Source organism: Telopea speciosissima, chromosome 8, assembly GCF_018873765.1.
Source record: "Telopea speciosissima isolate NSW1024214 ecotype Mountain lineage chromosome 8, Tspe_v1, whole genome shotgun sequence".
In the NCBI taxonomy this organism is placed as follows: Eukaryota; Viridiplantae; Streptophyta; class Magnoliopsida; order Proteales; family Proteaceae; genus Telopea; species Telopea speciosissima.
The window spans coordinates 23,912,277-23,973,719 of NC_057923.1; the positions used below are offsets into that span (position 1 = coordinate 23,912,277).

The 61,443-nt window shown below is 37.3% G+C and overlaps 1 protein-coding gene across 1 annotated transcript; it reads right to left on the bottom strand.

Annotated features, from left to right (window-relative positions):
- Nucleotides 1–15,486: 15,486 nt before the first annotated feature.
- Nucleotides 15,487–25,902, bottom strand: LOC122672923 (VIN3-like protein 1). Its single transcript, XM_043870426.1, is given in 4 exon segments — nt 15,487–16,709; nt 16,803–17,113; nt 17,427–18,078; nt 25,818–25,902. Coding segments are annotated over 3 exon segments (1,953 nt in total). The 5' UTR covers nt 17,897–18,078; nt 25,818–25,902; the 3' UTR covers nt 15,487–15,537.
- Between the last annotated feature and the right edge of the window lie 35,541 nt (nt 25,903–61,443).

The following is a 61,443-nucleotide window of genomic DNA, read 5'->3' on the forward strand; positions in this document are numbered from 1 at the left end:
CTTCACCCTAAGCCACAAACAGTTTTAGTTTGGCGTAAACATAGGCGTCAAGAGCAAATCTTTATCCACAGGAAAATCCTATCACCTTCTGAGGCCACATAAGTAATTGGGTAGTAGAGTAACTTATTAGTATTGTAACCACTAGAACGTGGGGTCGTGAAATTATTTAAATTGGTTGTACTACTTATTTAAAAAGTGATAATAAAAGTGAATGTATGAATAAACTATCTTTTGAAGTTCTTATATATTATCTATTTGAGAAGGGGATATGTCTTCCTCTATTAAACCAAGACGTCATTGATAGAATAATACGCGCGGAACACTCATGGCGATCAATGAGCATACTAGATTACAGAGGTATTCTTGGTACACCTGAATCCATGGTTGTGGAAGCCGAACTCTTGACGATCTCTGTTGAGTACGAACTGCGTTGGTCTGGTCTACCCTCTTCCACTTAACTTTTGATTTTCTTAGGTTAGTCACTTAATAGGCCAGTGATAACTATTTATAGTGGTGAGGGCAGATACCAACTCTACATAGAAACTAGGGTTTTCTTCCCATTAAGGAAACAATACTTTAAGTTCACACATCATAACTTGACTCATACCATTAAGGCAGCTCCCATCAACACAACTAAACCGGTTTTAATAAAATAAAGTGGGACTATGCCAACCCACCTTATGGAAATCTTACAATCTCCCACTTGGACTGCATATATCACAAGTTTGGATTTTGAAAACCTTTTAAAAAAGGACTCTCCGGTTTAGACAAACTGATTGTGGCCATAAAAGATAGTGTTGACTGGAGTACACCTTAAACCTGATGCCTTGGTCCGAATGAAACTACGAACACCCAATAGTGCAGATCGTCACATCTAAAGAAACATGGGACTTAATACGTCAAAGTGCTTATGGCCTCACCAACTTGGGCTGTACAGTATGAGAGTGTGGTATGAAAATGTATAATATAATGATCAATATGCCAATTTCCAAATTGATCCAGGCTCAAAAGCCGAATTAGCCGCATGAGATAAATATTGGAGGTCTCATTTACCATAAGCATTGTCCAAACGTAAACACTTCACATAAGGAAGCTCGTTGAGACTGGGTCCGAATGTCCCAACATACTAGTACACGTCTTCGAAACAGAATGAGGCTCTTCTAGTGAACAAAATGTGCGTGTATTTACTGAATGCCTCAAATACCATAAGAGACAAATACACCACATAGCCTCAAATATCTGAAGGAGGCAAATAATCAAGTGTACACAATAGAATCTGCATGCATTTACTTAATAACTGGATGTGCGTGTATTGACTGGAATCTCGTATACCGAATGAGGTAAATACACCACATATGACCTCAATTAATTATCTATGAGGCAATTAAACAAGTGTATACACATAAATAAATGGTCATAACAAAGATGCATGTATATTCTCGAGAATAAAATGTCACAAAACAAGAAGCTGAAATTAGTTGCAACTGTATATATAAGCAGAACTCCCACTAATAAAATGCATAAAAAGAACTAACAAGTTCCATATTACTGACATGCTGCTGAAAACTTTTGGAATCAAGTTCTTAGCGAGAGGATTAACAATCATACTATCTGTAGTAATGTACCCCAATGAGTTTATGACTGACATACTTTCTTTCTAACAAGGAAGCATAAATATCAAAAGCCCTGAGTAAAAAAATTCTCCAGTCATAAAGTCTAAACAGTGACATCATATAAGTCACAAATCCCTGCTTGCATAGAAAAAAGCAGTCGGTGTCTGTAAGACACTCATCTAACATATAACACCATCTGTCATCACAAAACAGATGTCCACATATGGTCTTTTAGGTCATCTTGACAGTTACCTAATATGCTACTCTAAGATTATTCAAATATAAGATAAGCAATGTCACTCCATATGTATTCTTGAAGTCTCATTAAACTACCAATATTAGATGCACAAAAAGTATTATTGACCTGAGTTCACTGAGTGTTGGTAAATCTGTTTTCTTTCATAAGAAGTCTCTTGAGACAAACCAAACATGCCCATAGTTCTATTACGGTGAATCTTAATGTTTAAACATAAGAGGTTTCACCAAGATTTTCTTATCAAAATGATTACTACAGTTTTGTCTCAAGTAAAAGGATAATATTATTAATTGCAGCAAGAATATCATCACTATAAAAATACAAAAAATTATCTAACTCCCACTGATCTTTAGATAAATGTTGTCAAGCTAAGACAAGAGTAACTGAACAATATGCCATACAAGAAAACACATCAAGTATTTCATCTCTATTAAACTCAACTTGTATGACATAATTTATAATATCTATTCATAAACACACTCACACTATTATAAGAACTGGGTGTAAACAACATAACATCCATGTAAGTGTTCTTTAAAGCTCATCATGAACAATGAATCTTCTGTTTACAGGTGTAATGAGTTTCTGTTCCTTAGCACTCTCAATCAAAGTGATACTTTTCTTGATGGTCATGTCCATAATGTATATCATGACTATCAGACATAATCGATTTGACTCCTCCCACTTTTCATAAAGACCTTTATCTTCAATGGAGCTGTCAGCCAATGGCTTGGGAGGTTTATCAACTGTAAAATGACAAAATCCATTCTCATTATAGCCACAGAAAACATTAAAGAATTCGTTCCATTTCCTAAATTGGAATCATTTAACATTTTAATGGACGATATTTTGGAACTTAAAGCTGGTAAACATGATCACACAAAATTTACCAAAACATACAATATGCAATAACTGAAGGCATATCAATATCCCAATAATATGACTGAAACTGATTAATTAGGGCTTCTAATCAGACTTATCCCAGTTTTATTTTTAGTAACTGAAGGAAAACATAAACTGGGGAAAGATTCGGTGTCATCGGGGTCACACCTGTGGTGGCAAGATCGCCCAACACACAGTGAAATCTCTCACATGCAAGGCGAGACGTTTGCAACAATACTACTCTAAAGATTTCATCACTTGTGGTGGTAAGACAAAAATCTCCAAAGTAGCGAAGCCCAAAATATCACCCTAACACCATCAAGCGAAATCGACCAAACGATGACTCACCTGTGGTGGCAAGAGCACATCATTCGCCATATGATTTTCTTGACTGCAATCCATCCGAATAGTCAATGATGATCTCACAATCAAAGTAACTAGCACACTGAGTGGAAGCATAATCACTTAAATCATGAACCCCATAAACTTGGATTGCTACTGAATGCCCATTTTACTTCAATAATCTCCATTAATATTGTTTTTATCATAGAACACACATAGCCAATATATTTACAGAAATGTCACCTAAATTGATCTTTTCATGATGTTTAGAATTATCACAGGATGCCAACATCATGAATATGCTGCATGCAATTCCTCGTGATAAAATCGAATGTCACAGACTATATAACACCGATGAGTAAATCAAAATACATCAAATTGACTAAAACTTCATGAAAGACCAGTGTGATGCATATAAATCAATGTGTAATGCATCCATCATCCATGGTAGGATAGAATTCTATCTTCCCATTATGACACCATAAGAAAACTCCATATAAGATCTAAAACTTGTTCACTATTAAACTAATCAACCTTGTTTGAATTTTTGTCTTAAACCAAAAGACCAAAACCGATCAAAATCAAAAGACCATACTGACAACGAGTCTACTGGTCCAAAAATAAGTCGATGGCTGGATTATTGAATCGACCCAACCTAGAGGAATACGATGACAGACATACCAGTGCACAATAATGGGACTAACAAGTCAATAGATTCATAATTATGACATCGTAAATGTTCCAAAATAATGACTGTAAGCACATAAAGATAATCCATAAATATTTGTTGATAAATAATTTTTCAAGACCATAAATGATATACAAAACCAATCAACAGAAGCGATTTCTAGAAATAAAGCCCAACACAATGATCATAGGGTCATATCTAGAATTCAGAAAATTACTTCAATAGCTTAAACCGTATGATTTCTGATTCACTTCCATAAGCAATTTTTTCCAGTATGTTTCATTAAAACTATGATGGAAGTATTTAATCCGTGACTTTATAAGCCTAAGTTTACTATTTTAATTATCCAAAACATCAATTATACGTGGACTTCATCTTGTACAGAAGTTACAAAAAACAAAATTTCAATGTCTTCACATATTTATAAGGTTGCGTAAAAATAACTTTATGGGATATTAAAATGATGGAACATGTGGCAATAATATCCCCTCAATGGCAAAATTGGTAAATACTAGACATTAAAGAAATAATCAAAAAACGTACATCACTGATCATAATACCTCATGATAATACAAAATGTCACGAATTTTTTATGTATTATAACACACATATGGTTTTACTTACCGCCTTGTGACTTACTTAGATGTCACAACCTTAATGGCACTGAATCCACACATAGAATAGTTCAAAAATGTGATGTTACAAAAGTACATGTATATGACATAGCATGAGACAAAAAACAAAGCATAAATGATTAACCAATTAAACAACTAATATGCACCAAACTTTACTTTATGTTTCCAAAACAACACCTTAAAAGGCCAAGGGATATTTAATGCAGCCAAACAAACCCTTATGTGAAAGTTTAATTTAATGTCTCTCAAAATTGAGAGTATACTTTAATACGTTCCTGATACTGTATGGAACATTAAATTACTCTTGACTTAAATTTTATACTCTCACTGGTTCAAGGTACTCTTAAAAATTAGGATCAAAACAATTCAAAATTTGACTTAAAAAATAACTTTAATTCTATTTTGAAAATCACTTTTATCAAAACTGTTTTCAAAATAGAATTGTTTCCCTGAAATAAAAGTGCTTCAATGGAACATAAATGATATTCTGAAGAAAAAAAAAACATTTATCTGAAATGTTTCCATGAATTGTACCAACCAATATTATTTCTGTAAGTAGAATCAACAAAAAAAAAAAAAAATTTCTATGAATAATCCATAGCCTGAATTGAAACAAAACAGACAAAATCAAGATTGAGCCAAAATCTAAACAAAGTTCATAATTACATTGTCCCGCTGATCTAACCATATAACCGGCTCGAAATATATAATTTCATCCTCCTACCGGTTCGATCAGTCAAAATGACAATATGATAAACATGGCATGAAAATGATGATAAACATTTAACAAAGAAAATTAATACAGGCTTATATCCATATTACACATTTTTCAAATTTAATAGACTTTATAATAAGTCACAAAAAAAAAAAAAAAACGAATATGCTCATTTTATTTTCATTCAAAAGTCCTCTTTAGGCATGTAACTAAAAAAAACTAAGTGTTACCATGCATAAAAGTTTCCTATCGTGTCAATTTGAAACATAACGAGGTACAAATCAAACACCGAACGTGCTCCTATTGGAACACCACAATGTAAAGGCATTGCCTCATGCTGACAATAACAAATAGTCACGAGATATACACCACATGTCCTATTATACTGTAATATGGAACACAAGAGCATGAAACAATTAATATATATATAAGGTGTTCCATCATGCCATTACTAGATCCAACAAGTAAATAATTTTCTATCATAATGACAATCACCAAATCTCATTATGTGAAAATTAAAAACACATCAAAAAAATTTTAAGTGTTAGAATTTATGTGTTTCCTATCGTGACAGATCAGAATAGCACAAAGTATAAACAGAATTAAATCCAAATTTTGTTAACTATTTCTGTTTATAAAAAATAGAAAATAAATCAAAAGGAATCCATTTCTACATTGGTTTATAAACAACAGAAAAATAATTTCTATTTCTATTTTCCTCCCTCTCTTTTTTTTTGTTTATAGATTCTGTTTATAAAACATAAGAGGAAAAACCAAACCAATTGAATTTCTGTTTCTGTTTCTCTTATTTCTATTTCTGTTTATAAAACAAAAACAAAAACAAAACCAAACTTTGTTTTTACCTCTTTTTTTTTTATTTTTTTATTTTTATTTTGTATGGGTGAACCATAATCGAACCGGACGAATCGGGCAAACCTTGGACCAGACCCGAACTGGTAAACCAACCTAAAACCGGCCAGACCAATGGTCAACGATCAAACCGTTGATGGTCAACGTCCCACCTGAGTCGAGTCGGGTCAAAATTCGGATTGCCCACCTGGGTTTTCGGGTCGACCCAACCCAGAGCACGTTAGCAGAACCCATTTATTCAGTTTAACTTTTTAACCTTTTTTTACTTTGACTTTTCTTTTCTTTTTTTTTAATATTATTATATCGTCAATATGAAAATTGCTAAATTATCCTCAAATGATGAGGGTCTGCAAAGTGTAATCCACCCTCTTAAAAGAGCCACAAAACTTTGAATAAAAAAGAGATAATTCATACTCATAAAGTTTTGATCCTGACAACTATAGCATATATATATATATAATATTTTTTTTTTGGGTAAACTAAGGCATGATAAGAAATTGACAGCTCATGTGACCAGTTTTTTATTTTATTTTATGGGCAAATCATGGGAAAAATCCTCATCGTCTTCCCCAAGAAACGCAAAACAGAAACAGCAGGAAAACATTATAAAGGGTTTCAAAACCCAATCTGCCACCTCCATCGACGCCAAAAAAGTAGCCGATGGTGACGAAACATGCCAGCGAACGATCGCCTGGCTCTGACGAGTAACATCCCAACGTCTATTTACTGAAAAATCATGAGATTACCGAGATATCTTTTTTTTTTTTTTTAATATAATTTTATTTTATTTTTGCAACTCATTGCCGCCTCTGGTGGTGGTTGAATCTGGTGGCCGGTAGTCAAGAAAGATACCGGCAGAAAAAGGCCATCTACCGGCGACCATAAAACCCACTCTCAGCAGCTGGTAAAACCCAACGGCGAATGCAGATAAAATTCTTTAAGGGTTTCAAAACACTGCCTCTTATAGCGGCAAAACCAACCCCATGCTCCGGCGAACCTTATGCCAACAGTCCGATGCCCAGAAAAAACTGAAAACGGTGGTCCGATGCTCAAAACAGAATTTTTTTTTTTTTTATCTATCGGATGCATTCATGCATAACCAAAATAAATAAATAAAAAATAAATTATAGTCCCATTGATCAACCATGATCAGCTCTAATACCATTGATAGAATAATACGTGCAGAACACTCATGGAGATCAATGAACATACTAGATTACAGAGGTGTTCGTGATATACCTGAATCCATGGTTGTGGAAGCTGAACTCTTGACGATCTCTGTCGAGCACAAACTGCGTTGGTCTGGTCTACCCTCTTCCACTTAACTTTTGATTTTCTTAGGTTAGTCACGTAATGGGCCAGTGACAACTATTTATAGTGGTGAGGACAGAGACCAACCCTGTATAGAAACTAGGGTTTCCTTCCCATTAAGGAAACAATACTTTAGGTCCACATATAGTAACTGGACTCATACCATTAAAGCAGCTCCCATCAACACAACTAAATCGATTTTAATAAAATAAAGTAGAACTATGCCAACCCACCTTATGAAAATCTTACAGTCATATCTTCGTCTATAAAGTCAAACTATCTCTTACTTTGTCTATTTATTTCTCTCCTTATCTTCTTTTATATTTCATTTGTATCATCTTCCCTATTTTCTCTCCAACCGCATCTGTACATTTATCACATGTCTTATGATAGTGTGAGTTCTCTTAAAGAATTTAGGCTCCTAGGCTATTGGGTTTGAGATTTGAACTCCTCTAAGCTCCTTCTATTTATTGTCCATTCAAGAATGGACTTTCAAATTGTGCTTTATCTTCTACTGAAAAATCTAATATTTTTTTTAATAGTATCTATCATTATTTGTTTTCTTTCTCTGACCTTGTCATAACCTATGTGCTTCCTTTATATTCGTCCCAATTCTTTTGTCTTAATCCAAAATATCTTAAGATGGTTTTTTTATTTAAATATTTTCAAACTTTTTGATACTTTGTTTATAAAAAATGAGCTAAATTATCTCTATATTGGATTATCGACGTTTGTCTTCGAAGGATCAGTTTATCCTTATCTGTGATGACAGTTTTGAGCCATCTACAGGAGGGGTGGGTTGGGCTTCAATTCTATTTGTTTACCATCGTTTTATTATGGCACACATGGATTATGGTTTTGCAAGACATGTCTAGGATGCAAAAATTAGGGAAATGAACGAAGGACTGCAAAGTGTATTGGAGTTGGGACGGACAAGGGTAGAGGTTTGGATAAATTATAAGGAAATGGTGGAGTGGTTGAATAGAGATACAAGACCAGGCTAGCCTTGGGATTTATTTTCTCTGTTGCATGATGTTTCAACTTTGATAAGTACTCTTGGATTTGTAATAAAAAAAAAAATTTAATTACAGTTGCTTACAGGTTAATTGCAAAAGCCAAAACAGATAGGAAAAGAACTACTCTGACTACAAACCTTGATGTTAATCTCTTTTCTTAATTTTTATTATATAAAAAAATATTAGTTAGGTGTCATGCCAAATCATTAGTATATGACACAATGGTTCAACAAAACATAAACCAATTATTAAATAGGTCTTTGGACTACTCATTTGGCTACTTCTAATTGTGCCACTTAGAAGAGATAAGAGGGCCCCTATGGAGAATATTGTCAGAAATCCATAATAGAGTCCGACCATAACGACCTAATTGATTATCCTCATGCATAAAGCTAGTAGATTACCTAGTAGAAAAGATTTCAAAATCATCAAAAACTTTCTCTTTTTTCAATTTATTTGATATGGATGACTGATTATAGAGAGGACTAGAGTTCCACTTGAGGAAGCAGGGGTAGCGGTAGCTGCCGAATCTTCTACTGGTATATGAACAATTGTGTGAAATTCCTTTTATGTAGTCCTTACTTACATTATCTCTATTACCAATTTGTGTACCTTGGTGTTCCTAATCATTCACTATTTTTCGTATGATATCGAGCATAGTTATACATGCAATAGGCTTCTCGGCTTTACTTTACTAAGGGTGGTGGTAGATCAGCATCAAGATACAACCAAAAAGCAAGCCATTAGGTGCTCAAGCAAATGGAAGGTGGTCATAGATCAGCTGGCTTGGTTGTTGCTTGTTAATGCTATCTTCATGTTGTCTTTAGCACTTTCCATCTGTTTATAAGATCTTTATGCTAGATTTTTGGGTAAATTATAGATCACCCCCTGGTTTAGACTATAATATAACAAATTAGTCCCTACTGTTAGTTTTATGCTGTTAAGTGATGATGTCGGTCAATTAAATAAATTTAAATCCTAAACTACCCTTAATAGTGTAGAGTTACTTTTTTACCCTTGACCTAAAAACCCCAAAATGATATATGAGGTCTTACTTTTTTTAATAATTAAAACAAGGAATGGGAGAGGGAATATTCCCCCTCCTTCCCCAAATCGCTAAACCGAGAATGGAGAAAACCCATTTAGGGTTTTAACAACCACCTCCGTGGTCTCTTGCGGCAACCGAACCAGAGGCCGATGGCCAAGTTTAGACAAGGTGAACGACTGTCTAGGTTTGACGGTCATAACCCTGGCCTTAGATGCCGGTGAAACACACAAAAAAAAAAAACAAAAAAAGCCTGAAACCCCTTTTTCCCTAATCGGTGAAGAAAACCCATTAAGGAACTTGGGCATTTTATACACATAAGACTCTGTTTTGTTTGTTAATGGTTACCCACTAAAGTTACAAAAATAGTCAACGGGGTGGGCCATGTAAGATGTATGAAATCTAGATTTAGGAACTTGAATTCGTTTCAGAAAAGCCCTTTTTTAAGTTAGGAGTTTAGTACAATGAATGATACTTTTTGAATTGGAGTTAACTGTTGGCTTCCTGCAACTTATATGTCTACAATAGGATTTTTAGTTTTTGAAGGAAGGTAGATTTGAAATCTTGTGTGTTTGGGTTCACAGGGAGGTCTTACACATGAAGATTTTACAGGACACCACAAGAGAGGATGATTTCCAGAGGATGACAACAAGTAAAGGAATTGTAATCCCTCCTTAGAAACCGAAACACAGATGGGAGAGATGGTGCATGTCTGTCTGCACCTAAAAATAGACAAAAGCAGTGCATCTCTACATGGATCTTCAAGGCTCCATGTGAACTCTTTGTGTGTGCCAAAAACGTGGCCCGGAACAAGCCAATATGTAATGGGTCTATTAATCTAGTTGTTAGGGTCCTTGCAAATATGGCATTTAGGGTTAGGGTTTACTTCTGTGATAAAGGATTTCAACAATCGAAGATTGTGCTTCCATCCTTACTCTGCTACTTCCCTGCTGCATTGCCTCTCTCACTCCGATAGAGTCTTCTCTCTCTCTCTCTCCAAAGTCCCTAGTTTTTGTTAAGAAGGATAAAAAGGTGGCAAGGAGAAGCCCACGAATTTTGATGAGGTTTATGCAATTCTTATCAATCGTAACTCGCCCAGAACTAGTCTGGCAGGTTTGAAGCTTGAAAGCTTGATTAGTTTAATTCCTCTGAAACAGAGAGATCCTGAATGGGTCAAATGGCTAACCAGGTTGCAAGTTAGACTTTGGATTGCAAATGAGAAAGTGAAAGGAAAACTGCAAACAGGAAGAAGGAGAAGAAGCCATGGTTTCGTGTGACTGATTTGTCTCGGATGGGGGTTACAACCATGGTTTCGATCATGGCTATGCTGGTGGCAATAGAAAGAAGGAGAACAAGAGCAACAGAAGAAGAGAGGGTATCTAAAGTGCATTTTCTATAAACGTTGGGTACCTCCATTATCATTGTTTATCTTAATATGGTTGAGGTTAAAATTGTCATTTCACTTTTTGGTTTGATTTAAGTTAACACCATTACTTTAGAGGGGGATGGATGAGTTTTTTCAAAAACCAGGGGGTGATCTATTTACCCTAGATTTTTCCAATGTCGACATGTGGGCTTGATTAATTATCGGATCAATCATTGATGGGAATCAAAATACATGGGTTGACATGGCTTGCTACTGGTTATTCTTGAGTTGGGCCAGACCAGCCCATTGTGGAAATGGATTAAGGTTTGAGAGTATTATAAATACTTTTGATGAGAGTCTCTGCAGTCTCTTTTCTCTTTTCACCATAAGAAAGAGAGCTCAAAGGGAGATTTGGAGATTGCAGAAGATTCCCATCACAGTTATCCCAATTTGGTCGTAGATTCACAATCGTTCTTCACCAACACATGTAGGTGTAACGTACATATCGTTTCTCCCGTATTCTTTATTCAATCTGCTAGTTTACTGTATGGAACTTGTGTCGGGTTTCACAAAAATCCCAAGGAGATTCTAACAGTTGGCATCTGAGCCATACGATATAGGACTAGAATAGATGTTTTGATTTTTTTTTTCTATCAATTTTCGTGGTTGAATAATCGACTTGTTTAATAAACTAGATTGAATCTGCAAACTTGTCGACGAGGATCTATTCATCGCAAGATCTTTGAACATGGTCTTGATTGGGATATCAATGTTTTCAAATGGTACAGTGAGATCAAGAATTATAGTACCATCTGTGATAAGATTTCTGGGAAATCCAAGGGTTATGGTTTCATTATTTTTTTATAATAAAATTAAGAAAAGAGGATCAATGTTCGGTCATGGCTATCCTCGCATGGCAGCAAATTACTCAAAGGGATCCTTTTCAATTGCCTGATATCGAAGATACGACCATGGCGGTCTCAGATCGCGCAATAGAGATTGAGGTGATCTCTATTCTTAACTGGACTTCTATTCATATAAGCCGTTTCCTATCTAGATTCTGGAGATGATTTCAGTTGTGTAATTGGTTTTGTTTAAAAAAATAATAATGGTAATCATTGAAAAACATTTTAATGACAAGGTAATTTTTTTTAAATATGTCAAAAGCAATGTTCTAAAAGTGTACAAGAGTTTGTACCAAATGTTTTAATTGCAAAAGATTTCAATTTAAAACTCTAATTCAAAAGCAATGTTCTAAATGGAATGCTTTTGTGTACAAGAGGTTGTACAAAATGTTTTAGTTGCAAAAGATTTCAATTTAAAACTCTAATTGGAAACAATTTTATCATTAATGAAAAGACAAGACATTGTAAAACTAAAATACTCAAAGTAAAAATTAACTTTTAGCTTTTGACTAAGTCCAATGGATCATGTGCAATAAAGTTTTTGGTTAGCCTTAAAATGATTCAGACCAAATCTACTAAGGTAGAGTGAACTCAAACATACCGATTGAGTCAGGCCGGTCTGATCTCGAATCGGATCGGTTTGACCCTGGATTAAACCATTCTGACCATACGGACTGCGAGTTAATTCATGTGCGCACTTCAGGCAGCGCATGAGGGTGTGTGGAATATCAGTTTGATATCTGGTTTGGACCATTGTGTCCTTTTCAAGATTTATAGTTTGGTACCTTGTTTCGATACTTTTGACACCTGTAGGGACCTGTTAGTGACGATTATGCCACTCAAAGCATATTTTGGACTGTTTTGGGTTATCCATTGCCACTTTTGACGATAAACGTGCATGCCACAACACATTATAAGCGTTTAATGTGTTTCCTTCCACATATATTATTGCAAATCAAGTTGGGAAATTATGAGAGGGTAGAATCAAAGCCACCAAAGTGGTACATTCAATCCTTTTGTGGTTTTGCCATAGTAGCTTAATAGGTGACATATGTCCAAAGGTGATGTTGTCAAAATTGACGAGTTGACATGCTCACAGACTCAAAAAGATAGTAGTCTAGGGGTTCCATTAGCCCAAAGGTGATGGGGTTTCCGAAAACTATTAAACTTTTTACGAAAAGATATGTGTGTTCACCCAAAGATAGTATTATCAGAGTATTTGAAATGCATGGCCTAGTGGTTTTTCTTATCACCCAAAGGTGGAGGAAAATTTTTTGAAAGTCATTGTTGTCTCGTGGTATTTGCAGTGTGAAAAAAAAAATGTGTGCATTTGACCCGAAAAGGAAAGAATACAATATGGTGATAACCATTGTTTGTGTTTGCAAGTAATTTGTATCAATTGTTTACATTTGCTAGCTGAATTGATTTGATATGATCATATTGTGCTTGAGATATATATCTATTATATTTGTTTGCATGAATCTTTATTTGTTCCTCTAGGATGTTTAATTTTTTGAGAATATTTTTCTACTGTTTTTACTCTCATTGAAGTAATTATAAGGAAAAATAGGTTGTAGACCTGTAAGAGGATTTAGGATTATTTGACCTAGATTTGGATCTCCGGGAGTACAAACTTGATACACTTAGAAATACTCTAAGAGATAAGATCATGATAGAAAATGAGAACATAAGAAAATGAAATTGTGTGTAAAAGGCACACGGTGATGAAATTAGAGGTATGGGTGATACTGGGCCACACAAAAATTTAGCGGTTCCAAATACATTAAGATCAAGTGTATCATAGTAAGGAAAAGATTAATATTTTGGGTTCAGGCAATTGTTTTAAATAATTTGAATAATTTACTTGATTTTAAGGTTTTTGTGGTGATACATTGCTTGTTTTAGTTAATCAGTGGAAGCTTATTGTTTGTTTTGATTAATTAGTGGGAACTTGTATATTTTACTGAACTGTTATGTTGCACACTTGGTTTGTTGAGTATGGATATTTGTGAATGTGTCTATTTATGTTTGGTTAAGCATTTGTATGTATGCATGTGTTGAAGGCTATTTCTAACCTAAGAATGTTCGATTGGCAACGAGCCAAGTCGTTCGATTACCTATGAATATGACGATATTCAAGGCAATCTATGAGTATGACGATACTCAAGGCACATTTGAGGACTCATAAAGAATGATGATGATATTTATGTAATCACAAATATGTTTGACATTCCTTGTATAAAAATTTATCTCAAGACGGTTTATGTTAATAAGTAAACCTTTGTTTGTAACTGACAAAAAGTTATATATCGTATATTGAGGCATATTTTCTGCTGTTGTTCGACATTGGTATATTTTCTGACTGGATTAAGGTTTAGTGACAATATATTTGTATTGAGAACCACATCTGGAGATGATTTTATAATTAACCTAGCCCAAGTGGGAGAATGTTAGATTTTTTCAATGTCGATATGTGGGCTTGATTAATTAATTGGTCAGTCATTGATGGGAATCAAAATACATGGGATGACGTGGCTTGCTACTGGTTATTCTCAAGTTGAGCCAAATCGGCCCGTTGTGAAAGTGAATTAACAATTGAGAGTATTATAAATACTTTTGATGAGAGTCCATGCAATCACTTTTCTCTTTTCTCCACAAGAAAGAGAGCTTCAAGGGAGATTTGGAGACTGTAAAAGATTCTCATCGCGATTATCCAAATTTGGTCGTGGATTCACAATCGTTCTTTATCAACACATGTAGGTGCAAGGTACACATCGTTTCTTCCATATTCTTTATTCAATTGTCTTCTAGTATATTGTATGGAACTTATGTAGGGTTACACAAAAAAACCCAAGGAGATTCTAACACCTTATCCCCCAAAATTTCCACATCTACTTCCAATGAACGAATAATCATTGAGTCCTTTATAATATTCTAAAGTGACAAAGATAATTATTCACAGTTTGAAAAATTACTTTTCGTGACAATCAAACAAAGCCTAAATTGCTATAAAATATCCAAATTATTACTTAAGAGTTCAAGCAGTGATCATCTGACATTAAAAATCAGAGACATTTGATGCCTTGACAGGAAGAAATGGGCACAGGTTTCATTAAAAGGCTTATCCAATGCACAAGGCTCCCGCCACTGTGGGGTTTGGGGAGGGTCATAATATATGCAGCCTTACCCCTGCTTTCGCAGAGAGTCTGTTTCCATACTCAAACCTATGATCTCTTGATCGTAATCCAAATATCTATCATGTGACAGTTCAATTAAAACTCAAATTTTGATGTGGAAGTGTTGTCCACGTTATCATCTATAAGTAAATTTTAGCCTAATCTCTTTTTCCCTCATGGGAATGTAGTTTTAAAATTCAGCTTTCTCAAGTTTGGCACAACTTCACTTCTACCAAAAAAAATACAGGGGAAAAAGTGTTTGACATTGTTGGCGATACATTTAATTAGGACCCAAAGCTTGGGAAGTCACTCAGTGTAATAACTATCCCATGGTTGGGTTGCCCATTTTAAGGGTTCATTTCATCACATCCCCACGCTCCACACACACACACACACACACACACAAAAAAAACAATATCATCACATTCATAAAGCAACTATGGATCAATCTCAAATCTAGCTATCTATGAATGTCATTAGAAAAGAATGGAAAACGAAGTTCAAACAATAGATCAAGCACCTTTTACAAGATATCTCTGGTTTCCCATTAATTAAGAATAAAAAACCTTCTTCTCAGTATCTTAGATTGAAAGGATTACCCAACAAAAAAGAATCACTTCCTAAGGTGACCATGAATTACTTATAAAATGTGAATAAACAAGAGTAAATCAGAAAGTATAACAAAGTACCAAAGCAATCTTTAATTGCACTGCTGATTCAGTGCCAAAGCTTACTACAAAAACCATTCCTTGGTCTCTTGCTGGATATGATATCTAGAAAGGAGTCAACCAACTGGCCAGCCAAGCTGCTTGGATCATCAATCAGAGTCTGGATAAAGGTGTGTACCACTCTTCGCTCTTGATGAGTTGATCTCAAGTTGAACCATGTCAGGAATTTCATCTGGAATTCATGTTCGATGTGACCCCTACATTCTAGCCATCGAATGATCTTCACACAGTACTCAAAGGTTTCATCAAACTGACTGGCGACACTAGAGAGTCGGAATGGTGATCCATTAATCAGAGCGCTATCACAATCAAATGTATCTACATTTGGGCTTGATGTCCGTTTTCTACACAATTCCATTCGGGACTCTACAGTAGACACTTCTCTTACTGCCTAACAGTTCATGTTTGAGAATCACCACTTCTTCTCCAGCCCATGAGAAGCAACATCATCCTCAACCTCAACAACCCGTTCAGAAGTGCATCCAATATCATCATCTCTTGAAGACTCCAATGGTGGAGTTACCTCAGCATTCAGATCAGGCACCGAAACGACATTTAAATCAAGTTCAGGGGTAACATTTCGAGATTGGTCTTTTTCCACATCTTCAGGTTTTACCGCATTGTTTCTGCCACAACAGTCATCCACATTAGCACTACAAAAGCCATCAGCGTAGCCATTTTCCTGTGCCCAAGCAAGACGTAAGACCTTTCCAAGATCTCGAACCTTGAAACCAGATGATCCAACTGCAGAGGACATCATTGGCTCCCCCTTGGCACTAGAAGAACTTCCTTCAATGTGAGAGTTCTCATTCTTAAGATCCATAGCAAGTGCTGGAGTAGAACTCTTGTGTATTACCTCCACGCTCTTGGTAAAGCACTTTGCCTCAGAGTGACCCAAATCATCGGACTCTGTATATGAGATTATTCGAAATGTGTACTCTGTACAGGGCTGCAAGTTTGATATCAAAACTTTTCTCTGAGCTCTCGGAAAGACAGAAATTGGTTCTTTGGTGTATGACTCTTCTCTGCTCTTGCAATACCAAAGCTTGTAGCCTTTAATATTATTGAAGGATGCAAAGGATGGTTCTTTCAATACAATTATAAGAGACTGGGATGTCACTTCTTGAAATTGGAATCTGCAAGCAGCAGGAAGTGAATCCTCTGCAAATGGAAACAAAGAATTTGGTTCAATATTGTAGTGAGGAACTTCAAATTCAATCTGAACAGGATAGATTTACTTCAGTAGGAACTAACCTCTGTGATGTTTGTCGGCACTAGAAATAACATTCAAAGATGCATCTGCTTTCTCAATTGCAATAGAGCATAATTTTTGCACATCACCAGCAATTGACAGCCTGCTAACAATGCCCCGTCCCATCATGGTTGAAACTCCACTTACTGAACCAACCTTTGTTTCTAGCTTTGCTTTAGCTTCTTCTACAATTTCATGGAGTTCTTTAAACCTGCGAGTCCCTTCTAGGAGCCTATAACTCAAGGATATCCTATGGCACAGAACATCTACACGCCGAGCATCTTTTGCTATCTCCAACTGCTTCTTCCAATATCTGTAAGTAGTTCTCAGCACATCACATCAACAAAATCATTTCAGAGAGGGATATCTATTGTACGTCAGTCGTCAACTAAAATAAATTCCATTAACATTTAAATCATTTACTTGTTTTGTGACTTCTGTCACTGTATTGACCAATAATGAATTGGATTAATATTCATTTTCAGATTAACATTCATTTTTGTAATTCATAGAGGAAAAAAGAAAAGAAAGTCCAACAAATGTAAACAAAGATCACATTTCTATATTGATTATCAACATTATATGCAATTCTGATGATGAAGTGCAAGTGCAACAAAGTTACTTACCCAAGTATCCCTGAGACTTTGCCACAAGAAGCGCAACAATAACTTCCATCTAACTGCATCATTGGCCCAAGATTGACAAACCCCACCTTCTGCCGTAGAAGTGCACACTCAATGTGGCAAGATGACCCACAGGAGTCTCTCCCACCAGACTCAGATGTGCAGACCAACCAAAGACTAGGGTCCTTATTGTCATCAAACATATGACAGACGCAGCACGAACACCTCTTGCAAAATGTGCCTTCCGAAGTTAGGACAGCTCTACATGCAGAATTTTTACAAACCCAAGTGCCTAAAAACTCAAATTCCGGAGACAGCTCTGTAGCTGGCGAAAGTCGAATAGGATTTTCCCCCTTTCTCAGGTGCTTCTTAGATGTAGGAGCCTCATGGTTGGTTAATATGGAGTGATTAGAAGTTTTTCTTGGCTCCTGGTTCTTAGATCCTTTGTTACTTGTCCTGCCATTTTCACTCATTCTATATTTTGACGAGGCAGAATGTTTCTTTTCCTTATCAAAGCATGTTCGAAGCGATTCTTTCTTCGGACAAGACTTGAGATATTCTTGGAGGAGCTCCTGACCTCTAGGGACAGCATCTGAATGTTCATTTTTCTCTGGTGTACTGTGAGCATTCAAAGATAAACTCTGTACACCAAAAACTGGAAGAAAACCACCAAAATAAGAAGTACTTCAATAGGAGAGAAATTACTGAAAATAAATAAAGATTTGACGCATATGTTCATAAAATTGCACAAAGAATTAGAAAACTACATCAATCCCAAATCTGATGCACATAGAATCAAACATTAAAAAAATAATTTACTAATAATAATTATTCTTTAAATATTGCTAATTTTCAATGACATAGTAAATATAAATAAATACATAATTTATATGCCTGGGGCTCCAAAAACACTCCAAACTTTGGGAGCTCTATGAATTTGGTACTCCACTACACCCACTCCACACTTTGGTTACTTAGATGTACCCAACCTGGAAGAAAACCTTTTAACAACATATGCTACCTACTAAGGCCTACATAATGACTTGATTCCAACCCAAAAAGTACCTCAGATAAGCCTCACAGACTGTAAACACCAAACAAACCGTCTTGCTATCCAGGAGTCAAGTCCATCCATAATGTTATTTACGGACATACTTCGGAAAACTGTACAAAACTCAACTAGGAATCTCAACATACCTTGGAATGTACACAATATCAGATGACCCAAATTAAAACCTTCAAGCAACAGCTAAACTAGTCTTCTTTGGTATCTCTAACATTGGTGGAAATATTAGAGACTAATTCAAAATATGCAATACTTGGTAACTTTTTCACTAAATAAAAATGCAAACCCAACCTTACAAATAGACTAAAATCTGAAGCAGTTACATGTACGTGGCTGGACCGGCATGATCTGATATGGAAACCCAGACCGAGACGAACACGACTCAAACTAGGTTTTTGGTCCAATAAAGGTTGGTAGGGAATTTATTTACTTCTTGGGGCTATTCTTTTACTTTGAAATTTATTTTACTTGATAGATAGCCACGATAGGAGTCAAAGTTCAGTTATGGAGTTTGATTAGGCGTGATCTTTTAATTCTATACATGTATGGAGAGATTGGAATGAAATATTGAGTTGTGTTTGTCTGCAAGCTATTGAGCTGCTACCCTGTGTGAACTGCTGGTGGGTGATGTTGTTTCTCTTTTTCCTTCTGCTTCTTCCTTGCTCAATTCAGGTCGGGGATATTCTTCTTAGGTCTGATCTTGTCTATTCTTCTCTTCTTTCTCTTCTTTCTTTTCTTTTATCCTTCCCTGTCTTTGTTCTTAAGTTATTCTGCCTTTTTCATGCTACTGACAGCACTACCACGTTGTGCAAAATCTGATTGAAACTCCCTGATGTTCAATCGATTTGTCCTGAAATCATGGGCATATGCTACGTTTTTCTGGGCAACTAAGACCCTTGGTTATTGTTACCTAAGTCCTTTTTTGTCAAGAGTTATTTACCTGAAATCAATTATGAACCTAAAACTTCTGCCCCCTATGGTTTCAGACTCTGTTTATTGACATAACCTGATTTCTGATTTCTGGAACTGCTAATGGTGATTCCTAAGAAGCTTTGGTTTGGGAAATCTGCACCCGAAGTCTCAGGTTGAGGTGAGTCTAATGTAGTCCTAGATAGGTACGAGACCTACTAGGAGCCAGTTCAACCAGAATCTAATCTGAATAGGTCATCCGAATGGGTGAAACTTGAATTTTAGGTCAAAATTAGGGTTAAAGTTAGGTTTAGGTTAGGGTTGTCTTATATAGTAATGATGGGCAGGCGTAGGGAAGTCTAATTGTATAGGTTTTATGATGTTTGAGTGAATGAAAGTAGGTTAGGTGAGTTGGGCAGCAAGATAAGGTTATTTGAGACAATTCCTAATGGAGGTAGGAGAAGGGGATTCTAGGGTTTAGAGATATGATTAGGTTACTAATTTCAGAATTAACATGTCATGAAATCAACTACTTATTCTGAGCATGAAATCAGAATCAAGTATGGTTGAAGGTCTGAAACTGTGCTTTAATGGAGGTAGGGGAAGAATGGGAAATATGAGAATATATTCAAATAAGGCCACAGGAATTAGGTCAAATTTGAATCACTTCCCAAATTAGGGTTAATAGAGGTATGGTGAAAATTTGAGTTCAATCGGATGGCTAGTTTGGTAGATCTCAAAATCACCTTGTATGTGACCTTCTAGAAGGAAGAAGAATAGTTGCAGAATTTCTTACTTGTTGCAGGTCTTCAATGGCAGCAACTTTGAAGATGAACAATGGGGTCTCCCGATCTTCACGATGCTAGGAGATAAGTAGCAGCACTCCCGATCTTCACAATGCAAGGAGTCGACTGGAGATCCACCAATCCCTTCCACCTTGAGATCCACAATGATATAGACTCACAAAGAGCAGCAGCAATGGCAGCAAGCATAAAGCTAATTTTTATTTATCAAATTCGTGTACAATGCTGGCCTCCCTTACAAACTTATATAGAAGACTCAAAAATAGACTTAGACACTAAAAAGAAATGGCCTAACTCAATCCTAAACCTATTAGGCAACTTAAACTAACTAGGAAACTAAAATACTAAAAGAAATAGACTCAAAACATGGCTGGACTTATAGAGTCCTAATCCAGCCCAACTTACATCACATGATCACTTAAGTTGTCACATAACAACTTAACCAAGTCACATGATCACTTAAATTAAACCAATTGGATGCAACCAATTTGAACCGGTTCAATTAAAAAAACATAAAAATAAACTAAGTATTGGGCTAATCCCGTGTGCAACCTATATACCCATATTTTAGGCTTATAAAAGTAGCCTATTACATTAAAAACCCATGGGATCAAAGGCCCAACATGTATATAACCCAACCTTAGACTTATTCCTAATAAAAGAAGCCCAGTTTGATGATAAATCAGCATCAACTCTCCCCAGCTTGAAAGAATTCGTCCTCGAATTTTGCAGTGATGAGGGGGAAACAACTTATGAGTAGCAGCTTTAACCATTCCCAAACAAAATTCTGGTGAGGCAGGGGCATTAGGAATAAAATCTTCAAGGAGTGGAGCTTTCTCTTCGAAGAACCATGGTGGCATAACAAACTCTATGTGTTCCTTTTCTGAATCAACAGCAACTGTGAATGTCCTGTCCATAGAGTCTTCAGTGTTAGTAACCTTCTCATCTAATGTTGGAGACACAAGCTCCACCTCTTCAAGAACAACATCTTGAAGGTCATTGTTCTCCTGTGGAATCACCTCTTCATTTCCCGTTGTATCAGCACAAGGACTTAGGCTCTCTTGAATGAAACCCTTTTGGATCAACTCTCCGACATGCTTCTTAAGTTCATCATGCTCTGTAGGATTCATTCTGTAGGCTGGCAGATTTGGTAAAGTAGAACCAGGCACCAAATCAATTACATGCTGAATATTTCTCAGTGGGGGTAACTCGTTTGGCAGCTCCTTTGACACTACATTAGAAAAATCATGCAATAACTCCTTGATGGGCTATGCTAACTTGACCTCAGGCTGGGCAGTAACTTGTTGTGTAACCACGTCTAGGATCAGACCTGAATCATGGCTGATCTGCTCAAATTCCTTCTGTGGTACAGCTAAGACTTTACTCTCACAATCTGTCCCCTTCTGGTTGTTGTGCATAATTTGTCGTTTGCGCATCTCAGAGGGTAGATTAAGAGGATTTAGAATGATCTATTGTCCCTTGAGTTGAAACACACACTGATTTTTTCTTCCATAAATAGCAACATCGTTGTCATATAACCAAGGTCTTCCCAATAACACATCAGTCATTTGCATTGGGATGATGTCGCACAAAACCTCTTCAGCATAGTATTGGAGTTGTAAAGGAACATAACACCTTTCATTTACCTCTAATTTGTTACCATTCAGTAGAGCAACCTTGTAAGGTAGAGGATGCTTTTCACGCTTCAGATTGGCCTTCTGCACATATCTTTCAGAAACCACATTAACACAACTGTCACGATCAACAATAATCTGAGCAGTGCGTTCTCTAGCCTTCAAACGAGTATAGAATATGCAGCTACGTCGCCAATCTTCACCTTCAGTTTCAACCATCAATATACGTGCTACAACATGTACTCCTCGGGTATCTTCATAATCTTCACCCAAGTCTTCATAGTAATCAGCCCCATCATCACTATCATATGAGGGTAGGGCAAATAAACCTTGTTCATCTGGTGGAGGTGGCAGAACTGGAATGCCATATACATCCATAGCTCTGATACCACTTAATGTAGTCCTAGATAGGTCGAAGACCTACTAGGAGCCAGTTCAACCAGGATCTAATCTGAATAGGTCATCCGAATGGGTGAAACTTGAGTGTTAGGTCAAAATTAGGGTTAAAGTTAGGTTTAGGTTAGGGTTGTCTTATATAGTAATAATGGGCAGGTGTCGGGAAGTCTAATTGTATAGGTTTAATGATGTTTGAGTGAATGGAAGTAGGTTAGGTGAGTTGGGCAGCAAGATAAGGTTATTTGAGACAATTCCTAATGGAGGTAGGAGAAGGGGATTCTAGGGTTTAGAGATATTATTAGGTTAGTAATTTCAAAATTAACATGTCATGAAATCAACTACTTATTCTGAGCATGAAATCATAATCAAGTATGGTTGAAGGTCTGAAACTGTGCTTTAATGGAGGTAGGGGCAGAATGGAAAATATGAGAATATATTCAAATCAGGCCACAGGAATTAGGTCAAATTTGAATCACTTCCCAAATTAGGGTTAATAGAGGTATGGTGAAAATTTGAGTTCAATCGGATGGCTGGTTTGGTAGATCTCAAAAATCACCTTGTATGTGACCTTCTAGAAGGAAGAAGAATAGTTGCAGAATTTCTTACTTGTTGTAGGTCTTCAATGCTAGCAACTTTGAAGATGAACAATGGGGTCTCCCAACCTTCACGATGCAAGGAGATAAGTAGCAGCTCTCCCGATCTTCACAATGCAAGGAGTCGATTGGAGATCCACTAATCCCTTCTACCTTGAGATCCGCAAGGATATAGACTCACAAAGAGCAGCAACAATGGCAGCAAGCATAAAGCTAATTTTTATTTATCAATTTCGTGTACAATGCTGGCCTCCCTTACAAACTTATATAGAAGACTCAAACATAGACTTAGACACTAAAAAGAAATGGCCTGACCCAATCCTAAACCTATGAGGCAACTTAAACTAACTAGGAAACTAAAATACTAAAAGAAATAGACTCAAAACATGGCTGAACTTATAGAGTCCTAATCCAACCCAACTTACATCACATGACCGCTTAAGTTGTCAGATGATCACTTAACCAAGTCACATGATCACTTAAATTGAACAAATTGGATGCAACCAATTTGAATCGGTTCAATTAAAAAAACATAAAAATAAACTAAGTATTGGGCTAATCCCGTATGCAACATATATACCCATATTTTAGGCCCATAAAAGTGGCATATTACATTAAAAACCCATGGGATCAAAGGCCCAACATGTATGTAACCCAACCCTAGACTTATTCCTAATAAAAGAAGCCCAGTTTGGTGATAAATCTGCAATAGAGTCTATATGAGGGAGTTATCCTACCTGAACTGAAGCTGGTTTCCTCCATTTCCATTAGAGTTGTGAGGTTGAAGAAGACAGTTATCCTACCTGAACTGAAGCTGGTTTCCACCATTATCATTAGAGTTGTAAGGTTGAAGAAGACATTAAGTCTCTGTATTTACAAGTAAGTCCAATTTCTTTGATAATTAATCATAATCTTTTTGCCTTCATAAGTTAATTATGTTTTATTCCCATACTTTGCTATAATCCAAAAAACAACCTCTTAGTTTCACATCAATTCTGTCTGTAAGTCTATCTTTCCTGAAGGTCCTAAAATTCAAAATAATTATAGAATTGCCATTACATTCGTATATTTGGATTTATTTATTCAGGTGGGCTCATAGTGACCCAAAATAAATAGGGGTTTTGAACCTTTGGGTTGCATTAAAATCATTTGGGCCCCAAAGACTAAAAACATTTAAACAAAATGCGATGTTCACAAACATGTTAATGAATACTACAATATCTCTTTCTTATTTTGCTCATTAAGTTCGCCACACTTCAGGGAGTTTATGCTACAACCAAAAGCATCTAAAAGAGCATATATACTCGATTCTAAATATGATTAGGGAGTGTCACCCCAAGAGAACAAGCTCAACATATGCAGCTGGACACCCCAAGGTTAATCCCCATGGAACCCCCGGATCTGTTTAGAGCCTAAATTTGGGCCGGACATGACAAGGTTGTTGGCCCATACATAGTTCAAAAACTCATCGAGATTTCGGCGAGATCTCGAAAATCTCAGAGATCTTGACTTGGTCAAGATGAGATTGCATACGAGATATCAAACATACATCGTTTCTATCGAGTTTACAAAGATTTTGGCGAGATTTCGGTACTGTTAGTACCATCTCACCGAAATGTTACAAACCCCTATATAATAAGGCATGGTCTCAAGCTTTAGTTCAATATTTCAAATTTATTTCGTTTGTTTCGTGGGTTTTGATCTGGAGAAGGGGGAAAGCATGGAATCTTTATTTTTTTTGCCACATCACCACTCAACACTTCTAGGATACACTACTCGGGGTTGTCACATCACTACAAAAAGATCCATTGCTGCTTATTGTGGAAGATTTGACTACATTCAACTATTTCAGGTAAACTTACTATTCCTAAAATCTATTTTTTGAAAGCAGATACAACAAATTCTTGTTGTATGGAGGTAGATTGTTTATATGTCCGACACTAGAGGCCAATCTACGACCTAACAATGTTGAAGTTTCTTTTATATATATATATATATAATTTTTTTTTTCCGGTAAAAAAAAAGGATTTTCCTACAACAAAAATGTGAAAAAATTATTCAATATTATGTTTCTTCATCCATTATTGCATAATTTATTTGTTTTACTTGCCAATTATATCTCATAGCACTCAAACAATATTGTCTATAATAGGCAATATTACATAAGGGTTAGACACTTATTGCCAACCAAGGGTACAAATCCAAAACACCAAATTGGATGGTTTTTTTTTTTCACAATTTGAAGATTTAAATATGTTTATTAAGCCTAAAACAAGCTTCCCATAAAGTTTATTTGCCCACCAAAACATCAAACCGAAACCCCCAAAAAAAATGCACTGTCTCGCCAAGATCTCGAGATTTCAAATGTCTCAACTTGATCAAGACACTGGGTCGAGACGAGTTTTTGAACTATAGGCCCACATCTTCAATCAACAAGCCCATACATCAATATATGTGCTACATGATTTAAGCTCTTTAGAAACCACAATTACTATTAAATTATACAGCCATTTGAGTTAGTAGCCATTCCTTTTTTTTCCATTCTTTTTTAGTTTTAATTGAAGAAATTTTGTATTGTTATTTTTTCCCCCTTGTTGACAATCAAGTGGGCTTTAATGATGAGAAAAGAAGTACATTGCAATATACAACAACAACAAATGATCATAATCAACAAACCAGGACCCAGAGCAACAAAAGAGGATTACATAATAGGATAAGAGACAAATACAAGTTCTGCCTATTAACCAAAGATCTCGCTATTTCATCTGCAATGCCGTTTGCAGATCTCAATCTTCAAGAGAAAGAGACATTCCCCCATAGCACAAAGACTCCTAGCTTTTCTAATCAAGTGCTAGTACCTCCAAAGGCCTCCAGAGGTAGTGCGAAGCCACCTGATAATCAAGGCGGCACTCCAAAGCCTGCACAACTTTATCCAATACCGTTTCCTAAAATGTTAGAACTGAAAAAAAAAACTTATCAGATAGCATCAGTTCCTGATATCAGCCTAAGAGATTCCAACTTTTGACTTTTAGGGCCTATATCCACCGGTAATTGAACCCAACATGCATCATTGGCAGCTTTTGATTAGGGATGTAAACGGATAGTCGAAAATCAAAATTCGATCCGTGTTCGTATCCATTTATGAGGATTCGTATTCAAAAATTCACTATCCAGAAACTATCCGAATCCTTCTGAAAACTAATCGAATACGAATATGGAAATCCCTGTTTCCAACCAATTATTATCCAATTTGTTTAGCTATCTAACAGTATTAAAATATCCAAAATAAAATATCCGTATCTGTCTATCCGATTAAGTTGCCTTCTTAGATTTTTTGTTATTTATATTTATAACTTAGTAGCTTCTAAGTTAAAATATGATTGTTTTATATATATTATTATTTGACTATGATATATGTAATCATATATCTATTAGAAAAACATATAAAAAAACAAAACAAAAAAGTAAAAACACATTTAAAAAAAAAATAAAGAATTAGGAAAGCCAAAAATCTCTCATATGCATCGTTTTGTTCTTTACCTCTGTTTTTATGTTTCATATGCATCGTTTTCTTCTTTATCTCTGTTTTTATGTTTCATATGCATCGTTTTCTGTTGTTGGGTCTGTGTCTGGGTGTCTGTTTTTGACGCTTACTTTGGTGAATGTGGTTCCAAGCTTGGGACTTTGTCTTGTGGGAGTGTACATAGTTATGGAGCTATTCTGCCTCTTGTTATCTTAGTTCCTGCTGGGCTTCTCATCTTTGTCGGCATCGTATTGTACGCCTTGACCAGTAAGGTTTTCTACATCTTTTGCCCCAAATTCTCTATATTTTCATTGCTTTAACCTCAATTTGTCAGTTTAATATCTGTGTTATACTTGTATCCTTTGAACACCAAGGGAGAATTTGTGTTGTTATGCATAATAAAAGAAAAATTATGGTAAAGAAATATAGAATAAATTTAATAAAACATATGATTTTCCAGAAGAGTTTTTTTTTTTTTTTTTTTTTTGGGAGAATCCACTATTGCGGTTCTCTTCTATAATCAGCCAATTCTCCTACGTCCAGTTCTGCCACTACTAAAACTTTAGGTCAACTTATGGGACTCTTTTAGTTTCAGTGATCTTCATAATCCCTTCTAATTGATTCTGAGGTTTTGCACCCTTATTCTCCAATAAATTAGATAGTGTTTGCTTCTGCTCTCAGTACTTCCTAATTCTCTGTCCAGTATTAATATTAGCATCAGTTTTGTCACATATTAGCATTTAATCAATTACCGGTCAGCCTTTGTATCAGCTGAACGGAATCCTTTCCTAGGAGTTCAGATTCTTCTTTCTCTTCTTTCTTCCATATTATTGTTGCTCTGTACCACTATTCTCTGAAGTCACTCAAATGGATCTTAAGTGAATTGGGCATGGTGGACAAGACCAGCAAAGATATATTATGGCCCATATGCTATTGGGTATATTTAATTTCCATCCAATATTAGGGTTATGTTGATAATTTTGCCCTATTATCTACAGGTCGGATAATTTTTTTTTAAATGTTTCAAAAGCTCAAAATGGAGTGAGTGAGCGACTCCTTGACAGGTGTTGGGTTCAGGATGTTGTGTTATGTGAGCAACTTCAAAATGGAGGGATCAACAACCAACTGTGTTTTTATTTTTGTGTGATTTCATTTACTTCAATCATCAATCTTGGCATATAATTTTATAGGATATTTTAAGATAAAATGGAGGAGCAACAACCAACAGGGTTTCTATTCTTGTTTGACTTCATTTACTTCAATCATCAATCTTGGCATGTAATTTTAAAGGATATTTTAGGATGAAAGGGAGGGAACAACAACCAAAATGGTTTTTATTGATTCTTTTTGCATTTTATATTTGGGTGATTCTTTGCATTTTATTTGTTATGTGATCTAGGATTTCAAACTGGTTTGAAAAAGTGAGTGTAATGAATTTATTTCTAAGATGAAATAAAGTTCAATAAATAGAAAACGGCAATCAGATAGAAACATTTGGATATTTGGCATCCGTTTGCTGAAAGAATCGAAGCAGATAATACCCGGAATCCGTTTAACAAGTCGAATTCGAATTTGATATTGTGTCACCATATTCGGCGGATATTGGATCGAATTAGGATAGCGGAATTGTAAACGGTACCCAATCCAATTCGAATTTGATCCATTTACATCTCACTCTACTTTTGATACCCAGAGGGGACAGAACCCAACTTTTGGACAACTTTGTAAGCTTAGAATCTAACACCATCAATGGCAGCTTTTTATACTCAAACAAATTCTCTGCCTTCTAAACCACTTCAACTCAAGGTCTGAGCATGATATCCTTCCTGACCAATCCTGAATCTCCACAGATAGGCTTCCACAGCCAGATGTGATCTCCCCTTCAACTTTGCCATTTCAGTAAAGAACAGGACAGCTGCCCAAGGGAGGGCCAAAGAAATTCTCAGACCAATCCCCTCTCCCGATACACGACTGATCTTATTTCATTTTGTAACCATATATTCTGGTGTTAAAAACTTGAAAAGGAAAATTGTAAACTAAGCAACAAACCATCCAACCAATCGGCAGCAAGTAGACCATGATGAAATGATAATGGAAAATGAAACTTCCAAATGTAGATAGACAAGGTAGTTTAGCTTGGACATGATATAACTTTCCACCAGGGAACCCAGATGAGAAGTCATCAATTGAGGTGAAATTTTCTTCATGACAAATTCCAAGCTTCTCTCTCAGATTTGCTTCATAACTACATTTAATATTTTCTCAAATTTTCTCCAAATTAAAACACATTTGACCTCTAAGAAAATTCGCTGCATAAGTATAATTGTTGATATGATTTTGAATCCTAGGATTTAAGTTACATTAAATGGGTGTATAGGATTCTTTACCTAGGCCTTTAAACTAAGTTCCAAGATTCTAGTTTCCTTCTCAATTGATCCTTTGACGAATACTCTTTCAGAACTTTTGAATAATTAAGCTAAACTGTCTTAAGTGCAAATTGAGTCCCATTTTTTGGGTTGCAAAAGGTTAACCCCCGCCCCTGAAGAAACATAAGCTTTGACGATGATTTAGAAACTCTACTCGGCCCTTGTAGCCTAGAGGAATTAAAACATACAGAATCACCAAAAACGTACCAGAATCTATCCAAATCCATCAACTAAAGCATTATGGGGCATATTGGAACAAGTACTGGATCTTTAGATATTTTCAAATTGATAATGCCAAGTGCAGAGCATTATCACAAGCAGCCCTTTCGGTGCAGCATCGATTCTACCAAGATATGCCACCAACCAGAAGAGCTATATCCCAGATTTGGATAGTAATCGAGTCAGTGGGTAAAGAGAATCGAATTCGCCCATTCGCCACATCGACCTGCTGATTTGTGGGGAGCCTCCCAGATTTGGAAGATAATACATCAGATTTTGTGGCCCCAGCCATTTGAAAAGATAATGATCAATTGTGTGGGCCCACAGCCATCTGGACAGCTAGCAGGAGGCATGGAAGAGATGAATCGAGGAATAATATGGTGCCAATGGACAGCTAGCGGAAGGAGGAATTATATAACCTTTTTCGTCCTAGATTTTAGGAAGTTTTATATCTTGCATGGGGTTTTATTAGACTATGAATTTTCTATTTTAAAATCGTGTTTTATGTAATGGGTAGTTTCTATTTTTTTTTTAGGATTCTTTAGTAGTCAATTATATTGCTATTAGGATTTTATTCCTAAAACTTGTCTTAGGTTTTATTATAAATAAGTAAATGGCTGAACTGAAAAGAGGCAGAGATTGAAGAAAAAAGAGTTATGGTTGAAGCTGTGAGACGCGGCAACGGTGAGAGACCGTGGGTGAGAGGTCTTGGGCTGAGAGAGCATAACCTATTCCTCCCTTCTATATCCCTTTCTTCTTCTTTTTCTTATCCTTTTGTGTTCTCCTTCATATGTAAACAAAAAAATAGCAATAAAAAAAAGTTTCAGTTATTTAATTTTGTTCATTTTATTGTATTGATCTTGCAGCAATCGATCTTCTACTGGTTTCCCTGGTTCGAAATCGATTTGGCATTACTGTGAGATGCGGTGCTATGTGATGGGATACCATTAATGGCTGGTGGGACTCCAGTCGAGGCTAGGTGGGATGCTTAGTCATATCTTCTTCTTCTTCTTCTTCTTCTTCTTCTTCATTCTTCTTCTCCATCAATACTCAAGTAAGTAATCCTTTGTTTTTTGAGTCCTAAAAATAGAATGGCAGAGTTGGAAGGTGAATCTCCACACTGATCTTTGCTCTGATTTCTCTTCTCAACATTATTGTCTCTCAAAATCTGTGTTCACAACCTGAATCTGTTTAAAAATGGATTCAACTTTAATAGAAAGCAAAGGACTAAAAGACCACAATTAAGTCATCAAATATAATCCTGTAGCATGGTTGCCAAAAAAAAAATGTACCCAACAGATACATTGAAGAAATTACATTATATGTATTCAATTTATCATAACCATGAAAACCAACAGGAAGAGGAACAAACATGACATTTTGTCCTCTAACCTAAGTCACTAAATTATACTCCATATTACAATTTTACCACTTGCAATCATTAAATCAGAAAGTCGAGGAATATAAAAACATTGGATATGATAGAGAATAATCCTCCCCCCCCCCCCCCCCTTGCAAAGAACTTTATCTTCTGAATCCATTCCTTCAGTGTTTGGCAAAGAGTTCCAAGTCAAAACCTCTATTTGTGATCATCAATCAGTAAGTAAGAAGAACTCAAAACACTTACAGTTGGATGGGTTGACATAAACTTGACTAACTGAATTAGCAAATGGAAAAAAAACACCACATATTCTCAACTAACACAGACAATTATAAATTCTTGATATTTAAGAACAATGTAGTGGACGCAAACAGCCACTAAACCAACATAATGAATAAAAGAAATAGCATTCATCAACATAAGCATGAGCAAATTCGACAATTGATTCCTATAATGGAGATAATACCAAAAAATTTAAAAAAAAAAAAAAAAAAAAAAAGAGTCAGAATGGTGGGTTCCCTCCAAATAAAAGTCAGGGCTCATAATAGAATTGAATTCCCAAAACAAGCTGCAGTTCCAGCATACCAAACAATACCAAAAGAGTTCCAATCGTTTCGTTCAATTTGACCCCCATTAACCATTAAATTCAGAATACCATGCATACACATTATCTAGAAAGAACCAAACTCTAACAGGGAATGCAGGAAATGAGAAACCCACCAAAAAAAAAAAAAACAAGCTAACAGCATAAGTAAAGCCAAAAAAAATAAAAAAAATGGAAAACATCGGATCTGAACAACAAAGGAAATTCAAAAGAGGCAAAGAAGCCAAAAAACAAAAAAATTAGGATCCCAAGAAAAAAACAGTCTTTGACCCACGAGAGCTACCTGAAGACTACGACAGGTTTTGATCGAGCAAACCCTAAGAGAAGGAAATATGTCATCAAAAACTGAAAAACCAAATGGGTCTCTTTTTATCAATATCATTCAGCTGTTACGCCTTTCCTCTCCTTTCTTCCATAAAATATAAGAATTCCCATCCCACATCAACCCCCTTCTCTTCCTCTCCTGGTTATGGAAGCCGAAGACAAAAGCTCAGATTAGAAATACCGATAGAAAGATTAATAAAAAAGGAAGGCATAAATGAGTGGCAGACTGGCAGCAGAGGAGTTGAGGAAGGACATTGAGAAAGAGAGAGCGGTTATAGATGGGGAGGAGAGACCGAGAGAGACGTTACCACTTTGCTGTTGGGGTCGTTGAGGCGCATGGGGAAAGGCAGAGTTGTTTGCGTGACTCGAGCGTTATAATGGATTTTTTTTTTTTGTTTTTGACCTTCCTTTCCTCTGGCCTTCTCTGAACCAGTCTCACCTCTCTTCCTTGGGAGGATGTTGTTGGCCTGCGGCTTGCTGAGAAAGGGAGAGGGAAGCCTTGGTGGGGCCAGTGAAGGCCCAAGGGAGCTTCTCAGTTTCAGTCTTCAGGCTTTGCTGATGCAGATTGGTCAGAGGCTCAACTACTAGCCGGCACGTGAAAATTAGCACCAGAGAGCAAGTGGGCCGGACAGGACCTGGGTTTTCAAAAGCCCAAGCTCAGCCCAGCTCGACCCTGTTGGGATGTAGGTGGGTTGGGTTTGGTCTTGTTTTTTATGATAAAATATATTTTTTATTAGGGCCGACATTCTCTATAGGGGAGCGTGGCACTGGGCATGCATGCGTAGTGGGCAATGAGAGCAAGCGAGGTGGCACATACGGGTGGGATTTCCGCCTTTCATGGGGGTGGGGTAGTCATTTTGTCCCCCTCTATATCTAGGTGTGGGCAGTACACTCCCCCTCTAGAGAACTTTTCTCCTTTTATTATAACAAAAAATAGTTTTTATCCTATGTAAATGTTTAATTTATGGGAGAATGTTTTACGCGTGAGATGCAAGGGCCACGCCCACGCACAATAGGGGTCGGAATGACCGCCATGCCCCCATGTATGGCAGAAATTATGCCCCTTTTGTGCCATCGTGTGTGCTCTCATTGGCTGGCGTGCGCAGCATGGCCCCTACGTCCCACCCTGAAAATAGCGCCCCTTAATTTATTAAAGGTGAGTCTGTTTGTAACCAAGAAGGTTACAATCAAACTTTGTAACCAGACTATACCTGCCCTTTAACATAATTGATTTAACTTTTTATTGAAGGACAATTGATGTAATTTCACACAAAAAAAATCAAGTGGCTACATTATCTATGATTTATTTAGTTAAAGGATAAAAATGGAATTTCACAACCAACCCTTAATAGTGATAGGGCATTCTCGTTCAAACAAAAGTGGCCCAAATGTGTGAACATCGGAGGTTTTGGATACAATTACAATGCTCCACCCCCTTTTCCGGCTTAAATCCCCTTTCCCCCGACTTTTTCTTCAAACCTAGCCTTCCCTTCCTACCCTATCTCAAAGTAGGAAAACCATTCTCTCTAATGTGTCACGAAAATTTCGTTCCACATATGGATAACATGTGGCATGTCTTAGAGTCGGTTTATAAAGGAACATGGCTTGGAATTGATTCTTGGAAGCCTTTGGAATCAGGGATGGCTAGCCCGCTATTCCATAGGATATAAAAGCATGTGTTTGACATAAGCACCAGGACGGCGTAGGCAATAACTAATCGTCCTAGGGAAATGGGAAACGAGGAATGGGCCTCTATCGTCCATATCCCCTTTACATCTCGTCTCAAGGTGTCAAGTCATGCTACACTTCGACAACATTTATTGAAGGTGTGTTTAAGGTGATCTAATATCCATCGAAAGGGTTGATTATCTTCTAACAAGTCCTTTCGCGTCTAAATCATGCTTGTGTAAGCCGACCAATCTTGGGTCGCGTAAGGGCTCAACGTCCCATCATGTCATAACCATGGATCGAAAACTCGACCGAAACCGTCGAGTTGTCTCAGTTTCGACAGGTTCCGAGACGAAATCATGCTGGAGTTTTAAAAATCCTCAAATTCGATCGAGTTCCGCCGGTTTTGGCCAGGTTTCGATCGAAACATTGGTTTCGGTATGCGATTTAGGATTTAAAATCCTCAAATTCGTTGAGATTTGGGGTTTAGATCACCCTTCCATATGCGATTCGATATCCAAGACCCTGATCTAAAACCCTCTTTTATTTTGAGAGTGCATTCAAGTCTCGGACCTGCAACTAAACCCAAATCAGAGACTACCGTCAGACCATGCTTTAGAAATTCATTACCTGGTTCCTGGTGATAGATTCAGGTGACTTCTGAGTGGGTTTAATAGGTTAGCGGGTAAGGAATCCTCCCTGAAGTTTGAGTTCAAATCGATCTTGCATGAGGGAGTATTGGTGCTCGAACCATCTTCTCCCCTGGTTCTACCGTCTGCATCTTTTTCCAAGGTTGAAGACAAAATGCCTTCCCTATTCTACGATTCTTGTTTTGCTTTCGATTTAACTACCCCTCCCTTTCCTAGTAATTACATCTTGCCATTAAGATTTTTCCCCTTCCAAGTTTACCCTTTTCACTAGGTACGTTATAAACCTTTGTTTTTGTTTTGGAGTTCCAACAAATTACTACTCTGCCATTCACTTACGAACTTTCACTTATTTACAAATTTGCCATCCTCCTTTAGACATTGAATTATTCACTATTCTGCCACTTAAACTTGGATTTGAGTGTTTCTATGCTTGGGTGGGTCTACAAGCAACCCAATAAGGGTTATTCCAACCTGGGTATACATTAAAAAGCAATACCTGTAGGAGAAATAGCATCATAGGAAACAAACTTGGCTATGAGATTAGTACAAGCTCACCTTACCTTTCGAATGACAATGGGAAGAATTAACTTAGAGGGAAGAGAAAGGTGGTTACCAATTGGTCTTATAACATGTCATGGGATACATATGTTGTGCATTCGGAGGAACGGCTTCGCAATCTTCAGTGGTACGCTGCTCGTGGATTAGACCCACCAAGAAACTCCACATGGAATTGAAGAGGGACATCTTAATGTGTTATTTGGATTAAATGTAATATTCTGGGTTCAAGTACTTTATAATTATGTGAACTAAGTATTTATAATACCAACTTTAGTGTTTGTATCAAAGCGTACGTTAGTAAACTTCGGTCAATAACCACAAGTACCATTTTCAGTGATTTTGTGAATGTAATTCATGGATTGTACTTAACATGTAAAAAATAGGCAACCTGCAAAAAATCAGACCTAAAAAACCTTGTTTTGGGGTCGAAACCTTGGTTTCCCCATCAATGGGAAAAAATCCTAGGCTTCGACCAAGATATGGTCGAAACTTATACGAACTCGATTTCTGGCTGGTCAAAACCATGTCGAAACCCGAATTTTAGAACCTTGGTCATAACACGACATATCCTCTCGATCGTCTATAAAGGTTAGATGAAGACACTTGGTAAGGCGGATGAAACTCGAACCCTCATCTTAGAGCCAGTTCTGGACATAATTCAACTACGGTCGAAGAACTCTGATTTGGCTCTAAGTTTCTTCTTGATCATGTCTCTCCCTTTTAATTGGTTGCCTTGAGAACTGACTTAGGCATCGAAGGATTACACCGGGGCCATCCCCAATTCACCTCCGGTGTTCTCTCTCTTTTGTACAGGTTAGAGCAATATGACAGCCTGTGCCACCCGTTCAGTTTTTGGCTGTATCAATTTGGAGCCCACCATGGGGCCTCTGTCCTCATAACCACCATCTTCAAACCCTTGAGAGACCAGTGTGAGAGAAGAAACATGGTTCAGAGTAGGGGGCAACAAGCCACCTCTAGACAAATAATCAATAGCCAAACCAGGAGAGAACCCGAACATGTTCCTCAAACTCTCCTAATATCCAAGCAAATAACATTCATGCCACATAAACTTTTCCTACCAATACTGCTCATGATACTCCGGTAACCCAAGTAGAGTTTAATCATCTTGACCAGCGACTTCACCATGTGGTCGGAACTCTGCAGGATTTGGCCTAAGCCATTGCTCAATAAAGGAATCCAAATCTCCATGTCGAACACAACGAAATTGCTTCGATACCACAAATGCAGGTTCGTGGAAGCCAAGCGAATGTTGCACCAACCCTCTTAGAAGCTAGAGATGAGAGCGGAGTTGGTCTTGACAATTAATCAGGATCGGAGAAAGACCTTCCTCCCCATACCCAGGGGGAACAGTTGAGAAAAGCAGCAAGCAAACAAAGAAGGCGGCGAACTTAGTAAGAGTGCTCCACCAATAAGACGGCTTTCAACAACGCGATTATTGTTGTTCATCAACCAACAAACTTCAGGATGCATGTTATTAAGCCATACACTGGCTTGTTAGATCCATAGGAGTTTTTGGACATGTTCGAAGCTGTGATGGCCTTAATAGGCATGGGAGACATCATTTTAGGCGGCGAACTTAGTAAGAGTGCTCCACCAATAAGACGGCTTTCACCGACGCGATTATTGTTGTTCCTCAACCAACAAATTTCAGGATGCCTGTTATTAAGCCATTCACTGGCTTGTCAGTTCCATAGGAGTTTTTGGACATGTTCGAAGCTGTGATGGCCTTCATAGGCATGGGAGACCTCATTTTAGCACTAGCGCTCAATACAGTTTTGGAAGGCTTGGCTTTGGTTTGGTTTACTCGCCTTCCCAAGAAAACCATAAACAACTTTTGCGAGTTAGGTGAAGCTTTTACCCATCATCTTATGAGCAGCAGGACTCGCCGTAGATCTTCAGTCAGCTTAATGATGATCCGACAATGATCCGACGAATCTCTTAGGGATTACCTTAGACACTTCACTCAGGAAAGCGTGTTGGTAAGAGACTTGGATTCCCACATCTCCGTCGCCGCTCTTCTGGCAGGGATCCAAGATATCTAACTAGCTAAGTCAGTAGCAATGATAGAACCAAAAGACCTCACAAAGTTGTTGTCTTGTCTTGAGCAATTCATCAACCTGGCAGAAATTTTGGAAGCCAGAAAAGGTCATGAAGGAGCTACCCTAGAGAAAAGAAAGCCTAGAGAAGAACAAGAAGTGAAAATCAACCGACAAGGCAAAAGGCCACGCCAAGACCAGATCTATGGTCAGCCCATAAGCCCCCTCAAGCCTAAAGCCAGGTACACTCCCCTGACCCATTCTCGTATGAATATTTTAATGCAAAAAATATAGGATCAGGGCATCTTAAAATGGCCTTCAAGGATGCCACCTACCATGATGAGCAAATACCATCCTAAATATTGCCGTTTCCATCACGAATACAATTATATAACGGACAAGTGTAAGATGTTAAAAAAGGAGATCGAGGAGCTCATTCAAAGGGGATATTTGCAACAATACATAAGACAAGATGAGGACCAACCTAAGACCTATCTTGAATGACGGAACCTGTCAGGAAGAGATCAAAGGGGTCCAGAACCTAAGAAGAGAAATCAAAGACTCCCGAATCCTCCATCCACAGGTGTTACCATTCCCGAAGCCTCTAACAAAGGTCCCTTGGCTGGTACCATCACAGTCATTAGCGGTATTCTAGTTGCAGGGGGCATCTCCAACTCAGTCCGAAAGGAATATGCCAGAGAAGTACTTAGTACAGACCGAATCGATCAAAAGTCAAGAACCGATCAAGTATTTCTTTCTCGGATGAAGAACTGAAAGACATTCACTTACCTCAGGATGATGTGGTCGTGATCACTGCAACGATTGTTAATTTTGGAGTTCATCGCATCTTGATTGATAACGGAAGTTCTGACAATATCATTTTTTATGAGGCTTACCAGAAGATGAAGCTTGATTATTATCGGCTACTACCAACCAACGGCCCCTTATACGGCTTCTCGGGAGCATCTGTGTTGTGTAGGGGGTCTATAATATTGCATGTGATAGTTGGGATCGAGCCTCAACAATCTACAGTCTAGACGATGTTCATGGTTGTCGCTGTTGCTACATCCTACGATAGAATTTTTGGACAGCCCATTCTCAACACCCTGAAGGCAGCTATCTCCACTCATCACCTCAGGATGAAGTTCCCAACCCAAAATGGTGTCGGAATTTGTGTTGGAGACCAGAAGATGGCATGAAAATGCTACATCCACAACATAGAAGGAAAAGTAGTGGCTAATTAGTCTTCGTCTATCTCCATTGAAGACACAAGAGACGACACCAATGAGCAAAGAGGAGAACCGACAGAAGAACTATCTCTATGGGAATCAAAGAAGGGAACCCGTCTTGGGTGGTACAAATTGGAGCAAATCTGCAGAGCGACCGAGAGAAGGAACTCATATAGTTTCTCAGCTGTAATGCTAAAGTGTTTAGATGGTTGGCAGCTAACTTTCCAAGAATGGCTCAAGAAGTTATTGAGCACAGGCTCAGTGTTAACCCCTCCCTAAAACTAATCAAGCAGAAGAGAAGGGCATTTGCACCTGACAAGTAGAAGCACATTAAAGAAGAAGTCAATAAGCTGAAGAGTACGAGCTTCATTAGGATAATCTACTATCTTGAGCGGCTATCCAATTTGGTCATGGTCCCAAAGGCCAATGGAAAATGGCACATTTGTATCGACTATTCTAACTTGAATAAGCATGCCCTAAGGACTATTATCCTTTGCCTCGTGTTAACATACTCATTGATGTACAGCTGGTCATAAGATGTTGAGTTTTGTGGATGCTTATTCTAGCTACAATCAGGTCATGATGCACAACCCCAACATCCTCAAAGCCACGTTCTATACGGATGGGGGAAATAATGTTACTAGGTAATGCCCTTTGACCTCAAAACAGGGGCAACCTATCAAAGGCTAGTATATAAGCTGTCCAGGTCATAGATTGGCCATATTATGGAGGTGTATGTAGATGGCATGCTTGTTAAAAGCGTAAAAATTGTAGACCATGTCACTCATCTCGAAGAATCCTTCGGAATACTGAAACGGCATCAGATGAAGCTCAACCTGGCTAAATGCACCTTTGGTGTAGCCTCAGGAAAATTCCTCGTCTATATGGTAAGTAAATGGGGTATCGAGGCAAATCCATAAAAAATTCAAGCCACCAAGACATGACGGTTCCCTGATGCATCAAAGAAGTCCAGGAGCTGAATGATTGAGTAGCTGCCCTGGGAAGATTTGTCTCTAGCTTAGGAGATCGATGTCTTCCTTTCTTCAAATCCCTGAAAGGGAGTAAACGGATTTCATGGACATCAGAGTGGCAGGCCGATTTGAAAAATTGAAAGTTTATCTTTCCTCTCCTCCTCTTCTCGTCCGTCCTAAAGCAATCGATACGCTACAACTCTATTTAATTGTTTCAACGGTACCCATTAGTGTGGTGCTTATCAAGGAAAAGGACAAAATTCAGAAACTCATATACTATATCAGCAAGATCCTCCTCAACACGCTGATAAGATACAAGAAGATCAAGAAGGTGGCTTACGCTCATGCTGTATTTCCAAGCTTACACCATATTGGTCTTAACTGACCAACCATAAAAGATGATTTTACAAAGACCCGAAACCTCAGAGAGAATGATCAAGTGGTCGGTTGAACTCATTGAGTTTGACATACAGGTCAAGCCGCATACAACCATAAAAGCCCAAGTGCTCACATATTTTTTTGGTAGAATGCACTCTATGGGACGATGAAGTCCCAGAAGAAGAAGACAAGGGAGGAAACCCAGAGGTATGGACTTTGTTTGTAGATGGATCCTCCTACGCCTCAGGAAGTGGAGCTGGACTGATACTATCAAGCCTGGAGGGTTTCATAACATCCCCAAACATTAGGTGGTAACCCTAGTCTGGGAATAGTCCATCGGTCACCCAGCAATATCAAACCCTAGTTACGAACAGGAGCCTGTCGGTCCCCGAATGCGTCATGGGTCTCCCAGCAAGCCCCAACAACCCTTTCTTGGCGTTCGGTCCCGGAATCATCCATTAATCACCTGAACTCGGTCCTCCTCCAACAATAATCACATCGTACCACAAAAATGGCATCTCAAAAAATCTCATCAAGCCTACCATAGTGGGTTTTCCAACACCTATCCCCCTGTTCGCAAGGGGTCATAGTATTGGGTTGTTCTATCCTAACAAGCATACATCTATATGACATGTATCGCATGCATACATATATGTATAGGGGCCGAGATCATGGTACTGGAATCATCTATCAGCCACACCATCCTCCTGTGTCCCCTAACATAGACATACCCATACTAAGAGTACGACGATTACGATACCGGAATCATCCATTGGCTACACCATAACCCGTTTTCAAGCTTATTCTAGAATGCAATGTATCTAGCTACCACATTGCAATCATGGGCCTGGTATTACCCTTGGCTCCCGGATCCCATTTCTGATACATAATGCATTTTCAATCAAAACATAATTAAATCAAGCATACATACATCTAAGTTAGACTATCATTCATGTTAGGCAAGCAATGATAGAGATATGACAACAATAGTATTCAAGCATGCATAGTAACTATCATGGTTGGTACTATCTAAACATACATAGTGAGAGTAAGGCAGTCATCATACAAGAATGCATGAGGTGCAACACACAAGTCTTGGAATATATAGAAATACTACTTAAATTAAGCCAATCTAACCCATTCACCTAGTCTCTTAGACTTGGTGAATCAATCCCGCAATTCGTGGACTGATTGTACCCATACATTCTCACCAAGGGTTTATGTTTGCCCTAAATAACAGGTTGTACAAGTGTGAATTAGTTGTAAACATCCCATGAAAAACATCCCTAAAGTGGCCCTCACTTAGCTGTTGGTTTGCACCAAGCAGCTGATGATGAGTAAGGGCTCACTGAGCATGCAGCTGATGCAGCCAAACTCTCAATAGCATGAGCAACAGATCAAGCGACTAATGGTGATCTACGACATGGGATCAAACACTCATGCCTGGTTTTGTTGTTTTTCAGCTTGGACTTAAGTGAAGGCCATCCCATCATCAAGGCACTTCGAGCCTCACCTTCCACATACTTAATTGAGTCAATTGCACTCAAGGAAAACCTCCAATTAATGGGGAGGGATTAAACCATGGTTCCAATGCTTGGAAACACAAATTTGGTCAAAAACTCTCAAAGGTTGTTGGGGGTTTTGTATACTTTGAGATGGAGAAGGTGGAATGGAGTCTAGAACTCCAAATAGATAATCAATTAGGTTAACCACAAATATATACTAGGTTTCTCAATCAAAACCCAAATAAAATCCCCAACCTAACACTAATTAAAGAAAGAATTGAGAGAAAGGGGAAGAAATAGGTAAACCTTAGTGAACTAGGGCAAGGGTGAGGGGTCCAACTGCATCTCTCTTCTTCTCCTCTTTCCCACAAATTTGGTATTAAGAGAGAGAGAGAGAGAGAGAGAAGTGAAGTTTTAGAAGCCCAAGTCTATTTATAGACAAGTGCTACTAAGGCTTGTTTGGTTGGTCTATGAAACCCCCAGCCTAAAAATGTTTGGGCTATGTAGACCCATCACCATGACCCCCACAAGGTGTGTGAAGACATGGGTGTGTTCCACACCATCTATGGTTACCTTAGGTCAAGTGCACCTCAAAGCCAAGTGGGTCCCATCTCAAAATAAAGCATATTTTGAAGTACAGCAGGCCATGCTACTGATCACTAGATCTCCTGCATGGTTAGCCAGTGGCTTGATTTTTAAGCCCTAATGGGTCTTGGGTCTCACCCAAGGTCATGTCCTCTCTACTGGATACATGGGGAAAGTTAAGGTAGGTCAAGGCCATCATGTTGCCACCCCTATAAGGTTGGAATCACAGGGTTTGGGTCACTCATCACTTGGTCCAAGTTAGGTCTAGTTAGGGTATGGGTGTAACAATGACCCCTAGCTTATTACAAGCTAACAAGTAGTGTTTGCTCTCTGTTTTTGCCATCTCATTATATTTTCGTTGGATGTGACAAAATAATGTCATTTTCACCAGTAACATCCGAATTCAACTCTGTTAGTTAGAAGTAGTACTAAATGGGTTATTTAAGCTCATTCCCATGCATCTTGTTCACCCAATTTCTCAGATTCAGCTTGATGTTGTGTGTAGCTAGATACTTACCATAGAATATCAGAAGAGGTGTCATGTCTAGTCATTTGTAATGGAAATCATATGATGTCAGCCAAAGCTACAAGATGGGCTTCAATTGTATTGTTTCAGTCTCAGTTTTTTATAGCCTATATGAACAATGGTTTTATAGGGAATTCACACGAGTCAGAACTACGAGGAGTATATCAGTGCTCAGTTTTTCTTGGGGGGGGGGGGGGGAAGCAGCTAAGAAGAGAGGCCATCTAATTGCTTGGAGGACAACTTGTCTTCCAAGTGGGGGATTGGGCCTAATGAGTTTAGAGGTTCATAATATTGCACTTTTGATCAGACTGTCCTAGAGATTATTAACATGCGACAACAACCTTTGGTCTCTGATGTTGAAGGCTAAGTATTTCAAGACTAAATCCTTGTTAGTTGTATAGTCTAGCACAATAAAGGATCGTGGGTGTAGAATAACACAGTGAGTGTTTTGCCTATTCTAAGGAAGATAGTATATATTTATATTGGAAATGGGTAGACCACTGATATTTGGACAGATCCATGGATCCCTTCAATAGATGGTTTTTGTTTACCTTATGTGACTCATATTTAGACTTGTCGGTCAAGGTGAGTGGTTTTGTAACTAATGGTTCATGGAATCTTTCTCTTCTATGTGGTGTCTTTTAAACTTTGTAATGGTCATTTGCAAAGTTAATGTGCCTTTGAATAAGGTTAATGTTTGATGGACATACATTTTGTCAAAATTTGGAACTCTCAAAACTAAGTTAGCGGCTACCTTTCTTATAAGATTGCCCTCAATAGGACCTAGGATGGGGTCTCATTTTCAAACAACAAAATGGTGGAAGTTCTTTTGGAAATTGAAGGTCCATACGAAACTCATGCTATTTTTTAATCTCACTTATATCGTAATTAAGTGTAAACATAAAGATAGAGATGAGAAGCGTTCAAAAATTTTCACTAATATGATCATGTCAAATATAAAAGTGTCTATCAAAGATGCAACCAATGCATCAAACTCTAGTAAGACCCATGTCAGATACAAGATCTATAAAGAGTTTAGGCGCTAATGCCTTGGTCAGTGGATCTGCAATCATCAGACTTGTCTTTATATATGATACAAACACTTCTTGTTTCTAAACGGCTTCCTTTACAAAATTGTACTTCACTCCACTATGCTTAGCTTTGCTAGAATGCTTGTCATTATTGGAGTAATACACAACAGCAACGTTATCACAGTAAAGTCTCAGTGGCTTCATGATGGAGTCGACTACCCGAAATCCTGAGATAAAATTCCGTAACCAAATTGCCATCGATGTGGCTTCAAAGCATGCCATGAACTCAGCTTCAATGGTGGAAGTAGAGACGCAAGTCTATTTGTTGGACTTCCAAGAAATTGCCCCACCAACTAGTATAACAGGATGTAGACTTCCTACCTTTGAGGCAACCAGAAAAATTAGAGTCTGAATAACGGATCACTTCTTAGCAGCTACCCAATGATCAGTTGTTCTGTAAGTAAGCATGTGATCTTTTTTGCCCTATAGATAATGCATCACCTTCTTAGCAGCTACCCAGTGATCCATACTAGGATTACTGACGTATCTACCCAACATCCCAACTACATAGCTAATATCTGGACGAGTACAAGTCATGACATGCATCAGACTTCCTACATCTGAATAATAATAGGGGTGTCAATAATGCCTGGATGGCCCGAACCCGCCCTATGCCTGGCCTAGACCCGACCCTGATTTGTCAACCCGAAGGGTGGGTCAGGGTTAAGCTTCAGTCTGACCTTGGCAGGGTGGGGTCAGGTTCAGGATAAGACCCCTGGCTTAGCCCGGCCAGGCTTGGCCCTGTATTAGTATAAGTATATAATAATGTATATATTATAGATATAATTGAGCAAAATTAAAAAGGAAAAGACAAAAAGGCCCTAAGAGATGGCTAAACCCTAAATCCCTTTTTCAGTTTTCACTTTTCATCCAGATCCAATCATCCTAATTGCTTAACGGCTTGAGGGAGAAAAGCCGCCACTTGCTGCCTTCCTCTTCCTCCTTCCCTTAATAATGAGTTACTTCACTTCCTTGAAGCTGCTTCGATTCTCTTGACGATCAATCGCTCCAGGTACTCAAATCTATGTTTTTTTTATTTATTTTTATTTTCCCCTTGTTGTTTACTTGTTGAATGAGTTACAGCCTTATGGGAATATCCGAATATCTTTGGCATTCTCTACTTCCCCTTCTTTCCCTCTTCACCATCTCTCATTCCCTCTTCGATTCAGCTACAAGCTTTTTATTTTTTGGGGGTAATGACTCAACTACAAATGTGTTGCTTTTGTTTTTCTAGTACTCAAAAGAATCCCCAAGCTCGCTCTCTGCATTTGGTTTTCTAAGAACAGTATAAACCAAATGTATGTTTTTTATTGTTTCAAACTTCCAAAAACTTGGTTCTTCAGTTCTGCTTTCTTTTAGTTGTATATTTATTTTTGATGACTTTATGTGACTTAATATTGATTTTTGATGACTTTATATGACATAATGTTGATTTTTGATGACTTAAATGAATGATACTAAAAAGAGGGTGTTGCAATAGTCTCAAACATTGTTTCTTCACAACGGCCTTGCTTATATCTTCATTTACCTTCATGCTTTACCTCATTGTTGGTTGTAGAAGTGAATTTAACTTAGTGACCTGCAAGGGCCATCAATTGTATGAAATTATTTTTCTTATATTGTTTTCTCAACCTCACCCACACAAAATTGATTGTGTAGATATTGTTTTCTTTGCATGATCAATGTGTTATCGTTGCCATTAACTAAACTATCATTTAGACAGTTATTGGTATCACACTTTTTTGCCTAACCTTTATTCAGTTCACTTATCCCATTTTTCCTTTGTACAATTCCTTAATGTAATTGCTATTGTCGACTATCTAATTCTGCCTGTTGTAGGGATTTCCCACCTTTAACACTGCTAACTATATACTGGTTTTGAGAAGCCTGAGTCCATGATTTTGTAAATTTGATTATTCCCATGATTATTTAACGATTAACATTTGTTTTCTTCAACTTATTGCTTCAAAGATCTTACACATGTCTGGATTTTTTAATTTGTACAGATCTCTATGGAGGAAAACTCAAATCCAATTCAGCCAAACTCAAATCCAAGTCAATCATGCTCTAAGGATCCTGTGACAAGCTCTACGAAGGCCCAACCAAACTCTAATGCTTCTAAGGTATCTTCTAATCCCCTCAATATAGGGCCATCGAGTGTTTGGAATCACTTTACTAAAATTATACCTCCCAATGGTTCAAGAGCTACTAGGTATACATGCAAGTATTGCCACAACGAATTTGGTTGTGCAAGTGAACATGGTACTAGTTCACTGAAACGACATTTGGATAGATGTTGTCTATATCTATATAGTGAAAAAGATAAGAAACAAAAGCTTTGAATTTTAAAGTTGAGGTGAGTGATGGTAAGAGTACAATCACTAGTATCTTAGCTTAGAAATTTGACTCTGAATTGTGTAGAAAAGAGCTTGCTCGCATGATTATTAAGGATGAATTATCTTTCATATTTGTAGAGCGGGAGGGGTTTAGAGATGTTTGTAAGGCTTTACAGTCTAAGTTTAATACTTTGATACATAATATTGTGGCAAAAGATTGCCTTCAATTGTTTCTAGAGGAGAAAAAGAAGTTGAAAGATGTGTTCAAGAGAACTGCTCAGCTAGTATCCCTTACCACAGATATGTGGGTTTCTATCCAAAATCTTGGTTATTTGTAACTCACAACACATTATATTGACCAAAATTGGAAATTGTAAAAGAAAATGATTAAATTTTGCGTAGTCTCATCAGCACATACTGGTGAAGCTATTAGTAATGCCCTTGAGCTGTGGTTGATTGATTGGGGTTTGATAAATTATCTAGTATTACTGTGGACAATGCATGCAGTAATGATGTTGCAATTCAAAATTTAAAGAGGAGATTTAATAAGAAAAATGATTTGTTGTTAGGTGGTGAATTTTTTCATATGAGGTGTGCTGCCCATATTTTGAATTTGACTGTCTAGAAAGGTCTTGAGGATTGCAGAGATGTTGTAAGTAGAGTTCGTTCTGTAGTGAAGTATGTAAGGAGTTCACCATCAAGGTCACAACAGTTTAGATTGTGTTGTGAGTAAAAAAAGATTGAATCTAAGAAAGCTTTGAGTTTAGATGTTTCTACTCATTGGAACTCTACGTATCTTACGGCCTCGGTCTCACTTTTCATTTTGTTTTTTTTCCTATTTAGAAAAATCATTACTGAAAACCATTTTTTATGAAAAAATAAAATGTGTTTGGTGACTACAAAACATAATTGATTATAGAATGAAAATAGGTTTGGTGCAAATGATTTTTATAACATTTTTTTAAGAAAGAGCCCAAACCCAAAACCATATGTAGTTTAAGTGGTGGATGAAGAAGGCGTCTCTTCACCCATCTTCCTCCCCAATCTGAAACCGTCTTTATACTTATAGTTTTCTTGACCTGATTTCTTCTCCATCTTCTTCTTCTTATTATTTTTCTTTTTCTTTTCTTCTTGAATCGAAACCCAGCCGAGCTTTACTCTTCCTCTACAACCACAGTCATCGAACCCTCTCCCTCCCATCTTTTTCCTCTCCAATTTTCTTTTCAACCTAAAGACACTTTCCATTTTTTTGTGTCAAAAAATCGAACCCTCCTCTGCTTATGTTCTAGTTTGGGGTAGGGGCGGCTAGGATGATTTGGGTTGCAGCAGGGGGTGGTGGGGTTTCTCGAAGAAGAAGAAGAGGGGCGGGTAGGGTGGAACAAGTTCTTTGATCCATCAGGTTCTTTCGATTTGTTGATTTCAAGGAGAAGGAACTGTCAATCACCCAGTAAAAATGGAAGTTAATAATTTGTGAGTTGCTCTGTACCTTCACCTTATATGATCGTTTATTATTAATTTTGGATGGTAGACTGTTCCAAGGGCTATTGCAGTAAAGAATGGGTTCATAGATAAGGAGATAGCAGAAATCCAGGACCCGCTGAGGAGGTTGTGGACATTGAAGATTGCTCATATGAGAGACGAACGTACCCATCTGAGTACCGGATTGCTAGATTTTTGGAATGGAAACAACATTGTGGAAGATGATGCTTGTGTGTTTGAGTTGATTGAAATTGGAGAAACCAAGAATGCAGCAATGCGTGTCCATATCTTCCGAGGTGTTGAACCCATTAACCATGGTTCGTTTACTCTTTAATGTTGCTACAAGTAACGAAGACTGGAGCACCTGATAGTCCTATATTGTCCAAGTCCAACTATGATTTCAACTTTTTTTTTCCTTTGTAAAATCATAGCTTTCCTGGACAGCATTTATAGAAGAAGGGATGCTTCGCTGGCTGGAAGAATGGCCTCCACATCTTCAAGAAATCGAGGTTCCTAATCATCGGGGAAGAAGAAGAAGAGGAAGAGGGGGAGTGGAGTTAGCTTTCTAATTAAAGGAGGAAATGACTCCTTTACCCTCGACTTTGGGACCTTTATAAGCACATGCTCATTAAAGTACCCAAAAAATGACTAGAATGAAATTTTGGCCATAATCCATAATGGACTCAAGGGTCCATTATCTTTGTGGGGGTGTTTTCAATTATTTTGATGTTTTGTAAATAGAAATAGGGTCCATAAATTGTACCAAACACTTGTAAAAACATTTGTGTCAGAAAATGAAAATGAAAAATGATACCAAAGAGGCTCTTATGTTGTAAACTGCTTTGGAGTTTCAAAAAGCTTTTGAGTGTGTAGAAGATAGAGACCCAAACTTTAGTATGGAGTGCAAGGATGGGGTCCCATCTACTCAAGATTAGGAGAGAGCTAAAGTTTTATGCAAGATGTTGGAGTATTTTTACAATGCAACTACAAGATTGTTTGGGTCTCTGTTTACTACTGCAAATCTTTACTTCAAAGAGATTAGTGTGATTAAATCACAGTTGAACAAGTGGTCAAGAAGTGAAAATGAGATGGTTCGGGGTATGTCATTGGTAATGAAAGAAAATTTGACAAATATTGGGGTAACATTGACAAAATGAATATTATGTTGGTTGTTCGTGTTCTTGATCCATGTTTTAAGTTGAGATATGTGAGATATTGTTATTCAAAAATATAATCTCAATATGAGGTTGAAGAGAAAATTTAGAGGATTAAAAATGTCATGGATCGTCTCTTGAGATATTACCAAATGCATGGGTCAACTCATAGTACATTGAGAATTGATTCATCAATAACCACTTTTTATGGTTCATCAATAGATGATGATGATAGTGAATTTTTAGAAAGGGGATTTCATAATGCATTAGAAGAGGAGCGTTTCCATGTTACATCTGACTTAGACAAATATTTGTTGGAAGGTATTGAGAAGGATGATGACCTAATTACTTTTGACATCTTGAATTGGTGGAAGGTCAATAGTACAAGATTTGTGATTCTAAGTAAGATGGTAAGGGATGTTTTGGAAATTCCTGTCTCAAGTGTTGCTTCAGAGTGTGTTTTTAGCACTGATGGTAGGATTTTAGACCAGTTTCATAGCTATTTGACACCTTAGATGGTATAGGCATTGATATGTGCACAAGATTGGCTACAACAGGTACCAATTTCTGTTGATGTTGAAGAGAACTTAATTGACCTTGAGAAGATTGAATCAGGTAACAACCTTTTAAATTCCCTTGTATCATTTAATTATAATAATAATAATAACATTATGAATGATGATTAAGTTTATTGATTTGTTCATTTGTTAAATGTATTTTTTTCAACTACTAATAATGATTGTGGTGATACAACTATAACTTTGATTTGATGGATGATAATGCATACTTATTTGGCCTGAACAGGTAAGGACATGTACCCAAAAAATAGTTGTTATTAGCTAATATTTTCTTTGACATCTTCTTGTTATTAATAGATTTTTCTCCTCTTTGTAGTTGGTATTTTTTTAAGAATTCCGGATTCAAGCATATCATAGAGATGGATGTTGCTGTGATTGATGGTTCATTAATGGATGATTGTGGTAATATTTTTATTCATGGATGTTTGTGACAGTATTTTTATGGATGTTTGTGGCAGTATTTATATGGATATTGGTGGCAGATTACTATGGATGATTGTGGCAGTATTTTTACAGATGTTTGTGACAGTATTTTTTTATGGATATTTGTGTCAGTATTTTTATTTATGGATGTTTGTGACAGTATTTTTATTTATGGATTTTTATAGATGTTTCTGGAGTATTTTTATTTAAATTTGTAGGTCCCTCTCTCCCTCTCTCTCTCCTTCCCCTCTTATTCTTCTTCTTTAAAAGATTTTTTTTTCATACAAACTTGTATTAATTTCATGGGATTAAAAACAAAAATTAGGGTCAAGACAGGGTCAATTAGGGTCAACCCGACCCTACCCGACCCAATTAGGGTCAATCAGGGCCGAGTCGGGTTAGGTAAAACCCTGACAGGGTCAGACTGGATTGAGGGTTTCTTAGGCCCTGTTGGGTTGGGTTAGGGTTTAGGTTAAGGCCCCTAGGGTTGGGTTAAGGTTTAGGGCAGGCGCAACCCAACCTGACCCATTGACACCCCTAAATAATAGGGAACATCTTTAATTCGTTCTCACTCTAGATCATTCTACAGACACTAACTCAAACTGAATTTATCTCCTTTAATCACGGGAGCAACACTTAGACTGCAACTCTTCATACCATACCTCTCAATGACTTTATCAATGTAGATTTTCTATGATAGCCCAAGTAGTCGACTAGGTCTGTCTCGAAATATCTCTATACCGAAAACAAAAGATGTTGAACCCATCTCCTTCATTTCAAAGTTCTTAAAGAGGAATGACTTCGTATCCTTTAACAAACCAAGGTCATTGCTGGCAAGTACAACAATATCATCTACATACATGACTAGAAATATAAACTTGCTCCCACTGACTTTCAAATGTGTACACCTATCAAATGTGTTCTCTACAAATCCAAAAGATACTAAAATGTGGTTGAACTTTAAATACCACTGTTTAGAAGCTTGTTTAAGTCCATAAATTGATTTCTTCAATTTACACACTAGATTTTCCTTTCCATGTACTCTAAATCCTTCTGGCTGAGTCAAGTAGACTTATTCCTCTAAATCTCCATTTAAGAATGTCGTTTTCACAGCAATCTGGTGAAACTTCAGGTCATAATGAGCCACCAACGCTAAAATGATCCTAAGAGAGTCCTTCTTAGAGCAGAAGAGATGGTCTTATGGTAATCAATGTCTTCTTTCTAAGTAAAACCCTACGCAACTAGTCTGGTTTTATGTCTCTCAACTTTACCCTTCGAGTCGTGCTTGGACTTAAATATCCATTTACAACCAATCACTTTAAACACTGAAGATAGTTCAACAAGCTCTCAGACATCATTGTCGCTCATGGATTTCATCTCGTCTTTCATAGTATCTACCAATTTGTTGGAATCATTAACATTCATAGCCTATGAAAAACTTAAAGGGTCATCCTTAATTCCTATATCAAACTCAGACTCCTGAAGATACACTATGTAGTCAATGCTAGGCCTCCTGACTCTCTGAGGTCTTCCATGTACTTCTGGTTGAGGTGGAGATAAATCTATAGTGTTCTCAGTGACAACATTCTCATAGAGTGGTACATCATCTGCAATGTGTTATTCCATAGGATCATCACCAGTGATGACTTGTGGAAGAACGCTATCATGATGTATAAGAACTGGAAGTGTAACCCAAAGTTCCTCAAAAATCACATTACGTGGGTCGACACTCCCACTAACGTCGCCATCCTGTAGGAATCTAGCAGTTGAAGTTTCCACAATCCTGGTACTATGTTTATGTGCATGAAATCTGAATCCCTTTGACCATTGGAAGTAACCAATAAAGAACAACTAATGGTCCTAGGGTATAATTTTCTTTTATGTGGATTATACAACCTACCTTAAATTAGATTGCCCCATACATGTAAGTGTCTCAAACTAGGTTTTTATCCCACCCATAACTCATAAGGAGTTTTGGGTATTGACTTAATGGAAATTCAATTCAAGATATACACAGCTGTTTTCAAATCCTCGTGCCTCATAAACTCAAACAATGATGAGCTACTTAACATGCAACAAATCATCTCCTTAAGAGTACAATTGTGTCTTTTTGCAACTCCATTTTGCTCAGGTATACCAAGAAGTGTGTATTGGGGAGTGATATCCTTTGATTTGAGGAAGCGGGCAAATGATCCCTCAACTTGCCCTAGGATTGTATGTCTATCGTAACACCCACACCCTCTATCAGATCTTGTGGTCTTAATCTTTCTGTCAAACTTGTTTTCGACTTTAGCAAAAAAGGTCTCAAAGATATTTATGTTTTCAGACTTTTGTTTTAACAAGTAGATATAACAATACCGTGAGTAATCATCAATAAAGGTGATGAAATACGTCTCGCCAGAAATGCAGGGGTCAAATGATCCATAAATTTCTGTGTGAATAAAATTTAACAGTTCATCACTCCTTATAGCAGCAATTTTATTTATCTTAGATTGCTTTCCTTTTATACAATCTATACAAATATCGAAGTCAGTGAAGTCCAAAGTAGGTAACATACCGTCCTTCACTAACCTTTCAATCCTAGATCTGGAAATATGACTATGCCACAAGGTTGAGGAAACATTATTGTTGGATTTACATTTAATTTCAACATTTACATGCAAGGTAAGCAAAGATTTTTCATAAACGGAGTTCAAATTAAATCTATAAAGACCATCATATAAATATCCAATAAATACTAAATTATTGACTTTATAAACTTTCAAAACAATATTCCTAAAATTAAAGTCAAATCCCTCAATATCAAGTTTTGATAAAGAAACAAGATTTCTAGAAATAAAAGGGACATAGAGAGTATCTAGTAAGTCCAACTAGTATCCGATATCCATAATGAGTCTATAAGTGTCAATTGCTCGAACTTCAAACTTCATTCGATTTTCCATATAGACGACACTTTCACTAGGACTTGGTCTCCGGGTTGAAACGAATCCTTGCATGGAATTTAAAATATTCACAGTGGAATCAGAATCAATCCACAATGAATTACAAGGAACGTCAATGAGGTTAGTTTGAAAACAAAATAGGATAGAATCATTACCCTGCTTTTTGAACCAAGCTCGACGCTTCTGACAGTCCTTTCGAAGATGATCTGGTTTCTTGCAAAAGAAACACTTTGCAAGAAACACTTTATCTTATCAGACTTTGGTTCCTTGTTTTGTTCTTGTGGATTGTCATTTTTCCTCTTTGGTGCACCATTATCCTTCTTTCCTCTCCTTCTTTTATGTGAAACACAATTAACCACTTGTCCTCCAGCTTGTTTCAATTTCTGCTCCTCCTAAGCGTACTTACGCTGAAGCTCATTCAGTTCCCATTGATCCTTATTCGTATTGTAATAGATCTTGAATGGTTCAAATTTATTGGGAAGAGATTGCAGATTCAATCCAATGAGGAATGATTCATTCATCTTCTGGTTCAGCTTTTTAAGTTGTGCAGCCAAGTTTGCCATTTCATAGATGTGTTCAACTACACCACTGCTACCATTGTTCTTCATTATCACTAACTTCGCCATGAAGGTATCCGCAATAGACTTGTCTGCTAAAGAAAAATTCTTTTCAACAGACATCAGGAGAGTTTTATGTCAACAGAGTCATGAATCGATCCTATAATGCTTTTGCCATTGTCTTCTTTATATACATAAGGCACAGGTTGTTTGATTGATCCCACTTCTCGTGAAGTGTTATCTTAGCTAGAGTGCTCGTATCAGTGAGATTAGTTGGCTTATCAGTATGCTTACAGTAGTCATGATCAATGGCTGCTAGATAGTACATTAACTCTTTGTGCCAATCGGAGTAGTTCGAGCCAGTTAAGATCGGAACAGTGTTGGAAACAAACACAGATGACGGTCCTATTAAATGAAGAAAATATGTTCTTACTTATCAACAATGCTTTGAGTTTCAATAATACTAAAACTGTAATTTTAGAAAAATAACCTATTGCATCATTACAATCTATCCTTCGGGATTGAGAATGCAACATGCTAGTGGTTCACTTAACGGGTGTTGGAAGTCACCCTTAGGACCATGAATCTATCTACACATCCAGGCAGTGATGTGTGCCTTTGGACACTCCCATCCCAACCTAACTGCTAGACTAATGATTTATCATAATGCCTTATCGTCATGTCTTTAATTGATGTTATTATAGTTATGTCTAGTGTTGACGGTTATGGTCATCGCAACCAAGATGAAAGGTGTACCTTTGGATACTCCCGTTCAACCTATTGCACGACCAATTATCCTAGACTAGTTACAGTATATTTGGAACAATCTTTCATTTATATTTAAGACTATCAGTTAGATTCGACACAATTAAGAGAAGTGTGTACCTTTGGATACTCCCACTCATCTCAACCATGTGATTTCTTTAATGCCTTAAATATTAGATTTTTTACGATGTCATTTCATTAATGATGTTTGGATCCAATTACGTTTTCTTCAATCACTTTGAATTTTTATGACACATCCGCTTTGGCGGCAATTAATTCACTAGTTTCTCAGTTTTATTCCCGAAAAACCAACATCTTGTCATGTATGACATCAATTAATTATTATCCTAAAATTAAGTGCTACTAATGGCATCAATGTATTATCTTAAAATTCTCCTAAAACAACAAGCATAAGAAAAGACAGAATCAAAATCGGGTTTAAATAGAAACACAACGAAAGGGTTTTGAAATGATTCTATCATGAATAAATTTCTGTTCCTAAAAGTTCTGTTTCTGTCACTAATAACAGGTTCCTTTTGCTAAAAGTTTTGGTTCTGTCGCTAATAATAGGTTTCTGTTGCTAATAATTTTTATCCCTAACAACCATAAATAAAGATAAAGTAGTTTAGACAGAACTTATTTGTTTTCATAAAACAGAGATATAAAACATAAATAAACAGAAACAAAAATTAAAATAAGTTCAAACAAAATAAATTCTATTTATAACATAAATAGTTTCTCATATAAATTGATTTCATAAACATAAATCAAACCAAACAAAAACTAATTTCCTAAATAAATAGAAACACAAAGCAACAATCAGTTCAATAAATCCAAACAAACAAAATTCTGTTATTTATATAAGAAAATAAAGGTGGCCGGCATATTCTTGTCAATGCTGGAAAGTTGACTGTTGGTGATTGGAATTCGACAGGTCAAAAATCCGGGTTGGTGGGTCGGGTTCGGGTATAAAATCCGAGTCGGGTCCTGTGGGTACCGTGGTCCTCCGGATGCGGGTTTTCCACCTTGCGGGCGGAATATGTTTGGCTTTCGGTGTTTCCCTTTTCCTCACCCTCCACCTCCATTTGTCTCAAGATTTTTCTATGCTTGCATTATAGGTTCCTGTCCTTAAAGCTTAAATTCCTTTTGTTGTTTCTTTTAATGGTGGTTTTCATTTGTTTTCTGTTAAACCATTCGATCATTTGGATTTATTGGGAAGGATTCAACCTTTGTTAAATTGTTTGATTTGGAAAGTGTCATCTCTTTGACCCAAGGATCGATTTGTGTGATGATTTTCAGCTGCTTAGGGTTTTTCTGCAACTTTTTTTAGCTTTTGAAACCCAATTTTTTTTTTCTTTTATCTTCCTAAATGTGTATGACATCACGGATGGTATTGGTCCTCAAAATGTATACTTTTTTTTGGTCAGTAGGATAGAGCTGTTTATGGATAGATATGTTGAACCAATAGGTTTTATCGATCAGAAGATTGGATGTTAATCCTTTGCAAGCTCCATTTCCTTTTTTATTATAGCTATGACTCATTAGTGAATCTATAGGAAAGTTTTAATTCAACGTGACTTGAGAAGTATACTATATTCTATCATGAATTTCTAAGTTGATCGATCAATTTGGTTCTTGCTTTAGGAACAATAGATGCAAAATGCTACCCCACTTCCGATGAATCTCACGAACATATAGGTTCTCAAGATGTATGCATGCCTTTTAATTCTTATGATCATAGTGACGAACTCATCCTGGTTTTCTACTATTGCATAAGCTTATTGCTAGAAATTTCTATAAAAATAAAATTGTACGTTGTAATTTTGTATTGTGGTGGTTGTTTCCCATAAGGGGTAATTAAAGGGTTCGATGTTGGAATTTTTTTCTCTTCTTTTTTGCGTAACTTCTGATCCAAATACTCAGATGGAGAATGAGCATTTTTTGGGGGGAGGGTGAATGGAAATATATTCAGCAAAACAAAATGAATACAAGAGCACCTAGAAGGGAAGGGGGCACCCCAATTAGGCAGACCCTAGGGGCGATAATAGGAAGGAAGGAGACTAGAATTTTCCAACTACAAACAATTAAATGGTTCCTACCAATGTCCAAAACATCAAGGATATCGTCACCTAGCCAACCTCTAATTTCATTGCCAATGGAATCCCAGATTTGCTTATGGGTTCTTGACTTTCTAGTTCACGTCTTTGGGTTTCTTTCGAACCATATATGACACTCCAACACAAAATGCAAGCTTCTCCACCAAATCACAACACGACTTCCCTTTGATAGAAGATAATACGCAACACTATTCTTCCTCGAAGCTAAGGATTTGCCTAGTGTTGAGTAAGGGAAATCAGAGAAAAGATACTCAATTGACTCGAATCCATTCCAACAGAGGGCGCATGAGGCATCGACTCCGATTGATCTGGAAATGAGTAAATCCTTAGACGATAGTGTGCAAGAGATAGCTCACCAACCCATGAAATTGTGCCTCATAATATTTCTTAGAAACCACATCAGCGTGTACCAAGGAACCTATGGACACTTTGAATGATTGAGCTCCCATGCTGATGAAGTGGAGAATATACCAAAAGAGGAAGCAGTCAATCGAACCTGATCACCATAGTCCCTCGGTGTTCTTCGAATAGAATTGAGAGCTGCCCAAGTGGCCTGAAAAAGAGGGGAAGGGGCCGGCCCTATGTGCTAAATCCCATCGTCCTAGATCAAAGAGACTTAGACCATCCAATCCGCTTCGATGTTATATCGAATGCGGTCACCGTACCTATCTAGGAGAACCCCATGAGGATGCCAAGGGTCGAGCCAGAGGTAAGTAGCTGCTCCATCATCAATATTTGAAACAATAACCCCTCTAATTAGGCATTTGAGCCTCACTATTTGCTTCCATGTCAGTGAAGCGCTTTGGGAGCTACAATGTCCAGAAAGAATCTCTCCTAAGGTACTGGTTGTAGATCTACTCGCTCCAATTACTCAAAACCCTTGTTGCCACCTTCCAAATGAACTTAAGAACTCCCACCTCGCACACTTCCTTCACGCACCTGATGCCAAGACCACCCTCCGATTTTGGCTTGCACACTAAATCCCAACTCATTATGTGACAAAACCTGTTATTATATTTACCTTTCCATAGGAACACACTCATTAAGGACTCAATCTGATGAGCAATGGAGGATGGAAGCCCGAACACCCCCAGACCACTATATGTAATTAGCTTGCATCATCGATCAGCTCAACTCTGCTCTTTCTCCACAGGAAAGGAGCTTGATTTCCATAACTAACGCTTCTTCCTAAGAGAGTCGAGCATAGGGATACAGTGGTGGGCTCTCAACCTAGAGGGAGAGAGAGAAATTCCCAAGTACTTGAAGGGGAGTTTGCCTAAGGACACTCCCGCAATTCGACATAAACCAATCTTCACCTCCTCTTTTACTCCTGTAAAAAACAACGGAGACTTCCTTCTACTAATCACAAGCCCAGATAAAGACCAGAGGTGTCAAACCACCATCATAACGAGAGAGAGAGAGAGGATGCGTTAGGCTTTAGAAAGATGACAAGATCATCCATGAAAGCCAGATGGGAGAGCTTGGTTACTTTGCACTTTGGGAAGGTCTCAATCATATTTTTGTAAACCAGAAGCTGGAGCCTGCGGGACAAGGACTCTATAACAAGGGTGAACAAGAAGGGCGACATGTGGCACCTAAAACGGATACCAATGGAGCTCGAGAAGAATCCCTTGGGGCTGCAATTGATCAGGAAGGAAAACTTGGCCTTAGAAATGCATTTGAGCACCCAAGTAACAAATACCGAGGGAATCTCATCTACAGCAAGGACTCTCTAATAAACTCTCACCACACTGTATCTTAGGTCTTATGGACATCGAATTTGAGAATGGCCTCTAGGGTGGGATCTCCTCTCAAAGCCTCTGACAACCTCTAAGCATAACAGGATGTTATTAGTGATGCATCTGCGTTCGATAAACACAATTGGTTGGGACTTACGAAGGTAGCCACTACCCCTTAGCCACAAACTTATATAGAAAATTGCATACGGTGATCGGTCTAAAATCTGAAACTAAGCATGCACACTACCTTGAGAATGAGCCAAATGAAAGTTTGATTCACCTTTGACATTTGATCAGGATTAGAAAAGAAACTATGAACGGTGCCAACCAGATCCTCCTGTATGATATCACAAGTAGCTAGGAAAAAACCCATACTACCCATCAGGACCAAGCACCTTGATAGCCTTGTGAGCTTTGATAGCAGATTGAATCTCCTCTTTCGAAGGAGGGGAGGCAAGTAGGGAAGTCAACTCATCATCAAGGAATTTGTTGAGGAGATCCAAGGGAAAACAGGGGGAGGGGGGCTGACTAGGAAGCAGGCAGGTCCAAACCCCTCTTTAAAGTAGGCCACCACTTTATTAACAATAACGTCCTTGTCTTCAATGACTTGACCACACTGCCGCTTGAGATGAGGTGAGAATGAGCATTACAATGGTATTGTATGGAACCCAATCTAACTATAAATGATCATAACAACTTGAAGTTGATAGTTTGTGAAACAGAGGGAGGTGGGGCAGATTGTGCAAAGTGGAGTGTGATGGGAACAAATGTGGGAAGGGGCTGTGGAGGGGGATTGGAGAGAGGTGGTCAGGGGGTTGTGGAGAGGGTGAGGATGGGGGTATGTGGGAGTAGGGTCCTGGTTGCAAATAAAAGTGGAGGTGGAGGGTGAGGAGAAAGCAGATGAGTTTTTTTTTTTTTTTGGTTTAAAAGAGATTTAATCATTAGAACGTGAAAAACTCATAGTTGTTGGGATACATGGCTCTTCCAATCATGGAGTGGAATTCAACCATACTGGCGTACACATTATTGTAGATGAGTTGAAAGGGTAAAATAAAAAAATATATCTGAGTTATAAACAAAAACAGTTGAACCGAGTTCCCCTCCACCCACGATGAATGGGATCTCATTCACCACGGGGTGGGAGAGGGTGGGAAAGGGTATCGAGAGGATATTTTAGAACATACTAAAATCTTAGGAGGGGTTTGTGAACCTTAGGATGGTGGGTGAACCTACCTCTATGGGTGGAGGGAAACTTAGTCAAAATAGTTAACAAAATATCCCAAATGTCACTTTTGAAATATGAGGTAGCTCAAGTGTTCTTTTTTTAAACATTAGGTCCCTCTACTTATCACAAAAAGAAAGAAAGAAAAAACCCTAGTGAATGGACAACATATGTCAAGACTTTGTAAAGCTTCGTGGAAAATTGAATTCGATTCGCCCACACTGTCGTATTGTAGATGAGTTGAAAGGGTAAAATAAAAAATATAATTGACTTATAAACAAAAAACAGTTAAAAAAATACCCCAATTGTCACTTTTAAAATATGAAGTACCTCAAAACAGTGAGATCGAGAATTATAGTACCATCTGCGATAAGATTTCTGGGAAATCCAAGGGTTATGGTTTCATTCTTTTTTTATAATAAAATTAAGAAAAGAGGATCAATGTTCGATCATGGCTATCCTCGCATGGCAGCAAATTACTCAAAGGGATCCTTTTCAATTGCCTGATATCAAAGATACGACCATGGCGGTCTCAGATCGCGCAATAGAGATTGAGGTGATCTCTATTCTTAACTGGACTTCTATTCAGAGAAGTTGTTTCCTATCTAGATTCTGGAGATGATTTCAGTTGTGTAATTGATTTTGTTTAAAAAAATAATAATGGTAAACATTGAAAAACATTTTAATGACAAGGTAATTTTTTTAAAATATGTCAAAAGCAATGTTCTAAAAGAAATGCTTTTTTGTACAAGAGTTTGTACAAAATATTTTAATTGCAAAAGATTTCAATTTAAAACTCTAATTCAAAAGCAATGTTCTAAAAGGAATGCTTTTGTGTACAAGAGTTTGTACAAAATGTTTTAGTTGCAAAAGATTTCAATTTAAAACTCTAATTGGAAACAACTTTATCATTAATGAAAAGACAAGACATTGTAAAACTAAAGTACTCAAAGTAAAAATTAACTTTTAGCTTTTGACTAAGTGCAATGGATCATGTGCAATAGAGTTTTTGGTTAGCCTTAAAATGATTCAGACCAAACCTACTAAGGTAGAGTGAACTCAAACAGACCGATTGAGTCAGGCCGGTCTGATCTCGAATCGGATCCGTTTGACCCTGGATTAAACCATTTTGACCATACGGATCGCGAGTGAATTCATGTGCGCACTTCAGGCAGCGCGTGATGGCGTGTGGAGCATCAATTTGATATCTGGTTTGGACCATTGTGTCCTTCGTTTCAAGATCTATAGTTTGGTACCTTGTTTCGGTACTTTTGACACCTCCAGGGACCTGTTAATGACGATTATGCCACTTAGAGCATATTTTGGACTGTTTTGGGTTATCCATTGCCACTTTTGACAAGAAACGTGCATGTCACAACACATTATAAGCGTTTAATGTGTTTTCTTCCACATATATTATTACAAATCAAGTTGGGGAATTATGAGAGGGTAGAATCAAATCCATCAAAGTGGTACATTCAATCCTTTTGTGGTTTTGCCATAGTAGCTTAATAGGTGACATATGTCCAAAGGTGATGTTGTCAAAATTGACGAGTTGACATGCTCACAGACTCGAAAAGATAGTAATCTAGGATTTCCATTAGCCCAAAGGTGATGGGGTTTCCAAAAACTATTAAACTTTTCATGAAAAGATATGTGTGTTTACCCAAAGATAGTATTATCAGAGTATTTGAAATGCATGGCCTAGGGATTTTTCTTATCACCCAAAGGTGGAGGAAAATTTTTTGAAAGTCATTGTTGTCTCATGGTATTTGCAGTGTGAAAAAAACAAATGTGTGCATTTGACACGAAAGGACAAGAATACAATATGGTGATAACCATTGTTTGTGTTTACAAGTAATTTGTATGAATTGTTTACATTTGCTAGCTGAATTGATTTGATATGATCATATTGTGCTTGAGATATATATCCATTATATTTGTTTGCATGAATCTTTATTTGTTCCTCTAAGATGTTTAATTTTTGAGAATATTTTTTTACTGTTCTTACTCTCATTGAAATAACTATAAGCAAAAATAGATTGTAGACCTGTAAGAGGATTTAGGGTTATTTGACCTAGATTTGGATCTCCGGGAGTACAAACTTGATATACTTAGAAACACTCTAGGAGATAAGATCAGGATAGAAAATGAGAACATAAGAAATGAAATTGTGTGTAAAAGGCACCCGGTGATGAAATTAGAGGTATGGGTGGTACTGGGCCACACAAAAATTTAGCGATTCCAAATACATTAAGATCAAGTGTATCCTAGTAAGGAAAAGATTAATGTTTTGGGTTCAGGCAATTGTTTCAAACAGTTTGAATAATTTACTTGATTTTAAGGTTTTTGTGGTGGTACATTGCTTGTTTTAGTTAATCAGTGGAAACTTATTGTTTGTTTTGATTAATCAGTGGGAACTTGTATATTTTGCTGAACTATTATGTTGCACACTTGGTTTGTTGAGTATGGATATTTGTGAATGTGCCTATTTATGCTTGGTTAAGCAATTGTATGCATGCATGTGTTAAAGGCTATTTCTAGCCTAAGAATGTTCGATTGGCGACTAGTCAAGTCGTTCGATTACCTATGAATATGACAATATTCAAGGCAATCTATGAGTATGACGATACTCAAGGCACATTTGAAGACTCATAAAGAATGATGATGATATTTATGTAATCACAGACATGTTTGACATTCCTTGTATAAAAATTTATCTTAAGACGGTTTATGTTAATAAGTAAACCTTTGTTTGTAACTGACAGAAAGTTATATGTCGTATATTGAGGCATATTTTCTGTTGTTGTTCGACATTGGTACACTTTCTGACTGGATCAAGGTTTAGTGACAATATATTTGTATTGAGAACCACATCTGAAGATGACTTTATAATTAACCTAGCCCAAGTAGGAGAATGTTAGATTTTTCCAATGTCGATATGTGGGTTTGATTAATTAATAGGTCAATCATTGATGGGAATCAAAATACATGGGATGACGTGGCTTGCTACTGGCTATTCTCAAGTTGAGCCAAACCGGCCCGTTGTGAAAGTGAGTTAACGATTGAGAGTATTATAAATACTTTTGATGAGAGTCCATGCAATCACTTTTCTCTTTTCTCCACAAGAAAGAGAGCTTCAAGGGAGATTTGGAGACTGTAGACGATTCTCATCGCGATTATCCAAGTTTGGTCGTGGATTCGCAATCGTTCTTTATCAACACACGTAGGTGCAAGGTACACATCGTTTCTTCCATATTCTTTATTCAATTCAATTGTCTTCTAGTTTACTGTATGAAACTTGTGTAGGGTTTTACAAAAAAACCTAAGGAGATTCTAACACCTTATCCCCCAAAATTTCCACGTCTACTTCCAATGAACGAATAATCATTGAGTCCTTTGTAATATTCTAAAATGACAAAGATAATTATCCACAGTTTGGAAAACTACTTTTCGTGACAATCAAACAAAGCCTAAATTCCTATAAAATATCCAAAATATTACTTAAGAGTTCAAGCAGTGATCATCTGACATTAAAAATAACAGACATTGGATGCCTTGACAGGAAGAAATGGGCACAGGTTTCATTAAAAGGCTTACCCAATGCACAAG